The sequence below is a fragment of the Cyprinus carpio genome, chromosome A22, assembly GCF_018340385.1.
Source record: "Cyprinus carpio isolate SPL01 chromosome A22, ASM1834038v1, whole genome shotgun sequence".
Lineage (NCBI taxonomy): Eukaryota > Metazoa > Chordata > Actinopteri > Cypriniformes > Cyprinidae > Cyprinus > Cyprinus carpio.
In genome coordinates, this window is record NC_056593.1 from 4,086,416 (window position 1) to 4,158,504 (window position 72,089).

Here is a 72,089-nt window from a genome sequence, read left to right on the forward strand (position 1 = left end):
CATCTTTTATAAAATGCGATTTTGGCCAAATGCATTTTATAAATAGCCTGTCTGAGCGCTCCGTCTATTATAGCTACAAAAACTAGTTTGTAACCTGTAGATGAAAATGTAGGCGCCGTCGCCGTTTTAATGACGGACAAAAAAACAAAATTCACATTTGCACACATTCGCTGGTCAAAAACTATATATTGATAAGTAATACACACAACATATAATTTGTTTTTACCATCGGAAAATCATAACAGGTGCGCCCCCGCACTGTTTCGTACTGGAACTTACACAAAGCGACGAGTGATCCTCGTCACCTAGATAACATATACAGTATAAGAAATTTCTTCTTTGATTTATGATTGCTGATACACTTAATTTATTAACATTTAGGCTAATCAAGTTATGGTATACTCTCCGCTCGTCCTCACATGTATAAAATGTAGTAAAACATGGTTTTACTACAGTAATGTAGTAGTAACTAAAAAATTTTTTACAGAAGATCACTGTGAAATCTTTATATTTTATCATGCAGAATGTAATTCATGATTCATTCCAAGGCTTCATTTATTTGATCCAAAATACAGCAAAAACAGTAATATTGTGTAATATTTTTACAATTTTAAATAACTGTTTTCTATTTGAATATATTTTAAAATGTAATTTATTTTTGTGATCAAAGCTGAATTTTCAGCATCATTACTCCAGTTCAGTACTCTTCACGTAATCCTTCAGAAATGCTTTTCACTGCAACTGTACTTTTCACACTATTTTTATTTATTTTTTCATTGCTGGCTTATTTTAGGGAAAGTGTAGTGAATAAGAAACCTTCAAGAGACCAACATCCCTGGTCCACCACAGTATCAAATTTTTGCCAGGTAGGCATGTTGGATATGTTATAGTAACGGTATGGCTATAGTTTCTTATAATCTGGAACTGAGTTGGACATAATTACTTAAATTATATTTCAAAAAATTTTGTCAAAAATACTTGACTCATTGCTCACCTTCCCCTCTTCTCAATGTCATTCATAATCATGTTAACCAAATAATACAAATTAGCTTATAAAAAAACCAAACAGAATAGCTAAAAAAGAGAATATATATAATTTTTTTCTTTGCAAAGTTCATAAAAAAAGTGCATAAAGTTCAATAAAAAAAGATTTTGGTTTCTGTTTGGTTTTATAAGCTAATTTGTATTATTTGGTTAACATGTATCAACTACCTGTATCAACTGCAACTGTGGAGAGATCCTTTTCAAAAATGAGGTTAATTAAGAACAAACTCCGAAGCCTCTGCTCAGAGGAGAGACTCTCAGATCCTCTCCTCATAGTCATAGAGAGGGACATCCCAGTGGATCACAGTGAAGTCATAAACATCTTCAAGCACATGGCTCACAGAAGGTTGCTGTTGTAATTAGGTTTAAAGAAGCCCTTAAAACCCTGTTTATCTATATTATCTAATATTATTATTATGGTTGTTATTAATCGTGAATAAATCTAAAGCTTTTGAGACTATTATTTTGTGTTGTTGAATTTGTCATGAAGATGTGACCATTTCTTCCTTTTATGCAGGCTTACTGAATAATCTTGATATTAAAAAAAAGGGAGGGGGGTGCCCTTTTTCAGTTTCAGCACATGCCCCTCAAACGGTCTGTGCACGGCCCTGAATTTGAGTATACTTCAGCTGGGCTTTGGTTTAAAACTAGGTCTGGAAAGTATTTTTCACCTCCCATCACTTCTATCTTGTGTGTCATGAAGCCCTGGTAGAATCCCGTGCTCATGTTATCTTTAAGAATTTGAGAGCATTTGTTGGAAAGTGAGGCATTAGCTGGAAAGAATCCCAAAGTCATCTTTAATTCAATGTTCAGGCAGTTCTTGATATCAGTCTCTGAGAAGCCCTTCAGGGTTGCAAGACAAGTTCGAAAAGCCGTGACTCGCCTCACTCGCCCTCCCAGATGGACTTGACGTATGTAGTGAGTGCCGTAAGTATCTATAGTTCTTCAGTAAAGGGGTTTTGTTTCCTCATCATATTGTGTCGGAAGTCGCTGGAGGTGTTTTGAGAATTCAGTGCTGAGCTCTGGGTGGTCTGTAACTCTGTAAGTGCAAATGAACAACAACGTCATCTGTCAGCAGATTCTGGCTGTGGTTTCTAAATAAAACTGTACTTTGCATGAAGTTTTCTTTTTCAGTGTTTTTGACAGTAATTTGGTCAATGAGGTGATAATAAAGTACATATTAAACATGCTCTGGGTTTGTTTTTCAGTCAAAACCATGATTTGGCTGACTTTTCAAGTGATTTAGGACTAAATTGTTTGGTCAGATGAGGAATAGATGCTAATCTAAGCATCTTTGAGATAATGTATCTTCCTTACAATTCGCAAACCCAAATCTCAAAAGGAAAAAATGCACTGATATTAAATTAACCAGCTACTTGCACTGCTGCTTCCTTTAAACTACATTAGGATCTTATGAGCCTTCAAATATGTTACTGTCTCTGAACAGCCAACAAGAATTTACTTGAAATGTATTACTTTTTTATAATATCAAGCTGGTATTCTCAAGTCCATTTATCTTAAAAAAAAGAGTTGCCTAAGCTCAACTGCAATTGAGCATCTGTTTTGTGTATCTCTTTGGATTCAACATGTATAAATTTCACTGCATTTTAGAAGAAAGTTCCAAAGGAATTGATTCTTTTAAAAATTGTTAACAACAATGCTTGTAGTTGACACCTGCTCTGATAGGCTATTTTTGTCTACACTTAATGTAGCCTTGCGCTCCCTAGCAGGTAAAAAAAGAAACTGCATGCATCTTGCGGAATAACTTTGTTTTTGTTGTGCTTTGGCTCTGTCTGCTTGTCTGTGTAGATGAATGATTAGAGGTGTACACACCATCTTATTAGAGTAGGCGGACAAATGAATAATATTTTTTTATGATTCCCCAGAGCCCTGCCTTTTTAATGATCCATGGTCCAAATTTAGTTACTGTTTGTGACACAAACGTTTAACTTATGTCCTGTCTGTAAATATGACGTGATACTCGCCGATGAATGATGTATGCATGCAATTTCCAGCAAAATCCACCCTGCCAGTTCTAAAACACTAAATATATAGTTTCACCACCAGTTCTAAAATATTAAATATTACAGTTTGTCACCAGTGCTTTTTTTTTTTTTTTTTTTAATATTTTAAATATTTTTAAAACTGTTTTATTATTATATTTATTATTATATGATATATCATTTGAAATAAGTCACTTTGACATCTTAAACCTTAACAGAAGGTATCCTTAACGGATTAATTTATATTTTATTTAGGAATTCTCAGATTTCAATTAGCCCACCATAGATGAGATATGAGACCGCTAAATAAATGCAAAGTATGTAACAGGATAAAAATCATTAATTGTAGGCCTATGTGCTCTCTCAGTTATCAGATCAACAATATTGTACATATGTTCAGAGATACTGAGAAAGGGTCAGACTGTCATCATTCTGTGGAGAAGTTAAAAAGTCATTACAAATACAATGCAAAATGTGTTATAAACTCATATTACCTGTAATATGTGCAGCTGAGCTCATGGAGGGCAAATGGTGCCTTATCCATTGCATTCTGAGATTGGGCAAATTTTGCAATATCTGAACGGCTCCCTCCAAAAATTACCTTCCCTATGTCATCCAGGCTAAGGTCCATTTCCCAGTTGTTATTGATGAGTGATGTTGAACTCTTCATTAGGGAGTCGACAGAATGATGAAGAGCACTAGATAGCTGTTTGCTGCAGCGGCTGAAGGGACGCCAGTCCCTCACTACCGAGGGAAGTTTCTGCATCTGCCCTCCCTGAAAGCGGTTCTTGCAGACAGTACAAGTGCCATTATCCATGTGTGACTTGACATTGATCAAAAAGGCACCTTTACGGCGCATCGTGACAACATCAAAGCCTTCACCCACCAGGTTGTAAACCAGGCACAAATGGGAGCTTTCTCACATTCTGCCTGAGAGCCTGTATGGCAAGCTGAACCCTTGTGCCAGTGTGTCAAGATCAGAGAAATGCAGAAAAACATGTGGAAAACACAATGATTTGTCTCCATGATGTCTAAAGAGAAAATGCAGAGGGTTCAAATGCTAATATTTCATTATTTCTAAGATGGAAAAACATTTATGAGGCAATATACATGCAAAGTTTAAATAATAATAATAATAATAATAATAATAATAATAATAATCATAATAATCATAATAATGTAAGAATAGTATTGTAGAAATTGCATAATCAAAGTCCAGAATGCAGTTTGTATTATTTATGTCATTGAAATCTGCTTTAAATAATAATAATAATAATAATAATAATAATAATAATAATCGTAATCATAATAATCATAATAATGTAAGAATAGTATTGTAGAAATTGCATAATCAAGTCCAGAATGCAGTTTGTATTATTTATGGCATTGAAATCTGCTTTAAATATCTTATCTGTTATAAAAAACATCAGCTTACAAAGTTTTACCTACCAAAAGTAGCTTTCATGCAGCAGTCTGTTCCAGCTGTGTTATACCACCATGTGGTTTCTGCAATGAGAGGTGGAGGGGTAAATAGATAACTTTTCAATGTGCTGCTGTTGCGGATGGTCATATGGGAGGCCGTTTGAGATGAAACCCATTGAAACACTTGCGATACACATTGAAACACTTGCGGATACATGTGTGAATCACTTGCGCATACATGTGAAACACTATAATCTGACTATAAACACTAGATATAAATGAAAGGACATGCAGTTACATAGAAAACTCTTTGCATAAACTGCACCGTGCTTCTGTTTCCAAATAAACTTACGGTTGCAATGAAACGACTTCTGGACACACTGAAAATGTTTATGCTCTCTCACACGCGAGAATGTTTGACAGTGCAGTCTTTGTGCAGGTACAATAGTACATGGGCAATTACAGGGTATATGTAAAGAGTTTCTATGTAACCGCATGTCTTTCATATATATGCACAAATATATAGTGTTTCACATGTATGCGCAAGTGATTCACATGTATCCGCAAGTGTTTCACATGTATGTGCAAGAGTTTCAATGTGTATTGCAAGTGTTTCAATGGGTTTTGTCTCCAACGGCCTCCCATATGGTCAATTGGAATTGTAATGTTATGTGTACGCTAATTCATTCTGTTTGATTTTTTTCTGATTAAAAAGCTAGAAACGATATTAAACTATATTATTGTGCTCGCCATACAAATAGATGGATGATCAGACTGGGTTCAGGAAGCTGCTGCGGATGACAGCAGAGGAGTTCAATATTCTGCTGGGGATGGTCGGGCCTCTAATAACCAAGCAGCACACACAAATGAGACGGGCAATATCCCCAAGAGAGCGCCTAGCTGTGACCATGCGGTTTTTGGCAACAGGTGGGTCTGCCAGAGCAATAATTGATTCAGCAATTTTTTTTTATTGTATTTAAGTCTGTTTTATTTCAAGTAGATTTTTTATATTTTTACATTGTATATTGCTTTATTTCTCGTGCAGGTGAAACGTTCAGTTCCCTCAGTTTCCAGTACAGGGTTGGGGTCAGCACTATTTCAGAGATGGTTATGGAAACCTGTGCTGCTCTGTACAAGGTCATGAAAAAAGACTTCCTCCATGTACTCTCTGATTACCAACATTTACTAAAATTCTGTGCTTAAAGGACACATTTAGTACATTAGTAATTAATAACTTTTAGTAAAATTAGCTTAAAAGTAAAGATCTATGTCATTAAAATGCAACATACAAATAAATGCATCAGTTATCATAATGTAAATATGAGGTTAGGAACATCAAAGTTTGATTTCAATCATTAATTTCACTATGATTTTAATCTTTGACTCAATAAGACTATGAATTCACAGAATGTTCTTTACATTATGTAAGATTATTTTATGTAGAAAACAGTGAATCACCAATAAAACGACTTTGCCTGTTTTCACAGGCAGGGTCACATATTACTCATAACTAAAACGTAATTTTACTTTGTAAATTATCTTAATGCATCTTCCACCACTGATTACCAGTAATGTACACAAAACGAGAGTATGCTAAGCAGTATTGTTATAATTTCCACAGTATTTGCATTTTTAAAGCTCACTGCTTTTTGTATTTTAATATATTTATTTGGTAGTAGTCAGTGACGCCTTAAATAATGAGTTCATATTTACAGTGCTTCAGAACTGTTTTATTTGTATACTGTGTGACAAATATAAGTGTAATAAATGTTCAAATTTAACTGTTCTTCTTTTCTTTTGCTAGACACCATCCACAGAGGCAGAATGGCGGGGAATAGCCAATGACTTTCAATCTAAATGGCAATTCCCACATTGCCTAGGTGCGCTTGATGGTAAACACATCCGTATACAGCCTCCAGCAAAAAGCAGCAGTCTCTACCATAATTACAAGTCCAGCTTCTCTGTGATAATGATGGCTGCTCTGGATGCCAATTACAAGTTCATCTATGCCAGTGTGGGTACCCAAGGTAGAGTTTCTGATGCTGGACTATTCGCTCAGTCAGACTTGCGCCAAGCGATGGATCAGGGCCGGCTGAACTTTCCTCCACCCGAACCATTGCCCAGCAGTGACATAATGATGCCATACATGTTTGTGGGTGATGAGGCATATGCTTTTAGGCCTGATCTCATGAAGCCATATCCTTACAGGCAAATGGACCACAGTCAACGGGTACTGAACTACCGTCTGTCCAGAGCACGGCGAGTGGTAGAAAATGCATTCGGCATTCTTGCCAACAGGTTACGAGTTTTTAGGAGCACCATATGCTTGGAGCCAGACAAGGTAGTTAAAATAACTATGGCCTCCCTATGCATCAATAACTTCCTCCGTGAGTGCAGGTCTGAGGCGTATGTGATGGACTGAAAATATTACAGTGAAAGATAAAAGTATTAAGTAATAATAGGTACTTTTCTCTCTTTCTTCAGTTCAAGTATTTAAAAGAGTCTAAAAGTCAATGTTACATAGAATTAAGTGTATTCTGAAAGAGCATTGCACTAGAGTGATGAGGAATGACGTTAGGGTCAAAGGACAAAGTCATTAAAAGAAAGCTCCAGAACGCTGCAGACACTAATGTGTGTTTTCTCATCATTTTATACAGGTACGTAAAATGTTTGTATGGATCAATATCGATCATTAGTGATACTTGAGACATTCATAAATGTTTTTAGACTCTGTTTGTTGATTGTGAGTGTTCAAATGATTATTTTATTTGTAATTCCGTCAATGCAATCTCCAGCTGAGTAAACAGTCTAAATTCACGAAGCTCGTAGATGATGGGATGTGTAAGTAAGAGGTTTGAAACAATTATACAACAACAACTATATTTCCGGTGTAATCTTGATAGATTTTCCAGGTTGAGCTGTATAATGGGTTATATTGTGTTTACTCACACCATTTTGTTTATGTGGAAAAGGGAAATTCAAAATGATGTTTTTCTCTAAAAATATACACTATTAAGTGTTTAAAAACATATATACATTAATGGAGACTGTTAATCATTATTGATTGGTTATTCCATCGGAGTTATTCTGTCTGTTTCATAGAAGTTACTCTGATTTCTCTTTGTTTAGAGCTTTAATTTATTTTTTTTATATATAATGGATAAAGTGAAACGTTAAAGTGTTGAGTGAAAACAGTGTGGTTTTACAACACAAGACACATGTAAAGTTATATCCAGATGTTTATTGAAGTTGCTCAAAAGTGTAATATAGAAGAGAAATGGTCAAATGTAATTACATTAGCTGACTTAATTGACATAAATTTAAATGCTGTGAGTTGAATTATGTATGCATGACCTGTTATGAATGAGTTATGAGTTATGAAAGAAAGCGCCAGAACGCTGCAGACACTAATGTGTGTTTTCTCATCATTTTATACAGTTACTATATCTCATTGTAACGAAAAAAACTTCACAATCACGGGAAGAAGGAGGTGGGAACTGGCGAACATTCAAATAAAACTTTAATAACCAAATAAACATAAAACAGCATGTCAGCCCCTCACGGACGACTGGCGCGCACAAACAAAACCCAAACACACAAAAATAAAGCCCAGGCCTGGTCCTCTGTCGTCCTTCACTGTCGTCGCTCCTCTTTTGTATCCTTCCGATCTCCTCCGTGGGACCCGAGACCGGTGAGTGGAGCAGGTGTCGCTCATTTCCCAATCACTCCACCGGCCTCGCTCCGCTCCCACGGCTCTCGGCCCCGCCCCACTCATCACACTCATCCTTCTTTGTTGAGACCGGTAACATTTTTGGGGGCTCGTCCAACCATTACGATCTTGGTAGCAGCTTCGAGACTGATGACGTGGGAGACCAGTGTGACCATCTGGATTGAGCTACAAGGAATGCTGTGAGTTTGTTCACCTTGTGATTGCAAGTCTTCTGGGTTCCAGTCAAGATGGCGTCTTCAGCTCCTCTTCGTGCGTTGCTATGGGATATCCAAAAACAGCTTCATCTGAGTGAAGAACAGCTGTATAGTCTTGCTTCGTCACTGGAAGATGAAAGAGGCTTGGAGGTTCCTAATGACAGAACAGGTATCTGGGCTGGTTAGATTGACTGATGTTACGTGCTTTGTTGCCCCGCAGAGATTTCAAAATGCATGGTGGTGTAATTTCAGATGCTAGTTCAGATATGAGTTACAACAGTGTATGCAAACAAATTGATGAGGGTTTGAAAGAAAAATTCTCTGAATCTGAAATCATACGCACAGTGTTAAGAATGATCAAACCAGGTAACTTTAAAGATATGCTGACCAACAAAGGTGATCTCACTGTTGCAGAACTGAATAGAGTGGACTTTACACATATGGGATTCATCTCACATATGGAACCCAGCCTTCTACCGTGCCCTGACATTTGTGCTTTTTTCAGTTTCTTATAAATATCTAAATGGCTAAAGTCTAATCTCACTGTAATCAGCACAAACTGGGCTATAATAATATGTGAGCTGCATGTATGTACATGATTGTGTTTTTGAGAAAAAAAATGTTATGCGTGGTTAGTGAAAAACGAAAAATGTTAAATCACTTGAATAAGGCAATAAAACACATATAGAGAATTGGTTCCCAGGACTTTGAGAACTGGAGCTTGTAGCCTAGAATTTTTTTTTTTTCTAAATGATTTGAAAATGTTCTTGTTTATTTTGTTAAATGGAGCTTTTTGTTTAGAATTTTTTTTTTTTCTAAATTTTTTTTGGTTGAAGTGATGTGCGAGTAGGCGTCAACTATCATGAATTCACACCTGAGAAGACAAAGGCCTGCATAATGAGCTGCATAATGAGCCATTCAGTCAGCTGTGTCACTGAGAGGGATGAGTTACAAGAAAGAATGTGAGGACAAAATAAATGTATATAATTTTATGTTTGTAGTTTATTTAGAATATATTTAATTATCCCACAACATAATTTAATATTCACTTGTGAGTGCAGTTAAACAGTTTATTAGGAACAATCAAAGCTGACTTTCAAACTGAATTTTTTGCATCATTACTCTAGTCACACAATCCTTCAGAAATCCTTTTAAAAATCTTATTTTCTACAAAAAAACATTTATTGTTATTATCATCATCATCATTATTATTATTATTAATGTTGAAAAGAGCTGAGAATATTTTTTTCAGGTTTTTTTGGGGGATAAATTGAAAGAACAGCATTGTTTGTTACATTTGTTACAGTTACATTTATTGGTACATTTATATTATTTACATCAAGCTTTTGAATGGTATAGTAGTGTATAGTGTTATTGAAACTTCATAATATTTCACTTGATTATACATTTAGTCAGGAATTATAGTTTGGAAAAAGTCTTACTAGTAAAATGTTTACACGTTATGTGAAAACTAGTACAAGTATATAAATAAATAAAAAGAGACTTACTCATGTTTATTGATCTCTGCTGAATAAAGTGCTTCATTCTTTTTTTCTGAGGAAATCCAAATCTCAAATCCTCAACCACATCACATCTTTTTGGGGTGAATTATGTCTTATTCCTCTCATCGCGAAGCAAACAATAAAAAAAAAAAAACTTGAAGAACAGTCTCGCTGCATTGTCTTCTGTTGTGTGGGCGTATTCAAGCCGCGCGCTTCAGTGACAACTGTTCAGCGCGGGGGCGTGGTCGCATTAGAAGATAATGAAGGGAGACGTGAAAAACGGACATCGCGTTGTTTTCATATGGATTACTTTATCACAGAATATTTGTTTTCGGCAGCACTTATTTAGTTTTAAAAGTAGACATGTCAAGCTTTCTATAGATTTCTCTTTCATGTCTCTGTGTTGAGTATTCACTGAGTTACAGTTCATTTTAATGATGCGTTTGTAAATGAAGATAAGCGGAGACAAAGGCTGCAGACAGCACTCCTTGTTTGTTATCTTTATTTTATAAGTGCACAAAGTTTTGTTGTTATTATGTCTGTATACAAAAAAAGTAGACCCTTTACAGATTCGATTGATGTATTGCTCTTATCTGTACGATCAAAACTGGAAGTGTAATTTAAGTTCTTTTCAGGGTTATCAGGAGAAAATGCCTCAAAACGCGCATACGCGTTAATCGACTTCAGAGGGTTAAAGTCGCATATGAGAGAACGAAGTAGCACTGAATTGTTTCAGGAGCTTAGCAATGCTAAGCAGCATGATAAAGAAACTCCACAGCAGTTTGTCTATAGACTAATGGGGTTGAAACAAAAAATTTATCTCTGCATCACAACATGGTGGATCAGAGTTTAACTATGACAAACGACGGGTGCAGGGAGTGTTCCTTCATACACTGTATCAGGGGCTAAATGAGAAAAATGGTAATATCAGATCGGACATTAAGCCTCACATCTCTGACTTGACAGTGACTGATGACTTCATCTTAGAACAGGTTACTTAATCAGCTAATGAGGAAGCGGAGAGACAGAAGCATCTTAGCACTGTACATAAACACAAACTCCTGACTGTAAGTTCCTCCCAGTCCCAAGAGGATAGTGAGAAAAGCTATGACACATTGCAAAAGAGAATGGAAGGAGAAGCTCGAGGAAATCGTACTGCCTTAATGGAACTGACAGCTCAGGTTTCTGCTCTCACTAAAAACCTTGAAATGATGATGAGACCCTCTGCTGCAATTGAAAGCCAAACTGCCGTACCATTAATGAATGTTAAAGTTTCAGACAAACCTGAAACCAAGCGTAGATGTGACGACTGCATCCAGTGAGGAAATCAGGACTGCTGCCATTGCTTCCACTGCGGCCAGGCAGGACACAGAGTGGTTGGTTGCCTAAAGAAGGGAACGAAGGTGGGAAACGGGAGACGGTCACTGGTAAAGGACAACCAGTGACCACATCAAGCTGTCCATCCCGTGTAAAGGTAAACTGTGTGCCTACACCCCATTCTGAAATTTTAAGTTGGAAAAATCATCAGTCACCAAAAAAAAAACAAGCAGCACAACTGATTGGCAGAAAATGTATGCTGTCATGTTGGTTAAATGGGGTTCTTACTGAAATGCTGTTGGACACAGGGGCTCAAGTAAGCATGGTAGGAAAGACATGGGTATAAAAGTTCCTTCCAAATGTGCCTATCAAGCCAATGGCTGTGTGATTCCATTTGTTGGATGGATTGAAGTACTCTTTGAACTCAATATTAATGGATCTGGAACCTTTTCCATTCAGGTACCAATGCTAGTAAGCGACTGCTGTAATGACAATCCACTTCTAGGTTTTAATCTCATTGAAGAATTGATCAGAGAAAGCAGTGACCGGCCAAATAGCACTGAAAATCTAACCATTCTGCTGAGTAAAGCTATGAATGTAAGACAGGGGCATAGCTAACAATATTGTCAATGATGTCGTGCAATTAGCAGATTCAGAGGAAATGTGGGACAGTTGTGTGGTAAAAGTAGGGAAGAAAGGACTCACGGTTAAAAAAGAGGCGAACTCTGTGAAGTCAAATGCAGAATTAGAGGTGGGCCTGAAGGAGGAGTCATGCCATTCGAACCACTTCCACAATGGCCAGTCCAAGATGGCCTTGAACTATTTCCGACTGTGGTTGATGTGCCAAATGGTGTGTCTAAAGTAGTGACGATTACTGTCCTGAATTCCACTCAACATGACATTTTACCTCCCTGCAAGGACAGTGTTGGGTACTATCACTGCGGTATCTGAAGTCCTACCCCTCATTCCAAGTGGTGGTGCTAGAAACAAAACAACCAGGAGGAAAGGGAGGTTCATGTAAATGAGTTGAGCCAGGTGGATAAGGGAAGTCAGTTACCCATCAACAAAGCAATTAAGTGGCACCCACCTGTCGATTTGGAACACCTTTCAAAACCAGAGCAGGAGATAGTTAGACAAATGCTTTACGACGAATCTGATGTCTTTGCTCACGATGATGGAGATATAGGATGCAACCCAAATCTGAATTTGAAGATAAATTTAAAAGATGACACTTTAGTTCAGAAATGCTACAATTCCATTCCAAAACCCCTATACAAGGAAGTTAAAGAGTATGTACAAACCCTCCTCGACCGTGGCTGGATTAAGAAATCTTCCTTGGCGTACTCTTCACCAGTAGTCTGTGTCCGGAAGAAGGACAGTAGCTTACGGCTATGTGTTGACTTTCGAGAGTTGAACCGGAAGACTATTCCAGATAGACACCCACTACCGAGGATTTGCTGGACAGTCTAGGAGGATTCACATGGTTCTCCATTCTTGACCAAGGTAGTGCATATCATCAAGGATTTGTAGATGAGGAGTCAAGGCAGATGACGGCATTTAGCACCCCCACTCTATGAGTGGAAGCGTATCCCTTTTGGATTAACTAATGCTCCAGCAGCCTTCCAGAGGTGTATGGAGAGGTGTTCTAGAGGGCATAAGAGACAAATGCTGTTCTCCTTACCTGGATGATTTACATTTACATTTAATCATTTAGCAGACGCTTTTATCCAAAGTGACTTACAAATGAGAAACAGTAGAAACAATCAGATCAACGAGGAAAACAACAACGGTATACAAGTGCTATGACAAGTCTCAGTTAGTCTAGTACAGAAACACGTAGCCAGGTTTTTTTTTTTTTTTTTTTTGGAATATGATAAAAAAGAAAAAAAAAAAAAAAAAAAAAAAAAAAAGGTAAGTACTAGTATTAGTTAGTTAAGTGCAGGCGAAAAAGATGAGTCTTTAGATGTTTTTTGAAAATGAGTAAAGACTCAGCTGTTCGAATTGAGATTGGGAGGTCATTCCACCAGCTGGGAGCAGGCCAGGAAAAAGTCTGTGAGAGTGATTTTGAGCCTCTTTGGGATGGCAACACAAGGCGTCGTTCACTTGCAGAGCGCAAACTTCTGGAGGGTGCATAAGATTGAACTAGTGAGTTTAGGTAAGTTGGCGCCGTGCCAGTGGTCGTTTTGTAGGCAAGCATCAGTACCTTGAATTTGATGCGAGCGGCTACTGGTAGCCAGTGTAACCTGATGAGGAGAGGAGTAACATGGGCTGTTTTCGGCTCATTGAAGACAACCCTCGCTGCTGCATTTTGGATCAGTTGTAGAGGCTTGATAGTACATGCAGGAAGGCCCGCCAGGAGAGCATTGCAATAGTCCAGTCTGGAGAGAACAAGAGCTTGGACAAGAAGTTGGGTGGATTGCTCTGACAGGAAGGGTCTAATCTTCCTAATGTTGAATAAGGCAAATCTACAGGACCGGGTCGTTGTAGCAATATGGTCTGTGAAGCTTAACTGATGATCCATCACAACTCCTAGGTTTCTGGCTGTCCTGGAAGGAGTTATGGTTGACGAACTTAGCTGTATAGAGAAGCTGTGATGAAACGATGGGTTAGCTGGAACCACCAGCAGTTCAGTCTTAGTAAGGTTGAGCTGAAGGTGATGGTCATTCATCCAGCTAGAAATGTCATTCAGACAGGCTGAAATGCGAGCAACTACCGTCGGGTCATCTGGTTGGAATGAAGAAGTAGAGTTGAATGTCATCAGCGTAGCAGTGATAGGAAAAAGCCATGCTTCTGAATGACAGATCCTAATGACGTCATGTAGATGGAGAAGAGAAGCGGTCCAAGTACTGAGCCTTGAGGAACCCCAGTAGCAAGTTGTTGTGACTTAGAAACTTCACCCCTCCAAGACACCATGAAGGATCTATCAGACAGGTAGGAGTTAAGCCACTGGAGTGCAGTTCCAGAGATGCCCATCTTTCTGAGGGTGGATAGGAGAATCTGGTGATTAACAGTGTCAAAAGCAGCAGACAGGTCCAGCAAAATGAGCACTGAGGATTTTGAAGCTGCTCTTGCCAGTCGCAGGGCTTCAGTAACCGAGAGCAGGGCAGTCTCAGTTGAGTGGCCACTTTTGAAGCCAGATTGGTTGCGGTCCAGGAGGTTGTTCTGTACAAGAAACATAGAGAGCTGGTTGAACACAGCTCGTTCGAGTGTCTTTGCAATGAATGGAAGAAGGGATACCGGTCTGTAGTTTTCTAGAAGTGCTGGATTTAGAGATGGTTTCTTCAGCAGTGGGCTTACCCGAGCCTGCTTAAATGCTGAGGGAAATGTTCCAGAGTGAAGAGAGGAGTTGATAATGTGAGTAAGTGAAGGTATGACTGAAGAAGAAATCGCTTGAAGGAGGTGAGTGGGGATCGGATCCAGTGGGCAAGTAGTAGGATGACTGGAGAGGATAAGTTTGGAAACGTCCGTCTCTGAGAGTGGAGAGAAGGAGGAGAACGAGTGAGCATTAGTCGTTGTGAAGTTATCCTCAGTCTGCGGTGTGGAGAATTGGTCACTGATGGGTTCTTGTCTTATTTGTGAAGAAAACTGCAAAGTCATCAGCTGTAAGAGTCGAGGAGGAGGTGGAGGCGGATTAAGAAGAGAAGAGAAGGTTTTGAAGAGTGTCCGAGCGTCACAACAGTTTTTAATCTTGTCGTGGCAATATGATGTTTTAGCAGTGAAGACGTTTGCAGAGAAGGAAGAGAGGAGAGACTGATACACACTGAGGTCGGTAGAGTTTCTTGATTTAAGCCATTTCCTCTCTGCAGCCCTGAGTTTAGAGCGATGTTCACGGAGTACATCGGACAGCCAGGGGGCAGATGGGGTGGTGCGTGCTGGTCTAGACAACAGTGGGCAAAAGTTGTCCAAGAGGTCAGAGTGGAACAAAAAGTGTCCGTAGCACTGTTCGTGTCCAGAGCTGAAAACTGCGAGAGTGAAGAAAGTGAGGATGCAACCACAGAGGATAGGCGAGATGGAGAGAGTGAGCGTAGGTTCCGTCGAAAGGTGACCCGTGTTGGAGCGTGTGCCGCTTCAGGAGTAAGTGCTAGATTAGCAGTAATGAGGAAGTGGTCTGAGGTGTGCAGTGGAGTAACTAAAGTGTTGTCCACTGAGCAACAGCGCATGTAGATGATGTCCAGTTGGTTGCCCGATTTGTGAGTCGCTGTAGTAGAGACTCGCTTAAGATCTAATGAGGCGAGCAGAGTGTTGAAGTCAGCAGCCTGGGGTTTATCTAGGTGGATGTTGAAGTCACCAAGCAGTACCAGAGGAGTACCATCTTCAGGATAATTTGATAGTAGCACGTCCAACTCCTCCAAGAAGTTTCCCAATTGACCTGGGGGACGATAAATGACCACAAAGTGGATTTTAACAGGGTGGGTTACAGTAACAGCATGTGATTCAAATGAACCGTGACCTGTAGGTGGTGGTTGAAGATCAAATTTCCAATCTTTCGATATAAGGAGACCAGTACCTCCACCCCTCCCAGTCGTACGAGGGGTGTGGGGAACAAGTGAAATGAGTGGAGAGGGCTGCGGGAGTGGCAGTGTCCTCAGGTTTGATCCAGGTCTCAGTCAGTGCCATGAGGCTGAGACCAGAATGAGTAGCAATGGAAGAAATGAAGTCTGCTTTGTTAACAGCGGACTTGGCAGTTCCAGAGACCAACTGGAATAGAGAGCATTGGAGTAGAGGTCAGAGGGACAGGCCTTAGATTTGTCAGGCAGGCCTTCCTTTGACGTACATAGCGTGCTCTCCGAGTGTTAGTAGTGATAGTAGAGATCTGAAAGCACATAGTGAATGCAAGTGTCCAAAATAAGTATTTGAGGACGAGCTGTACAAAAATTGAAGGGGAGAAAAGCAATACTCAAGTGCCCTGTCGGTGTCCTTGCTCGGTGGAGTCGTGCAGGTAGAGTCGATGGTCTTTACACTCGTCGGTCTTCACACGAGGAGGCTTCACACGAGGGCTGCCGCAACCGCTGCCGCGGTGACACCTACCACTTATATATTTGCCTGATTACCTGTGATTGAAGTCAGCTTGTCACGCCTCCCTATTTAGCAGACCGAAACTGTCCAGTCCCGCGATAGGCAAACGCAAAACCAAACGCCACAATTCACACGTATTTACCAGGGTAAGACACACAGTAATTAAAGCAAAGTTTCCCTAGCAACGATGATCACGCAGTAGTCTAATGAAAACGAGGCAAAAACACTTTACAAACTGCTGTCCTTCACTGTCGCTCGACTGTTTCTTCTGACAAGCGCTTACAGAACAGCTCTTTAAGTACTTTTTACCGGCTTACTGGCTATTGTCACGCCTCCCTATTTAGCAGACCGAAACTGTCCAGTCCCGGGATAGGCAAACGCAAAACCAAACGCCACAATTCACACGTATTTACCAGGGTAAGACACACAGTAATTAAAGCAAAGTTTCCCTAGCAACGATGATCACGCAGTAGTCTAATGAGAAAACGAGGGCAAAAACACTTACAAACTGCTGTCCTTCACTGTCGCTCGACTGTTTCTTTGATGATGTGCTTTGCTATTCAAAACCTTTCACGAGCATGTCGAAGACCTGAGGCAAGTGCTCTGCCGAATGCGTGAGTATGGTATCAAACGCCGACCAAAGAATTGTGAACTTTTCAAGACGCAGGTCAGATACCTTGGTCGGATGGTGTCAGGAGAAGGCACTGAGATTGACCCGAAGGATCTTGAGGCTGTATTGCAATTGAAAAAGAAAGAACCAAAAGCAGTGGGGGAAGTTAGAAATTTATTAGGGTTTCTAAGTTATTACAGATCCTTCATCCAGGATTCCTCAAGGATAGTGAAGCCACTGTATGAGCTCCTGCAGAACCCCAAGGAAAAGTCTGTTGTGAAAAATAGCAAAGACCAGCCAATGTAAACAGAAGGTGAGGAATGAGACCAAAGCACAAATGCCATCGAGAACCCCTAGTCGGTGGACATCTGAACATCGGGCCATTGTGTCAAAATTCATAGAGATGCTTAACAATCCACCAATTCTGACATACCCTGATTTTGACTTGCCTTTTGTGTTGCACACCAATGCATCAAATGAGGGCTTAGGTGCTGTACTTTACCAGAGACAAGCCGGTAAACTTTGTGTTATCGGATTTGCCGCAGTTACCATTTACATTCAGGTAAACTTGAGTTTCTAGCTCTCAAGTGGGCGATCTGTGACAAATTCAGTGATTACTTGTACTATGCCCCAACATTTACAGTGTACACAGACAATAATCCATTGATTTATTTCTTGAGTACCGCCAGATTAAATGCTGTGGGTCATCGCTGGGTCGCTGAATTGCCCGATTTCCATTTCGATATAAAGTACAGACCAGGTAAACAGAATGCTGATGCAGATACAATTTTGCGATATCCAGTAGATATCACAGACCACCTGAGTGATTACACGGAGACTGTGCCATCTGAGGTTGTGTCAGCCCTGTGGCAAGGGAGCAAAGCTGTCGTTGAAGAGGAGGTACCGTGGGTGGCTCCACTGACTCTTTACTCAGCAAGTGATGGGCAAGAGGAAATGTTGAAAGGGCAGATGGTATCCCCAATAGCCCAGGAGGATATCAGAGCTTCACAACAGGATGACATAAGTATTAAGGAAGTGATCAAGCTTAAGGAAAGCAGCTAGATGCCAAATAGCAAAGAAAAAAAGGTCATGACCAAAGGAACCAGACGTTTGGTTCAGGAGTGGCCTTTCATGCAGAAGGAAATTGATGATTATGTGATCAAAAAGTGCAACTGTATCAAACAGAAGCGTCCGAATGTTCCTGAGAGAGTGCCCATGGGTTCGATTACCACCAGTTGACCCTTCGAATTGGTCTCCATTGATTATCTGCACTTGGAGCCAAGCCAAGGAGGGCACGAATACATACTCGTCCTTGTGGATCATTTCACGTGCTTTGCACAGGCATATCCAACAAAGAATAAATCAGGGAAAACGGCAGCAGAGAAGATCTTTCAGGATTTCATACCACTCTTCAGATATCCAGAGAGACTCCACCATGATCAAGGATGGGAGTTCGAAAATAATTTGTTTCAGACACTGCAACAACTGGCAGGGATTTCTCATTCAAGGACTACCCCTTACCACCCACAGGGTAACCCAGTTGAAAGGCTAAACCGTACCTTGTTGCAAATGCTTCACACTCTGGAGGAAAAGAAAAAAGGCTGATTGGAAAGAATACCTTCCACATTTGGTTCATGTGTATAATTGTACCAGACACGAAGCCACTGGATACTCACCGTTCTTTTTACTGTATGGGAGGTCCCCCAGGTTGCCAATTGACCTGATGTTTAACCTAAAACCGGAAAAAGGAGACCCAAAGCCACCTGATGTTTGCTGAGAAGTGGGCATCCAGAATGCAAGAAGCTTACAAGATTGCATCCGAAAATAGCCAAAAGTCATCGGCGAAAGGAAAGAAGTACTATGACAGGAAGGTGAAAGTAGTACCTCTACAGCCAGGTGATCGGGTTTTAGTAAGGAACCTTTCTGAGAGAGGAGGTTCAGGCAAGCTTTGTCCCTACTGGGAGGAGGGAGTGCACAAAGTAGTGAAGAGGATCAAAGAGGGGTTTGTGTACAAGATCCAACCTGAAACTGGTAAAAAGACAATTCGAGTATTACACAGAAACCTTTTACTACCAGTGAATGATTTACCTGTTGAAGATCACACTCTAAAAGTACCTGTAAAGAAGAGACAACTGAATAAGAGGAAAGTCACAGAGCCGAGTGTGGATCAGGAAGAGGAAAGCTCGGAGGACGAACAATGGTACTATCCTTACTTCCCAGTGACTGCAGGAAATTATGACCACTTTGAACTACTACAGAGGTCCCAGACTGAAAAGAGATCTCAGTTAAGACCGATTGCGAGAGAGTTTTACCCTTCGGCAACACCATTGTCGGAACCAGTTACCAGACAGGACGATCAAGCAGAAGGCGAGGAGCAGGTTCTAGAAGAAGAGGATATTGTCGGGTACGGCCCAGAAGAGCTGCCTCCGTCGAGTCAAGAATTACCTGTAAGGCAAAATGAACAATGTAAGAGTGTTGATGAAGGGAACCAAGAGCATTTACAAAGATCAAACAGACAAGCAAAGCCAAAAGGAATACTGACTTATGACATATTAGGTCAACCAACTTACAGACAAAGTCATTTAAATGCAGTCCATCATTACATGATTCTGAGAAGTCCAATGACTTACCAGGTATTTAATGCAGTTCCTTGGTGGGAACCAATACCTATAGATAAATGACTGAGGGAAAATAGACTGACTTAGTATTGATGTCAGGAGTCATATAAAAAAAAAAATAGGGGAGAGTGTGACGGACTGAAAATATTACAGTGAAAGATGAAAGTATTTAGTAATAATAGGTACCCCCATTTTTTTTTTTTCTTTTCTATATTTCTTCAGTTGAAGTATTTTAAAAGAGTCTAAAAAGTTAAAAAGTTAATGTTACATAGAATTAAGTGTATTCTGAAAGAGGCCTGTAGGTGGCGTATTGCACTAGAGTGATGAAGAATGACGTTAGGGTCAAAGGACAAAGTCATTAAAAGAAAGTGCCAGAACGCTGCTTTTTCTTTTTTTTTTTTCTCTACTTTTTTTTTTTTTATCATTTTTTTTGTTACTATATGATTTCCGGTAACATTACCAACATAGTTCAACGATTCGGTGTTTCCCGAAACCACAGTTCAAACTGATATGCTGTAATAAACAAGCATATTTTATTGTTTGTTAATAATGGTCTTGGGTTTTTTTTAGAAGTGTAGTTTTTTGTTAGCTGGAGATATGGGCATAAATAAATATGGTCTTGGGCACAACAAGCAAGCTAACATGCAGTGCATATATATTCCATTCTATCTAAATATAAATGCATTTTAATCTATGTATGTGTGTGTGTCCTCTAAAAGCGCCATTTTTGAAGAGTGCTCAGGTGCACAAATACATAAGGGAACCCCAGAGTATGACGTAAGAGGGAACCCGTGGTGACTCAAACGTCAAATAAAGCAAAATGACAGGAAACAAAACATAGTAAATTAGTCATCAGGTGCCATGTTCGATACAGCAACATCTTAGAGATGTCTAATCGGTTAAATAGCAGAAGTTATTCCTCCACCACATGAATGTGACATCATTAACAATGGCCCTATGTTGTTGAACTAATGTGGTTTTCAAACGATGGAGATGCGACCGTGTTCAGGAAACAGTGGTAACTAGCTAGTTCGTTTCAACAACAATGCATCGTACTATGATGGTTAATCAGCGAGTTATGTCATTGTACAGGAAACACACCCCAACACAGGACTGCAAACACCAGGAGAATAAATAGGGAAACAAACGAGGGTAACGAGGGAGACACAGGTGGAGCAACTTAAACAATAACAAGATGGGCAGGGTCAGACAATAGACTGGAGAAAGCGCCTCACTAAACAAACAACAAAAGCCATGTGCTCACAGAAAATACCTTTCAACCATCAACGTATCATAGTGTGCACACTTCGAAGTCCACGGACTTCGAAGACCAGACCTCCGAAGTGCGCGAAGGGTCCTCCGAAGTGCGTGAGATGCTCCGCCTTCACAGGATTTCCTAATTCCATCACCAGGTGTTTCCAATTAGCGCTCTGTCGCATAGCAATGGTGCGAGAAGAGCGCTGACGAGAAGACAGTCCTGCCAGGATAGGTGGAGCCAGAACTGCTCGTTTTTGTTTTTATAATGGAGGAGACGGTGATGTACCTCAGGCTTAGCCAAGATCGAGGCCAGGTAAACTACACTGGTTTGCTGCATCCTTTGTCAGATTAGAAGTTTAAATGCAGGTACTGGCTTGGAGCTTATTTGAATAATGTAATGATATGTACGAAAAACTACAAAATACACACATAGCAGTTCAAATGCTGACTGATATCTTACAAAGGTGCAATTTTATGTAGTTTATTGTCTTGACCATATGTAGACAGGTTTGCAACCCGTATTTTTTTAGGCAGTTAACCATAAAAATAAAACTGTATTTAAAAAAATAGAGCATAGTACAGCTTAATGTCCTTACAGCTTAATAACCTTGAACATATTTAGAAGTAAACTGCAACATACAGTAGTATTATTAATGTAAAACCATCCTGACAAATTCTTTTTTTCAAGACAATACTGCACATACCTTTACTTTTACTCTCAATACCTTAAGTATATTAGAGTATGCAAGATAATACTTTTTTTTAAAGGATAGTTCAGCCAAAAATGAAAATTGTGTAATCATTTACTCACCCTTCAGTTGCTCCAGGTTTGTAATTTATTTTTTTGGGTGAACTATCTCTTCAGCTAAAGTTTTAAATATGAGTTGTAGTTTTTATTAGTTATGGTATTGGTAGTTACTAAAAGTAGTTTACTAAAGTATGTCAATATTTCTTGTACTAATTACGTTGTCATAGCTCTAAACAATTTCTCTTTTCCTTCTTTCCCTAAATCAGACCAGACTCCTGTACTGCAGGATAAAGCTGAACGTGGCAGCCTCCTACAGGTGTTTAATGGTTTGTTCTGAGCAGGGAGACCCTGACTGTGTTGCTGGATCTACTGGGAAGTGAACGGCAACAGTGATGGTGTGCCACGATCCAGACCCTGGTGTTTCTCTTCTGTCTGCCAGCGGTACATCATACAGATGGTTTCCAGAGTGTTTGACATGTGCCTCGTTCCACCAAGAGGACTGACCTCCTGAAGACCCCAGAACACATGGAGGCAGGGCTGGGCTCAAACTGATGTTGTTTTTTCTGATGTTAAACCTAAGCTATGTTGTAAATGGTTGTAGGTGTAGGTTTAAGTTACGTATAGAACAACTTGTTTTAATTTGTAAAAAAGTATTTACAGGACAAACAAAAACATATAAAAGAACGTTTTGTGAAAAAAATTATAAGCTACATTAAAAAAAATTAACAATGTACATAAGCACTTTTATTTGCACAATGTGAATATGGAAAACAAAAATAGAAAATGTACAGAAAGTACTCCGGCTTATTTACGAATAAATTACAAAAAATGAATAATGTATACAATTTATGCATAACATTTTTAACACAAAAATAAACTACAGAAATTAGGTTGTTTCATTGACAATATGACATTTAAAAAATGTATTGGAAAAACTGTAATGTACTCATTTTTTTACCCATTGTTTTCTCTTGGCTGATGAAGAATGTATTTGTTTGAGTTTGATGTCCTCCCTGTCCACTCGCTCCCTCACCTGTCTCAGGACACTTCACAAATAAACCATGCCTGTTAACAAGCCAGTTTTTTTAACAACAAAAACACATGCTCACTTTCTCCAGAATAGTATTAAAAAAAAAAGAAAATGGAAACACTTATGATAAAAAGACAGGTTTGCGATCTTAACATTAGAAAATATGACACAGCAGGATCATACAAAATACTGAAGTGCTTAAGTTTGGTTAAAACATTTGTAGACATCTCTTGCATGACTGCACTACAGACAAAGGCAAAGACCATTGCCTTATATAGTGGTTGTCTTATTGTTTGTGGGCTTTATGTTAAAAAAAACCTGGCTTTAAACACTTTCGCTATGCATTTGAGTAAATGAAAACACAATACTTACATTTCAATGTGAAGCTCTCCACAGAACTTCTTCTTCTTCTTCTAATTAATGGCGGATTATATTTTTACGATATATACCGCCACCTACTCGACTACTACACAGGAGTGTGCAAAAAGGACGTTGGTAACTGACACATTAAATCATAAATTCATAATATAATAGCAAAACCAACCCCCCCACCCCCTTCAAAAAAATAAAAAAAATAATAATAAAATAAAAATGAATAAAAAAAAAAAAAAAAAATTTTTTTAAATAAATAAATAACCAACTAAATTCTTCTACTTAAACCAGTATCATTAAGATATATAATGAGATACTTGCTTCTTTGTCCCTGCATTCCTTGCTCCTGCAAAATATTATGAATATCATTTTTCTGCATCAGAGTCTTTCCATTTCTGTCTTAGTTGGTCAAATTTCTTACATCTAAATAAAACATGGGTAACATCCTCCAAGACTTTACATTCAGAACATATGCCATTACTTTTACCTATTAATGATAAAGTGGAATTAAGGCCTGTGTGGCCCAACCTCAATCTAGTTATAAACTTTCTTCGTGCCTATTAAGACCCAATGAGGTGATTCTTTTCCCTCCAATACGGTTCCACAGTTAATGATAGTGTCTGGCATTACTCTCTGACTCCCATTCATCTTGCCATCTTAGTATAATCTGTGATTTAATTAAAGCTTTAGAATCTCCTTTACCCAATGGAATGTGAATTTCTACTTGGTCTAATTCCAGAGATTTTTTAGCTAGCTTGTCAGCAATTTTCCACAGAACTCTCACCTGCCTCTGAATATAAACACCAATATGCACGCAAGTGATTCTGGGATATGGTAGGGTGCGAAGTGCCCATAAGATGTACACTTCATTTTTATGAGAAATGAAGGGCGCATTTGAAGTCGCTTTCGAAACTCGTCAGCCTTCGTCGCGCCGCGGTGATGCATTCGCACTTCAAATGCGGTCTTCGAAGTGCGCATTCTCACTTTGGGACAGCTTACGTCGTGATGCTGTGACGCAATCGCACTTCACATCCGCACTTCGGAGTCCACACACTTCAGTTTGGGACACCCTTCATCGCGCCACTGTGACGCATTCGCACTTCAAATGCACACTTCGGAGTCCATGCACTTAAGTTTGGGACACAGCTAGTGTCATCTGGTGGCCATCCTGGGCACACCAGCTGAAGACTGTGCCAAAATTGTCATCCATTTTTGCAATATGAAAAGCAGCAATTTTGATGTTTTGTGTTCCACAAAAGAAAAAGTCATACTAGAACTATCATAAATGATTACAGCATTTTCATTTGTTCACTGAAAAGCTGTGACTTCACAATGTTTGCAGTTACTAATTAGAAATAATTATTGAGTACAGAACAGTGTGCTGATGACACAGATCAACACAAATTTAATTGCTGTGATTTTTCATATCTTCAAAATTACACTACAACTCATATGTAATGAATTATAGCAGTGGATCTCAATTCCAGTCCTCGCGCCCCCCTGCTCTTTACATTTTGTATGTTTCTCTTATCGCTTCAGACATTTGTTCTATTTGAATGAAAGTGCCCTGTGAAGTGGACATCACAGGATATTCCGCCAAGATTCCAGTTCCAAGCGAACGTATATGTTCCATTCAAAAAGTGCACTGAAGTGTGCGATACGTAAATTTAAATTGTATTTATTTAAAGAGGTATATGATGTCACACTTGTCCCTGTATGAAGACGTTGCGCAGTGCAAATCTGTGAATGAATGTTCCGAAGTGAGGTAAACTTCAACAGATTTCCCCTGCTCAGGGAGTAGGGAGCAATGAACAATGTGTAGGGACCATGTCAATCGAAACACAGATCATGCAATGAGCTCACTTCTAATGAGCTGACTATCTGAATCAGGTGTGTTAACAAAGAGAGACATGCAAAGACCCTCTCTGCAGGACATCTACCTCAAACGCTGCAAAAGCAGAGCTGTTAAAATAATCAAGTACTCCATTCACCCCAGTAATCATCTTTTCACTTTGCTGCCATATGGTAAGCGCTTCCATAGCCTGATGGCAACAAATAAAAATCTTGAATCTTGAAAATATGCAGAGCTGAGGGACGCGAGGACTGGAATTAAGAACCGCTGATCTATAGTAGGGTGTCAAACTCCATTCCTGGAGGGTCACAGTCCTGCAGAGATTAGCTCCAACCAGCTCCAACAGATCTACTTATTCTGAAGACCTCGTTTAGCTGGTTTATGCTTAGAGTTAGTGCCAAACTCTGCAGGCAACTCACTTTGTCAGAGTGAAAGTAAAAGAGTAAAATATTAAGCCTGAATCAATGTTATTTTTGTAAGCAAACAAAGATGAAAAATAGTTGATCAAAAACTGAAATTAAAAATGTCTAATGAAAAACTAAAAAATGAAACAAACAACAGTTATTGAAAAACTAACTGTAATAAAATTATAATTATCATCTTGGCAGATATGAGCTGTATGGTGGTTAAGAAGAAGTAAATGGCACATCATGGCACGTGACGTTAACGAACGAAGGAAGAGGCGAAAAGCAGTTTATCGGCCTAATCGGGAATAAGAGACGATCGACATGTGTAACGCCACACCAGCAGAGGGAGCCCTTTACCGCTCCCTCTGCTTCTACAGTCATTTCCTGTTTGACACTATTTAACACAAGTCAGCGTGTTTACTCATTGCGAAGTATTGCCAGTTAACCTGCCCTACCAAGTGTTTCTCATTGTTATTCTGCCTGCCTGTTCTGTGTATGATTCTGCATGTCTTCACATTCTTGATTGTTGGATTGCCCCATTGGATTTATAGCCTGATTGGACTGATGTTTGTGTTTGACCCATTCGCCTGCCTACTCGTCTCTGCCTTGTGGATTCCCATTGTGTATGTTGAAAGGTCGGACTGCTATTATGGTACTGACCCTCTGCCTGGTTTAACAATTCTGTCTTTGAGATCTTTCCCTAATAAACTTCTGTGAATGGATTCGAATGCCGTCTCAGCCTCGATGTAACAGAATACTTTGCCTCAACTGAATCCAGCGGAAGTTACAAACCTGCAAGCAGTGTTCGCCTATCAAAGTGAAGTACTAAAGGGTTACCAAGATCAGTTGGCAAAAAACTCCAGTCCGTCAATGAGCACCTGACGAACTACATCCAGTCTCTTCCATCAACCATGCTGAAAGCAGTGAGTTTCGCACTACCTGATAAATTCGATGGATCTGCGGATCGATGTAGAGGCTTTGTTTAACAAGTCAAAATCTACTTTGGTAACCAAGAAGACAAATTTAATTCTGACGATAAGAAGTGTGCTGTCATGATGTCACTGTTATCTGGCAAGGCGATCGACTGGGCTGCGGCTGTTTGGGAAACTGATATGCGATTTAGAAGATTGTTCGATTACTTCATCCAACAACTGCAAGAAGTGTTTGAATATCCTGCAGGGGGCAAGGATATATCAACCCAGCTTCTGCAATTGACACAAGGCAACAGTACAGCCACTGAGTACGCCATTTTGTTCAGAACGCTCGCTTCTCAAAGTGGATGGAATGATGTCTCTCTCAAAGCTGTGTTCCAGAGGAGCCTCAGAGCTGATCTACAGGCAGAACTGGTGTGTAAAGGAGAGAGTTTATCATTTTCTGACTTCGTAACGCTCACCATCAAGATCGATAATCTGATGAGACGAAGAAAGATTATTAGAGAGATTCTGCCTATTTTTCCCCAGGTGTCAATCGAGCCATAACTTCATCTATTGCCAAGCTGAGTGAAGAACCAATGCAAGTGGGATTTTCCAAACTCTCTGTGGGAGAAAGGGCAAGGTGACATCAGCTACGTTTGTTTTTACTGCGGTGAAACAGGCCATCACTGTCAGGGATGCCCACACAAGGCCCAAACTCCCACGCTGGTAAATATGGAACATTTCTCTCTGCTAAGTAACCAGTCTTTCAAACTTCCTCATACCCTAAAAACTGAAGACATGTCCGTTTCGTTAACAGTGATGATTGATTCTGGAGCTGCATTAAACCTCATTCACAAGGATCTCATCAAGAAATATAATATACCTATTCAACCATGCAACCCCACCAATCAAGATTAACCTAGCTTACACATAACACACTAATATGCTTCTAATATCCAAATCTGTTTAAAGGATTTTTAGGCTGCATTAATTAGGTAAACCGGGAACACTTCCCATAACACCTGATGTACTTGCTACATTATTAGAAGAATGGCATCTACGCTAATATTAGTCAGTTTCTCTCTTATTCCGAGGTCACCGTGGCCACCAGATCCAGTCTGTATCCAAGTCAGAGGGTCACTGCAGTCACCCGGATCCAGTACGTATCCAGACCAGATGGTGGATCAGCACCTAGAAAGGACCTCTACAGCCCTGAAAGACAGCGGAGACCAGGAAAAAACTAGAGCCCCAGAGACAGATCCCCTGTAAAAGACCTTGTCTCAGACGACCACCGGGACAAGACCACGGGAAACAGATGATTCTTCTACACAATCTGACTTTGCTGCAGCCTGGAATTGAACGGCTGGTTTCGTCTGGTCAGAGGAGAACTGGCCCCCCAACTGAGCCTGGGTTTCTCCCAAGGTTTTTTCTCCATTCTGTCACCGATGGAGTTTTGGTTCCTTGCCACTGTCGGGAATCGAGAATCACCGGTGAGAAGAAATCATTTGCCAGTACAAGTCTTGTGATGAATGAGTTGATGAATTAATAGTTTCTTTATGTACAAACTTAAAACAATCTTAAACTATTGGCTGTATTACGCATCAAACACAAGACAACTGTAAGCAAATAGTGTATAATTAATATCTAAATTAATTCTTATTCTATTTTATACAATAAAAATCAACACAAATTGGTGAACTAATGACTTTCCTTACCTTCAGAACATCTACAGTGTCAAAATTACACTTCAACTTATATGTAAAGATTTATAGCCTCCATAAAAATATTAATAAATAGGTTACTGTCACAAATCAAAAAAAGATAAGTGTAAAGAATTTCAGATTAATAGAGGAAGCCTTGCATAAAAGTTGACTCACCTGAGTACTGACTGTTTTCCGCTCCCTCTGCTTCTACATTCATTTCCTGTTTGACAGTATTTAACACGAGTCAGCGTGTTTGCTCATTGTGAAGTATTGCCAGTTTACCTGCCTTGCCAAATGGTTCCCATAGTTATTCTGCCTGTACCTCGATGGCGCCGCAGACGGCTGCTTCAGTGATTGGCTCTCCCCAGTGTTTGTACTGTTTTTGTTCGTTTTTCCTGTTCTTTGTTTGTCAAATACGATCAGTTTCACAGGGAAGAACTGCAGTAAAGACTGTAAAGAGATGGACCAACGAAGCAGAGCAGGATTTACAATCTTGTTTTGACCTCACTGATTGGAGTGTTTTTGAAGCTGCTACCACCGATCTGGACGAACTCACAGAGACTGTTACATCCTATATTATTTTTTGTGAGGATATATGTATTCCTACCAGGACTTATTTAACATTCAACAATGATAAGCCATGGTTTATAGCAAAACTCAGACATCTTCGTCAGGCCAAAGAGGATGCCTACAGAAATGTGGACAGAGTCTTGTATAATCAGGCCAGAAACACACTGAACAAAGAGATTAGAGCGTCTAAAAGGACCTACTCTAAAAAGTTGGAAGACCAGTTTACTTCCAACGACTCAACTTCAGTATGGAAAGGACTGAGAGCCATTACCAACTACAAGATACCATCCCCCTGCACTGAGGCTAATCAACGACTTGCTAAGGACCTGAATGAGTTTTATTGTAGATTTGAAACACCCCACATCCATTCTGATCATCTCTCTACACAACCGTTAACACTTCCATCAATCCCCCTCTCCACACCTCCTGCTCTTCAAATCAGTAAAAACGATGTGCGCCAGGTCTTCAGGAAAGAACAAAAGAAGAAAAAAGCACCAGGCCCAGATGGCGTTACATCAGCCTGTCTGAAAACCTGTGCTGACCAGCTGGCCCCCATCTTTCCACAGATCTTCAACAGACATCTGGAGTTGTGTTAAGTGCCTTCCTGCTTCAAACGCTCCACCATCATCCCTGTTCCAAAGAAACCCAAGATAACAGGACTTAATGACTACAGACCTGTGGCTCTAACGTCTGTTGTCATGAAGTCATTTGAAAAACTTGTTCTGGCTTATCTGAAGGACATCACTGGACCCTTACTGGACCCCCTGCAGTTTGCTTACCGAGCAAACAGGTCCGTGTATGATGCAATCAACTTGGGATTGCACTTCATCATGCAACATCTGGACAAAACAGGGACTTATGTGAGGATCCTGTTTGTGGACTTTAGTTCGGCTTTCAACACCATCATCCCAACAGCCCTCCAGCCCAAACTGACCCAGCTCTCTGTTTCTAGCTCTATCTGTCTGTGGATCACCAGCTTTCTGACAGATAGGCAACAGCTAGTGAGACTGGGGAAATTCATGTCAAACAGCCGCTCCACCAACACTGGTGCCCCTCAGGGATGTGTTCTCTCTCCACTGCTCTTCTCCCTCTACACCAACGACTGCACCTCCAAAGACCCCTCTGTCAAGCTCCTGAAGTTTGCAGACGACACTACAGTCATCGGCCTCATCCAGGACGGGTGACGAGTCTGCTTACAGACAAGAGGTTGAGCAGCTGGCTGTCTGGTGCAGTCTTAACAACCTGGAGCTGAACACGCTCAAAAACAGTGGAGATGATTGTGGACTTCAGGACAACCCCCCCTGCATTTCCCCCACTAACCATCAGGAACAGCACTGTGGCTGCAGTGGCGTCATTCAGATTCCTGGGAACCACCATCTCTCAGGACTAAAGTTTCTTTAACCATACAAAGCATAAAGAGCTTTATTGCCAAGTATGCTTGCGCATACAAGGAATTTGTTTTAGTGACATAAGCTTCCAGTACACAAAAGACAACAACACACAGTCAAAAAAAATAAAAAATAAAAACCCTTTGCAGATAAATAAGTGTATAAACAATTGTGCTATAAATGATAATGGAATTGGATTGAGTAAGATGCAGGGATGTACTAGGATGAAGGGGGTAAAAAATAAATATAAAGATATTGCACATTTTTATTGTATAAGTGGGGAATATTTAACTGTTCATGAGGTAGATTGCCTGGGGGAAGAAACTGTTCTTGTGCCTGACTGTCTTGGTATTTGCGGCTCTGAAGCACCGGCCAGATGGCAAAAGTTCAAAGATGGGGTAACTTGGGTGTGAGGGATCCAGAGTGATTTTCTGAGCCCTTTTCCTCACTCTGGATGTATACAGTTCTTGAACGGGTGGGCAGGGGAGTACCAATAATCCTTTCAGCAGTCCGAACCGTTCTCTGTAGTCTTCTGATGTCTGATTTTGTAGCTGAACCAAGCCACACAGTTATTGAAGTGCACAGGACAGACTCAAATTATGGCTGAGTAGAACTGTTTCAGCAGCTCCTGTGGCAGGTTGTAAAACTTCCTCAGCTGGCGAAGGAAGTACAACCTTTGTTGGGCCTTTTTAACAATGGAGTCAATGTGATTGTCCCACTTCAGGTCCTGAGAGATGGTGGTTCCCAGGAATCTGAATGACTCCACTGCAGCCAATGATGTCCGTCAGATAAGCCAGAACCAGTTTTTTCAAACGACTTCATGACGACAGACGTTAGAGCCATAGGTCTGTAGTCGTTAAGTCCTGTAATCTTGGGTTTCTTTGGAATGGGGATGATGGTGGAGCGTTTGAAGCAGGAAGGCACTTCACACAACTCCAGAGATCTGTTGAAGATCTGTGAAAAGATGGGGGCCAGCTGGTCAGCACAGGTTTTCAAACAGGCTGGTGTAACGCCATCTGGGCCTGGTGCTTTTCTTCTTTTGTTCTTCCTGAAGACCTGGCGCACATCATCTTCACAGATTTGAAGAGCAGGAGGTGTGGAGAGGGGGATTGCAGGAGGTGTTAAAGGTTTTGTGGGCAGATGGTCAGAATGGGGGGTGTTGGGGTTTCAAATCTACAATAAAACTCATTCAGGTCGTTAACAAGTCGTTGATTAGCCTCAGTGCAGGAGGATGGTGTCTTGTAATTAGTAATGGCTCTCAGTCCACTCCACACTGAAGTTGAGTCGTTGGAAGTAAAACTGGTCTTCCAACTTTTTAGCGTAGGTCTTTTTTAGCCGCTCTAATCTCTTTGTTCAGTGTTTTCCTGGCCTGATTGTACACAAGACTCTGTCCCCATTTCTGTAGGCATCCTCTTTTTGGCCTGACGAAGCTGTCTGAGTTTTGCTGTAAACCATGGCTTATCATTGTTGAATGTTAAATAAGTCCTGGTAGGAATGCATATATCCTCAAAAAAACTAATATATGATGTTACGGTCTCTGTGAGTTCGTCCAGATCGGTGGTAGCAGCTTCAAAAACACTCCAATCAGTGAGGTCAAAACAGGCTTGTAAATCCTGCTCTGTTTCGTTGGTCCATCTCTTTTACAGTCTTTACTACAGGTTTAACAGATTTAAGTTTCTGCCTGTAGGTTGGTATAAGATGAACCAGACAGTGATCAGACAGTCCCAAAGCTGCTCGTGGAACAGAGTGATATGCATCCTTTATTGTGGTGTAACAGTGATCCAATATATTACTGTCTCTGGTGGGCCATGTAACATGCTGTCTGTATTTTGGCAGTTCATGGGAGAGATTGGCTTTATTAAAGTCCTCAAGAATGATTAAAATAGAGTCCGGGTGTTGTTGTTCTGTCTCTGTGATCTGATCAGCGAGTTTCTGTAAAGCCAGACTTACCTGCGCTTGCGGAGGGATATAAACACTCACCAGAATGAACAAGTGAAACTCCCGCGGTGAGTAGAATGGCTTGCAGTTAAGGAAGAGTGTTTCGAGATCTGAGCAGCACATCTTCTTTAACAAAGTTACATTCTGTACACCACCGTTCATTGATGTAAAAGCATGTCCCGCCGCCGCGCAATTTCCCCGTTGATTCTGCGTCGCGATCCGCTCTGAACAGCTGAAAGCCCGGCAGATGGAGCGCGCTGTCCGGTATGGCGTCATTGAGCCAGGTTTCCGTGAAACACAGAGCAGCAGAGTGTGAGAAATCCTTGTTTGTCCAAGAGAGCAGAAGGAGTTCGACCATTTTGTTGGGTAGAAAGCGGAGATTTGCCAGATGGATGCTAGGCAACGGCGTTCGAAATACGCGTTTCCTGAGTCTAACGAGCGCACCAGCTCGCTTCCCCCGTTTTGCGCGTCCTGAAAAGCGTTTGATCAGCGCCGCTGCTCCGACGACAACAACGTTCAGTAAAACGTCTGAATAATTGAAATCTGGTAAAGATCTTGTGGTGTGTTCTGCCGAATGTTCAGCAGTTCTTCCCTGGTGAAACTGATAAACAAAAAACAGGAAAAACGAACAAAAAACAGTACAAACACTGGAGAGCCAAGCACTGAAGCAGCCGTCTGCGGCGCACATCGAGAGCATGAGAGCTGAAGTGGGACAATCACATTGACTCCATTGTTAAAAAGGCCCAACAAAGGTTGTACTTCCTTCGCCAGCTGAGGAAGTTTAACCTGCCACAGGAGCTGCTGAATACAGTTCTACTCAGCCGTCATTGAGTCTGTCCTGTGCACTTCAATAACTGTCTGGTTTGGTTCAGCTACAAAATCAGACATCAGAAGACTACAGAGAATGGTTCGGACTGCTGAAAGAATTATTGGTGCTCCCCTGCCCACCCTTCAAGAACTGTATACATCCAGAGTGATGAAAAGGGCTCAGAAAATCACTCTGGATCCCTCTCATCCAAGTTACCCCCTTTTTGAACTTTTGCCATCTGGCCGGCGCTTCAGAGCCGCAAATACCAGTACAGTCAGGCACAAGAACAGTTTCTTCCCCCAGGCAATCTACCTCATGAACAGTTAAATGTTCCCCACTTATGCAAAAAATGTGCAATATTCTTATATTTACTTGTTACCCTTCCATCCAAGTACATCTCTGCATCTTACTCTATTCTGATCCATTGTTATCTATAGCACAACTGTTCATACAATTTATTTATTTGCAATTTGTTTTTGTTTTTTTTGTTTTTTTTTGTTGTCTCTGTGTACTGGAAGCTTATGTCACTAAAACAAATTCCTTGTATGCGTAAGCATACTTGGCAATAAAGCTCTTTCTGATTCTGATTCTTCACGTTTACAATTGTTGGATTGCCACATTGGATTTATAGCCTGATTGGACTGTTGTTTGTGTTTTGACCCATTTGCCTGCCTACTCATCTCTGCCTTGTGGATTCCCATTGTGTATGTTGAAAATCGGACTGCTATTACGGTACTGACTCTCTGCCTGGTTTTAACAATTCTGTATTTAAAATCTTTCCCTAATAAACTTCTGCAAATGGATTCTAATGCGCCTCAGCCGCCATGTTACATACACCAAACAAGGTAAATGAAGTTGCCTACCGTTGGCTAATATCTCATAAATACTTAACAATAAGTCACTGAGGAAACGTTGCTGCAAATATTTGGATCTAAGTTGATTCTTACCTGATGCCATTTTAACACTAACACCTTGAAATAAAAATCGAAAGAATAAATCTGAAAGGTGAGAACTAACCAGCGCCAAGCCTGCAGAGTTTGGAAAAAGTGGCTTTATATTTACTGAAATTTAACTTCTTGCACCCATTCATTTTCCTTCTTTTAAATCAGAAATGAGATAGGGAAAATGCGGTATCTTTTCTAACTGATTCTTTTATTCTTCTTGCTGAAGTGACATTTGGTCTTATGTATTGTGTGCTTTGTCAGTTTTCGTTTTTGTTTTATTAACTGCTTTTGACCATGTTAGGAGACAAACCACTGTTTATCACATTAAAGATGATAAACAGGTATGAAAGGCAGAACTGTATACCTAACAAAACACTCAATCATTTGTACTAAACCCTGTGCTTAAGCCTGTATGTTTTACTTTCAGAGAGTTTTACTGTACAGACATCATTTGTGTATATATGTGTATATACTGTGTGTGTGTGTGTGTATGTATGTATTTATGTGTGTGTATATATATATATATATATATATATATATATATATATATATATATATATATATATATATATATATATATATATAAAACTAATTTTTGTTATTTTAGTTTTGTTTTATTGAAAAACAAGTTTGCAGGGGTGGGATTTAATAATTTCAAAAATGCATCTGAAGAGAGGAGTATGGCAGCCTATACACGTGACCATGGGGTGTGACATTAAATGAACATCATATCAGAATCAGAAAGAGCTTTATTGCCAAGTGTGCTTTCACACACAAGAAATTTGTCTGGGTGACAGAAGCTTCCAGTACACCGACACAGGGACATGCAGAGAGTTCCTCAGGGGCAGGGGCTCAAATGTTAAAATAAGGAGCAATGTAAAAAAAAAAAAAAAAAAAAAAAAAAAAAATATAGGTCAAAATTTTGAATAGATTACTATTTTATATTTTTGCAAGAAGTTACTTATGGTCATCAAGCCTGTATTTATTTGATACAAATTGTAATATATTTTAAAATAAATTTTATGCGATGCTGATTTATTATCAATGTTGGAAGCCTGTAATTTACACTTTTTCATCTGTGATTCTTTGATAAATAAAAAAATAAAAGAGAACAGCATTTATTGAAAATATAACTTTTGTAACAATATACACAATCATTCAAAAGCTTGAGGTCAGTTTTTTTTTTTTTTAAAGAAATTGTTTTTATTCAACAAGTAATTGTTAAATTGATAGAAACAGTGATAGTAAAGATTAATATTGTTAGAAAACATCTCTATTTTGAATAAATGCTGTCCTTTTTAACTTTTCATTTATCAATGAACCCCAAAAAAGTCGGCCTATCACAGAAAAAAATAAAAAATAAAATTAAGCAGCAAATCTGTTTCCAACACTGATAACAATATTGATAATGTTTACTGAACAGTAAATCAGTATATTAGAATGATCTTAAGGATCATGTGACACTGAAGACTGGAGTTGTTGATAATTATTGTTTTTTTAAAGTATATTAAATTAGAGAAAAAAACATATTTTTTTTTTTTGAGTATATTTTAATTATTATTTTAATATATGGTTTTTTATAGTATTTTTAATCAAATAAATGAAGGCTTAATTAGCATAAGACACTTTTATTAAATAATTTCATGCTTGATAATGGTAATATAATAAAGTCCTTTCATGTCACCATTTCGCCTGCCTACACTTCACATAACAGGCTTGTAGGTGGCACTTGGGCTTCATTATTTATGATAGTTTCATGAACTAGTAAATGGTGTAAATATAAGGGAATTTAATACTGGTTAACATTATTGCGACTTTTGGCGCTGCATGGTTTTGTGCAGGGCTTTTGTAGTCATGTAGCATCCATTTTCTCAGCAATGTAATTTCCACAAGCTTCCAGATCCAGATCACTCCACAAAGGTAAGCTTGTCTGTCCATGTAATTTTCAACTGATTCATGAATAAGAACGGAAAAAAAATGACCGCTTCGCTTCTCATTATTGTCCAATGAAATTTGAACTTCTTGTGCAAGATCATGATTGGTTGGTGTCTCATTATTGTCCAATGAAATTTGAACTTCTTGTGCAAGATCAATTAGAATGTCGTGGAAAAGTTAATTTATTTCAGTAATTCAACTCAAATTGTGAAACTTGTGTATTAAATTCAATGCACACAGACTGAAGTACTTTAAGTCTTTGGTTCTTTTAATTGTGACAATTTTGGCTCACATTTAACAAAAACCCACCAATTCACTATCTCAACAAATTAAAATACTTCATAAGAACAATATAAGAAATATATTTTTAGTGAACTGTTGGCCTTCTGGAAAGTATGTTCATTTACTGTACATGTACTGTACTGTACTCAATACTTGGTAGGGGCTCCTTTTGCTTTAATTACTGCCTCAATTCGGCGCGGCATGGAGGTGATCAGTTTGTGGCACTGCTGAGGTGGTATGGAAGCCCAGGTTTCTTTGACAGTGGCCTTCAGCTCATCTGCATTTTTTTTGGTCTCTTGTTTCTCATTTTCCTCTTGACTATACCCCATAGATTCTCTCTGGGGTTCAGGTCTGGTGAGTTTGCTGGCCAGTCAAGCACACCAACACCATGGTCATTTAACTATCTTTTTGTGCTTATGGCAGTGTGGGCAGGTGCAAAATCCTGCTGGAAAATAAAATCAGCATCTTCAAAAAGCTGGTCAGCAGAAGGAAGCATGAAGTGCTCCAGAATTTCTTGGGAAAAAGGGTGCAGTGACTTTGGTTTTCAAAAAGCATAATGGACCAACACCAGCAGATGACATTGCACCCCAAATCATCACAGACTGTGGAAACTTAACACTGGACTTCAAGCAGCTTGGGCTATGAGCTTCTCCACCCTTCCTCCAGACTCTAGGACCTTGGTTTCCAAATGAAATACAAAACCTTGCTCTCATCTAAAAAGAGGACTTTGGACCACTGGGCAAAAGTCCAGTTCTTCTTATCCTTAGCGCAGGTAAGACGTCTCTGATGTTGTCTGTGGTTCAGGAGTGGCTTAATAAAAGGAATACGACAACTGTAGCCAAATTCCTTGACACGTCTACGTCTATGTGTGGTGGCTCTTGATGCACTGACCCCAGCCCTCAGTCCATTTCTTGTGAAGTTTACTCAAATTCTTGAATCGATTCTGCTTGACAATCTTCATAAGGCTGCGGTTCTCTCGGTTGGTTTTACATCTTTTTTTCCCACGCTTTTGCCTTCCACTCAACTTTTTGTTAACATGCTTGGATACAGCACTCTGTGAACAGCCCGCTTCTTTGGCAATAAATGTTTGTGACTTACACTCCTTGTGAAGGGTCTCAATGATTGTGTTCTGGACAACTGTCAGATCAGCAGTCTTTGTGTTGATTGTGTAGCCTACTGAACCAAACTGAGACACCATTTTGAAGGCTCAGGAAAACTTTGCAGGTGTTTTGAGTTGATTAGCGGATTGGTCACTATATTCTAATTTGTTGGTGGGGTTTTTGTTAAATGTGAGCCAAAATCATCACAATTAAAAGAACCAAAGACTTAAACTACTTCAGTCGGTGTGCATTGAATTTATTTAATACACGAGTTTCACAATTTGAGTTGAATTACTGAGATAAATGAACTTTTCCACGACATTCTTATTTATTGAGATGCACCTGTGCAAAATGCTACGTGAACACACCTGCCTGAATAAAGTGTGGGGGACAAATTTACATTCTATTAAAATTATATATTTATTAAATATAAAAAATGCAGCTAATGTTGTTCTATACAAAGCAATATAAACATAGATGCCTGTTGTCTTTCGTTCTTGCTGTTCAATTGAGAAATATTTTAAGGGCTTTGAGGGGTCTTGTCTTTTTATGTTATCTTACTAAAAACTAATTAATACTTTGAACTATTATTCTTACAGTATTTATTTAAAAAAAAAACGTAGAGAGTTTTAAAATAATTATCACAACACTGGTAGAACAGGCTTATACTGATTTTCTTATTCTCAAAATTATACTTATAAATCTTGTTTTTATTCTAATTTTCATTTAAAAAAAATGAATAAATTCAAGATTAGAACATAATTCTATTTTAAATAAGACAGAAATATTTTTTTCTACAACAGATTATGTTTAGTTAACAACAGCAAATTAAATAAGACAGAAATATTTTTTTTTCCTACAACAGCAAAAGTAGAGTTAACAACAGCAAAACTACCTGTTAAGAGGTGCAAAGAAATATATAAAAAAATATTTAACTTTAAATGTTATTTTGTTTTTTGTGTTTTTTTTTCAGAACTGCGTCACAACATTTGCTGCTATAAGTACAGAAGCATCTGTTTTGATACATGTATCAGCAAGGAGCACAGCTCTATTAAAAGCTGTGTTCCATGTGCCCCTTTTATACTCTGAGCACCTGCCACTTCAAAGGTCTCTGCACGGCCCTGAGTGTAACCATAAGAACTGCCATCTCCAGGTCCCATAGCAGACATAATGCTCAGTGACATCAGATTTGAAATAAAACAAGATATTTTATTAAATAAACTGTGGGATGTAAATGAACAAAGGCTTCAGAGGGGAACATTTTCTACCAAATAAATAAATAAATGAAATAGAAGTTAAATAAATGTGTGTGTGTGTATGTATTTGTATATATATATATAGAAGTTAAATAAATGTGTGTGTGTGTATGTATTTGTACACAATACATCAACAATTCTCTAACTCCCTCTCTAATTAAACATGGGAGAAAATATGGTTCTTAAAAAAAAGGCATCCACCTCCCTACAAGTGTTCCCATGTAAATGATTTAGAATAGTAAGAAAATTAACAGGAAGCTACAATAGAATCTCTGATTCTTACAAATATAGCTGAAACACTACACAGCTCAGATTGATCTGAAGTCTCAGGTTCATAGAGGTTAACTGAAACACACTATACAGCTTTATCTGAACACTACAGGCAAGGCAACACACACAACACAGAAAACAACAGAGCTGGGAACAGAAGATGGTAGTGTCTCTCAAAGAGCAAAAAGCCTCGGTCTCTCACTCGACTGATATTCTCTGGGTTCCACTGTACTCCACTTCACGAGCTGGGACAAGTTATATGTGCTTCATATGTGGAATTACACAAAAATGATCAAATGTACACTTTATACATGTGCATCTTCCCCTTTAAATTTTTGACTGAAGAGTTAATGTGTAATTTCCTGTCTTTGCTCCTCCTCTTCTTTTCTTTGCTATGATGGGTTGAAATCCCCATCATAGCTGGGGATTTTCAACCATGCTGACTTAAAGAGTGTGTTTCCAACAATACACCAACACATTAACTTTCCAACAAGAGGTAAAAACATTTTGGATTGTGTTTACACCAAACAGAGAGGAGCTTACAAAGCCCTCCCCCTCCCCCACCTTGGTGCTTCAGACCACATCAGTGTCATGCTAATGCCTGCATACAGACCGCTCATTAAAGTTGCCAAACCAGTTCAAAAACAGATTCAGGTGTGGCCGGAAGGATCGTCAGAGGCTTTTCAAGACTGCTTTGACACAACTGACCTCCAGGAGTACTCAGAGAATGTCACTGCCTACATCAACAAGTGTATTGAGGATGTAACAGTCACAGAAACCATTACTGTCCGGGCTAACCAGAAGCCGTGGATGACAGGGGAGGTCTACAGACTCCTGAAGACACGCAACGCTGCATTCAGAGCTGGAGATGAGGTGGGCCTGAGAACAGCCAGGGCCAACCTATCCCGCGGCATCAGAGAGGCTAAGAGACATTACACCAGAAGGATAGCCCATCAATTCAGTGACAGCAGAGACACTCGGAGCCTGTGGCAGGGGATAACAGACCATTACGGACTACAAGCCCCCACCACGGACCTGTGACAGCAACATCTCTCTGCTGAACGAGCTGAACACCTTCTTCGCTCGCTTTGAGAAACAAAACAGCTCCACAAAGACTCCACCTCCTCCCGGTGACCAGGTGATGATGCTGACCCCGGACAGCGTGAGGAGATCCTTCAGCAGGATCAATGCATGCAAAGCTCCGGGTCCGGACAACATTCCTGGGCATGTACTGAGAGACTGTGCAGCAGAACTCACTGATGTCTTCACAGACATTTTCAACATCTCACTTAGTCAGGCTGTTGTTCCCACATGCTTCAAAGCTTCCACCATCATTCCAGTCCCGAAGAAGCCATCTCCATCCTGCTTCAATGACTACCATCCTGTTGCACTTACTCCCATCCTCATGAAGTGCTTTGAACGGCTAGTCATGCACCACATCAAGTCTGCCCCCCCCGCCTCCCTGGACCCATTCCAGTTTGCATATCGGTCCCCACCGGTTGACGATGATGCCATCGCCACTGCCCTCCACTCAGCACTTACACATATAGACAAAAAGGACTCATACGTCAGAATGCTGTTCATAGACTTCAGTTCAGCATTCAACACAATCATCCCTCAACAGCTCATTCACAAACTGGTCGAGCTGGGGCTCAACACACTTCGCTGTGCAACTGGCTGTTGGACTTTCTGACTGGAAGACCTCAGGCAGTACGTGTCGGCAGCAACACATCCAGCACCATCACACTGAACTCCGGGGGCCCCCCAAGGATGTGTGCTGAGCCCCCTCCTCTTCACTCTGCTGACCCACGATTACACACCGTCACACAACTCCAACCTCTTTATTAAGTTTGAGGATGACACAACTGTGGTGGGTCTCATTAGCAACAAGGATGAGACAAACTACAGGAGCGAGGTGAGCCGCCTGGCTGGGTGGTGCAGTGACAACAATCTCTCTCTGAACGTGGAGAAGACGAGGAGATTGTTGTTGACTTCAGGAGAGCGCACACTCAGCATGTTCCTCTGACCATCAACGATGTGACTGTGGAGAGAGTGAGCAGCACCAAGTTTCCTGGGTGTGCACATCACAGAGGACCTCTCCTGAACCGACAACACTGCAGCACTGGCCAAGAAATCACAACAGCATCTCTACTTCCTCCGCAAACTACTTCCCTTCATGTACACCTTCTACAGAGGCACCATCGAGAGCATTCTAACTAGCTGCATCACTGTGTGGTATGGCGCCTGCAACGCGTCCTGCCGGAAGACTCTGCAATGCATAGTGAGAGCAGCTGAGAAGATCACTGTGTGTCTCTCTCCCCTCCCTACAGGAATTTGCAAAGCCCTCTGCATTGCAGGTGATCCCACACACCCGTCACACAGCTTCTTCAGTCTGCTGCCATCAGGGAGGATGCGGAGTCTCCAGGCCAGGACCAGAAGATTGAAGGACAGCTTCATCCATCAGGCTGTCAGGAAGCTGAACTCTCTGCCGAACTTGCCCCCCCACTTCCCTCTTCTGCCCCAGGCACCACTGAACTATGAACCCGCCCCCCAGATCCCACATCCCCAGGTCCTTCCACCCTCCGTCCACTAACATACGATGACATGCACCAGTCACTTTGTGCAGCATTGGTCTGCTCACTACCTCAGTCACCATGGAACTGACGTCATTCTACCACCTCATCAGTGAGTTTAAATAAAATGACTGCTCTTGAGCTCTTTTGTCACTTTAATCAGACTGAATAAGCTTTTTTGGAATAAAAAATCTTTTTATCTGCACTGTTTGTTCACAGGTTTGCATTCTATCTGCCATGTGCCGTGCGCTGCTTTATTTAACTTTTTTTACATTTTTTTTTATATGTCTTTTTTACATTCCCTTATTGTATAGTTTGTATCTTATATTTTTATATTTGACGCATGCTCTAGGACCAGACCTTGATTTTAAATGTAATTTTTTTTTAGATTTATGCCAGTTTTCTTTATTTTATTTGCCAATTTCTGTAAAAATGCTCTCTGTTGCAGTCACATACATTTGTGTGTTTGTGTGTGTGTGTGTATATGAGATAGAAAGTTCGTTCTACTTTTTATTTATGCTCTAGGACCAGACCTTGGTTTATATGTAGAAAATTTCAGATTTATAATGGATTTACTTTTATTTTTTTTGACAAACAAAATTTACTTCTTTTTTACATTCCCTTATTGTATAGTTGTAACTTATATTTTATATTTGATCTAGATTTTTAGGCTCTACTGTTAGTGCTATCTGTATGCAACGGGGGTCTGAGAGTAACGCAATTTCGATTCTCTGTATGTATGTACTGATACATGTGGAAGAATTGACAATAAAGCAGACTTGACTTGAAAGTAAACGGGCAAAATCACACAATGTTTTTTTATTCTGTCAGATTAAAAGAAGAGTGAATCAGCAGTTGATGTCCATCTATTTATTTCACAAACAGCACAAAACCGATAATAGCAGTTAAACAGCAGGAGAAGAAAGAGCAACACAGAAGAACACAAAGCACACACAGAAAAATCAGGTTCAGTTTTAAAGCTTTTAATTGTCAGGATGTTGCTGGCCATTCCCCTCAACTGGCTTCCCCTCTTCCCAGCTGTAATTGTGTGTATATATGTTGATGTGAATTATTGGCTGTGCACTGAAATAAACTCAGATTAACCCTCTGGAGTCGATTAACGCGTATACGCGTTTTGGGGTATTTTTCTCCTGATAAACCCCGAAAAGAACTTAAATTACACTTTTCAGTTTTGATCGTACAGATAAGTGCAATACATCAATCGAATCTGTAAAGGGTCTACTTTTTTTTTTGTATACAGACATAATAACATCAAAACTTTGTGTACTTCTAAAATAAAGATAACAAACAAGGAGTGCTGTCTGCAGCCTTTGTCTGCGCTGATCTTCAGATACAAATGCGTAACTGTAACTCAGTGAATACTCAACGAAGAGACATGAGAGAGATATCTATAGAAAGCCTGACATGTCTACTTTTAAGCTAAACAAGTGCTGCTGAAAACTAATATTTTGTGATAAAGTAATCCATATGAAAACAACGCGATGTCCGTTTTTCACGTCTCCCTTCATTATCTTCTAATGCGACCACGCCCCCCGCGCCGAGCGCGCTTTTGAGATTCAAATGTTTCACTGAAGCGCGCGGCTTTTGAATACGCCCACACCAACAGAAGACAACGCAGCGAGACTGTTCTTCAAGTTTTTATTATTTTACTGTTTGCTTCGCGATGAGAGGAATAAGACATAATTCACCCCAAAAAGATGTGATGTGGTTGAGGATTTGAGATTTGGATTTCCTCAGAAAAAAGAATGAAGCACTTTATTCAGCAGAGATCATAAACATGAGTAAGTCTCTTTTTATTGATTTATACTTGTACTTGTTTTCACATAACGTGTAAACATTTTACTAGTTAGACTTTTTCCAAAGACTTTTTTTCCAAACTATATTCCTGACTAAATGTATATCAAGTGACATACTTGGCTGAATGTCACGTCACTTTCGTCACTTTCACTTTCAAAAGCTTGATGTAAATAATATAAATGTAACAATAAATGTAACTATAACAATGTAACAATCATTGCTGTTCTTCAATTTATCCCCCCTAAAAAACCTAAAAAAAAAATATTCTCACAGCTCTTTCTCAACATTAATAATAATAATAATAATAATAATAATGATAATAATAACAATAAATGTTTTTTGTTGAAAATAAGATTGTTAAAAGGATTTCTGAAGGATTGTGGTGTGACTGGAGTAGTAATGATGACAAAAAATTCAGTTTGAAAGTCAGCTTTGATTGTTCCTAATAAACTGTTTAACTGCACTCACAAGTGAATATTAAATTATGTTGTGGGATAATTAAAATATATTTCTCATAGATTTTATTTTGTCCTCACATGTCTTTCTTGTAACTCATCCCTCTCAGTGACACAGCTGGACTAAGGATTTCTGAAGGATTGTGTGACTAGAGAAAGGATGCCAAAAAATTTGCCCTCAGAGTGGCACAGTTGAATGGGCATATGACTTTACCAAAAAAAGTGTCTTAGAAAATTTAAATCAATATATTGTTTTCTGTAAGTGAGTAAACAAGATGATTTTCGCATCATTTAGAAAAAAAAATTCTAGGCTACAAGCTCCAGTTCTCAAAATTCTGGGAACCAATTTTCTGTATATGTGTTTTATTGCCTTATTCAAGTGATTTAACATTTTTAGTTTTTTCACTAAGCACGCATAACATTTTTTTTCTCAAAAAACACAATGATGTAAATACATGCGTGCTCACATATTATTATAGCCCTAGTTTGTGCTGATTACAGTGAGATTAGACTTTAGCCATTTAGATATTTATAAGAAACTGAAAAAAAGCACAAATGTCAGGGCAATGACAAAACTTCTCCAGGCCCCAAAAATACCCCTTAGAACTCCAGAGGGTTAATAGCAGCACTGAGCAGAGATTTATCACTGTATTGGACATTCACCATTAGATTAAACAACAATAGCAAGCAAGGAAAATAATGAGTTATATAATAAATGATTAAATACATGAATAACGATTATATGATTCAATGATTAACATTGTTCTTAAAGATCCACACACACAGAGGTTGCTATTAAGAATCATTATATCCTGCATCAGCATCTCAGGATTCATCCACTGGAGCGAGAGATTTTACAGTTCATGTGTGTAAAAGTGTGTAAAAGTGGGCAAACACACCTCAGATTCCCTGACTCTCAGCACTGGGGTGCAGCAGGGCTTATATACCAACAACTGCATTTCCAAACATCCCTCTGTAAAGCTCCTAAATGTTTCAAATGATTTCCAGATGTGTCCCGCATGAGTCTGCATACAGACTGGAGGAGGATCGTCTGGTCTCCCGGGGCAGATCTAACAACCTGAAGCTGAACAAGAGCAGAACACAACAGTGGAGAAAGGTTTGCTACATTTTGATTGGATCCTGGTGGACTGAAGTGTCTGATGTTCTCATAACCGCACAAGGAAATATACATTTTTTTATATGGAAAACATATATTATTATTTTTTTTTTTATTTACTTCTCAACTATACATTTATTCTGTGTTTTTGTGGAATTTTTTGAAGTTTTTTACCTATTTTACTGCACAATTACATAACTAGGCCATAAATTGGCACGTGAAATATGTTTTTTTTAAAAAGAAAAAATCACTTAAATGATGATATTAATTAAATCTTAATAGTTTTTGGACATTGCTCTATGTGTTAGGGATAGAATACTGCCATCTGGAGGTTAGTCGAAAAATTTTTTTTTTCTTATAGTTAAGGAATTAATGTGCAATGAGCACATGTATCCAATAGAGGTCCATAGAGACTCATTCATTTTCACTTCATTTTTCTTGATGCTTCAACTCATCCTCACAACTTTATGATATATATTTTGTGAATATATATTTATACATTCTAAAAAACATACACAATCTGTATTTTTGGCAAAGTTAGAGTTTGTTGTTGTTGCCTGATATATTTTGAATTATCTGCTTTTGCAAATTATTATACATACATTTGCGGACACATTACAAGTCACCACTATAACATGACTGTAATCACATACTATTTATTTCAGAAAATTATTTATCAACAATTATATAACATGCTTGTTCCATGTTGCATATGTGACATTTTTCAGATTTATGCCAGTTTAGTTGATTTTATTTGCCAATTTCTATAAAAATGCTCTCTGTTGCAGTCACATACATGTGTGTGTGTGTGTGTGTGTGTGTGTGTGTGTGTGTGTGAGAGATAGAAAGCTCGTTCCTCTTTGTGTTTATGCTCTAGGACCAGACCTTGATTTAAATGTAATTTTTTTTTAGATTTATGCCAGTTTTGTTTATTTTATTTGCCAATTTCTGTAAAAATGCTCTCTGTTGCAGTCACATACATTTGTGTGTGTGTGTGTGTGTGTGTGTATGAGATAGAAAGTTCGTTCTACTTTTTATTTATGCTCTAGGACCAGGACCTTGGTTTATATGTATAAAATTTCAGATTTATAATGTATTTACTTTTATTTTTTTGACAAAGAAAATTTAAAAAAGTATTTTTTTTTTTCATTTTCCCATTCATTTTCAATGTGGGGTCATTTTGACTCCAAACACCTTAATGCACAGGTTATTTCCCTGTCAAATGTCGAGAGCGCATTATTGTAGCGCGAAAGTACATTAATATAATGCGCGAGCGCGAATCTCTCTGCTCGAGAGTGGAATATTATGTGCCCGAGTGCGAATCTCTCTCCTCGAGCACGGGATATAATGTGCGGAGCGCGAATCTCTCTGCCCGAGTGCGAATCTCTCTCCTCGAGCACGGGATTACACGTTGCTCTTGTAAGAATTTTCTCTGGGATCGCTCAGAGAGTATGCCTGCACTTAAACCGTGTTCAGTGCAATCGCGAATCTCTCGTCTTCGCTTAAAGTAAGCGTGTATGTGCTTAGACTGTGTCCCGTGCGTTCGCGCATGGCCAAGTACTCTTCTCTTCAATTTCTTTCTCTTTGCTCTTGGCATAAACGCTGTCAAAACGGCAACAACCAATCAGAAATAGGCTTCAATGACTGACCAATGAAAACGCGATATCGTACATGGAATCTTATTGGTTGATATTTGAACCGCACATGGAACACATGGAATAAGTTAACTGAAGTTCAATCTAGACGAGCTGAGATGGATCCGCCGAATCGATGATCTCAGGTAACCAGTTTTATTTGTTTTGATGTTAAATATGCCAAATGTATCTTAGAAATGTCACGAATGAAATGATGTGAAATTAATGAAAAGTGTCATCTGCAATAGATTTTCTTTATCTCGGATTGCAGCGTTGAGTGTTATAATCAATCACGCACTGTTTTTTTTATTTTAATTTTTTTTTGTTTTTTTTATAAAAAAAATCTCACTTTCAATGGGCATGGCAGGTAGTGTGAACAATGTGGTTGACAGTCTAGGTAATTTATATGTAAAATAATCCAATCGCCCTCTTCCCAGACATTTCTAAGATACATTTGACATATTTAACATAAAAACAAATAAAACTGGTTACCTGAGATCGTCGATAATGCAATATAAAAATCTCTCTCTCGTTGTACAACAGCTCTTATGTTTCTTCTCAGATATCAACACTATATGAATATCTAGTACCAAAAGTACATTTATATCAACAATTGCATCTTTCATAAAAAACACACATTTCTAATTCAAGTTTTATGAAACCTCATTGACATTAACAGTATGAAGAATAAAATTGCATGAACTGCATGTAAACATTGATCAACTTGTATCACTTTAAATTAGAGGCATTAAGGTGTTAGTGTGCATATTTAACCCCCCCTCTGCACCGGTAACAGTGGAAAGAATGCACTAAAAATTTACCACTTTAACCTCCAGTAACCACAATTAAAAAATTTGGACATCATTGTTTAACAAACTAATAATTTAGCAACAGTACGTAAAGGTAACATTTCTTTTTAAAAACCCACAAACAAAATATATATTTTTTTTGGTTTCACAGGCATTAACCAGTATTCTGCTAGCCTACTGTGGCTAATTACCCTATTAACATATGAACACAGCAGGCTCTCTACCTTTGCTTTACACAATCAGCACCTTTGCATTGATTTACCCATTAGCGATGATTAACAAATGCTAGCGAACTCGTAGCAAACTCAGCATACCAGGTTAAATACAAATGTGCATCAAAAGCCTGGCCTGTTAACATGAATGCTAGCGAACTCAGAGGCCTAGCACCAGATAAACAACTCACCATTTTAGCGAAATTCACTGCCTTTAAACTCCGTGACAAACAGTGGATTCAGGCACAGCTCTCTTTTACACTCTATATTACAACACAGTTAGTCAGTATAAGCAATAATGATTACAGAACTGGTTTAATTCACTCCATGACGTTTTTTCATCTTACCAAGTGGATAACGCAGCCTCCTATGCTCTTTTGATGGAGTGAAAAGAACGTGCAGAGACACGAAACTAGAGGCGTAACTGCAACAGAGCCTAGCTAGCAGCTGATTAGTCAGCTCACTGCCTCATAGAGTTCACCCATTTGCTCACTTACAAGTCAATCAAAGATATGAAAATAAAAGTTAACCCTTTTTTGACTTGGTTAGACAGCTAAATATGGTTTCTCATTATTAAGCCTGGCTACATTATCATTTCTAAAGTGTATCTGAATATGAAAATGACAACAATAGAGCTTACAGACTAACAACAATTGATTAAATTTGGGACCCTTACCAGCGAGTGCTAAACTCAAACGTGAAATGTAAAACTATTTGCAGCAGTCCATCTGAGTGGTTCTCAACGTCACAACACTTCACAAGGTCTTTCACTTTATTCATCTGTTCATCAGTGTGTGAGAAGACTACTCTGACTACATAGCAGTGCACAGTCCCTGATCACAAGTGATTAACTATCATCATTACTGCTCATTTAAAACTAAATACATTTACTAACATATATTTGAGAATGTGAACAGATATTTTACATTTCACATGGCAATTTGACTTGGTCTTGTCTCAGGAATACAAAGACTCAAGGCTTACTTGTGCAAACAATAACTTGATCCCACCAATCATTCATTACTGAGTCTGAGTTAGCTGAAGCCTCTTTGATTAAAGCGTTTATAAATGATGTATCAGGGTCTCAGCTGTAGAATAAGCTGATCTAGATCCTAAATGCTGCTTGGAGTAGTTGATGATCATAAACCAGTGAAATATTTTCTAAGTAATATAGCAGCCATATAAACTGTTGAAAAGCGAAGTATAGTGTGATAAAAGCTTTGTTCACAGCCAAAAACTACATTTTGTAGTATAATATCATGACTTTCACTTTTTTGGCAAATTAATTTCAAAATGAGATGGTTTTTATTCTGACTTGTTGTTTGTGTGCTGAACCTCAGGAGTTCCTGTATCAAGCTGAACAGAGTTGCGTGTTTCTTCTTCTCTCTGTCTTAACTGTTGTTTCTGTTTCTGCGATTCCTCTTGTTCTCTCTTCAGCTCTTCTAGTATCTTTCTCTCTTTGTCATGATTCTTTCTTTCTTCTTCCATCTTCATCTTCATTTTCCTTATCTGTTCTTCATAACTGAACTGAAGTTGTTGTCTTTCTCTCTCTCGATTAAATTTCTCATAATATTCATCATATGCTTCCTGTTGTTTCTTTCTCCTGATTCTCTCCTCCTCTTCATCTCTTCTTTGTCTTTCTTTTCGTTCCCGTGTTTTATATTGCTCTTCCATCTCGTCAAATTCCTCTTCTCTTCTCTTTCTCTCTTTTTTTACGCTTCCGTCGTTCTTCCTCCATGTCATTTCCTGTTCTCTCTTTCTCCATTTCTCCTCCTCTTTTTCTCTTCTTTGTCTTTCCTGTTGTGTCTGTTTCACCCATTCCTCTCGTTCTCTCTTCATCTCCTCTCGTATCTTCATCTCTTGTTCTTCTCTTTTTCTCTCTTCAGCTCTATGTCATTCTTCTCTCTCAATAAATTTCTTCTTTGCCCTTAAGTCAAACTGCCAACTTGCCCTAAGCATGAATGTCAAGCTGTGTGTGTGAGTATGAGAAAGAGAGCTGAAATGATGTTATAATTATAATCAATAAACAAGAAGATATACATGTCCTATCGAAATTAATAGATGATTTGGAAAATGTTCTTCAGCAAAGGTTAATTGGAAGAAAAGTGATGCTTTGTTATTAGGGGATTGGAATGATGGAAAACCAACTCTACCTGAAGGCTCATGTTGGAGTAGATGGGGCATAAGATATCTTGGAGTGTTTTTAGGAGATGAAAGTGTTTTGCAAAAAAACTGGGATGGGATGTTACAGAAAATAAGAGGTCGACTAGACAAATGGAAATGGATTTTACCTAACATGTCCTTTAGAGGTTGAACACTTATTGTCAATAACTTGGTGGCTTCACTTTTATGGCACAGACTGGCATGTATTGACCCCCCTGCTAAATTGATGGCTGAAATTCAAGCAATCTTTGTGGATTTCTTTTGGGACAAACTTCATTGGATCCCGCAGAGCATATTGTATTTACCTAAAGATGAAGGTGGTCAAGGTTTAATTCATTTACAGAGCAGGATTGTAACTTTTCGGTTACATTTTATACAAAGATTTCTAGATGGACCAGTGAATGTAAGCTGGAGGGCAATCAGTGGAATCATACTACAGACTGTTGGAAATTTTGCTCTGGACAGATCTCTGTTTTTGATGGACCCCAAGAGTTTGAACCTCTCACAGCTGCCTCCTTTTTATCAGAATTTTGAGGTGTGGAGTTTTTTTTCACATCCAAAATAGTGAGAATTTTCATTCCATTTACTGGTAATTAAGAGAGCCTGCAAGGCAAGACTGGACATTTCCTCTTCCAATTTTTTACCTGGATTCAGCAAGGTGCTACAAAACTCAGTTTTTGTTTTAGGTCAGTTATTGTCTTTAACTGGACCTCATTTTAAGGACACAGAGGCTGTTGCAAAAGGACTGGGTTTCCGATCTATTCGCTCAATTACTCGCTTTCTAGCTAAACTGACAGAGACATTTACAAGTGAAGAGAAGCTGATTCTGGAGGATTTTTTTTCCGGGAATAATATTCCTGATAGTGAGGACCCTTTCCCCTGTTTGACAGTTCAACTTTTATTTGAAGAATGTTCAGTTATTTTATTAAAACAAAAGAACATTTCTGTTGATTTATTTTCTTGTAAAGGAAGGGGTTTGTACAAGTTGTGTGTTCTTATCCTTAACAAGAAAATGCTTGACAAAAGAGTTGATACCCCATGGCATTCAGTTTTTAAATTATGTGTAAAATCTGAATGGAGAGTGTTATTATAAGCCACCATTATCAAAAAACAGGATATTTGCAATGGAGAATTCTCCATGGAGCCATTGCAGTTAATTCTTTTATTTCTGTTTTGGATTCTAATAATAACCCTGGTTGTCCTTTCTGTTTTCAAAAGGAAACCGTTTTTCATGGTTTCATGTACTGTTTTAGACTTAAACCTTTATTTGTGTTGGTTCAAGAAATGTGTGTCAAGTTCAATGAGAATTTCTTTCCTGAAACTTTTATCTTTGGTTCTAAGTATGGACAGAAAAAATTTATTGTTTCAATTATTGCATTTTATTTTTGGGCAAGCGAAATTGGCAATTTATATGAGTAGGAAAAGTAAACTAGATCAAAGGTGTAATGACGATGTGGTTATGGTTTTTAGGTCTTGATAAAAGTAAAAGTAAAAATGTAAATGTAATTTTTATAATGCCATGAATGATCTTTCCACTTTTAAATTGAAATGGTACAGTCATAAGGTGTTATGTACAATAACTGAAGATGATTTAGTTTTTTGTTTTTGAGTGTCTTTACTAAATATTTGTTTGTGGTAGATGTAACTTGATTTGTTTTGGGTTATTTGTAAATAAAGTTTTCTCAAATGTAACAATCTCTCGTGATTCTGTTGTTCTTCCTCCATCTTCATCCTCATTCTCTTTTTCTCTTCTTCAAGATTCATCATTAGTTCTTCTTTTTCTCTGTTCACTTGCTCCACTTTCTCCATCAGTATGTTCTTCTGTTGTTCTTGTATTTGTCTCTCCATCTCTCTGAACATCTTACATGAGTAGTAACTCCCTCCGTTCTCTTTCACCATGTTGTCTATCTTCTGCAGTAGATCAGTCACCTGTGTTCGGTCTACAGTCTCTTTATTGAACACATGGAATCTGTTTTCCACATGCTTCAATCAGTTCATTTAAAGCAGATCCAGGTTTTCCCAAACACTGTTCTATGGTTTTATCATTCAGATCATCTCCTCTGGTGAAGAGCACCATAGTGTACATTAATGAGTTTTCACCAAACATCTCTTGGATGATCTTTATTGTTGTTTCCTCTTCTTTAGTGAATTGTTGTCCTAAATTGAGCACGATGATGAACACATGTGGTCCAGGCAGGATCATGGAGATGCTGTTGCTGATTTCTCTCTGTATTTCTTCAGTACTGAGTTCAGTATCAAACAGTCCTGGAGTGTCGATCACAGTGATGTGTCTGCCGTTGATTTCAGCTTTCTCTCGATGACACACTTCAGTAACAGACTCTTGAGATGTTTCAGCTTTAAACATGACTCTTCCTAAGATGGTGTTTCCTGTTGAACTCTTCCCAGCTCCAGTTTTTTCCCAGCAGCACAATCCTCAGATCATCTTCTCTTTCTCTTGAATCTAAAGATAGATCAAATAAAAAAAAACAATACATTAAATTTCAAATGGAGACTGTGTAGACTTCAGCAATCATGAAAAGTGTTTAATTCATGCAGATTTTCTGATAATTACCTTGTGACTGAAACCACGTCTCTAATGAATGGACTCTCTTCTTCATTTCTTCTAATTTCTGCAGTTTTTCCATCTGTGCCTCCATCAATGTCTCTGTGGAGAAACAAACACCACTATTTTCCTCAACCATCTGCTCCAGTTTCTCCATCAGCACAGACACTTGTGTGTTCAGGTCGATGAAATGATGTCGTCCTCCAGATCTCTCAATGACAGACTGTGGTTTTCTTCATTGAGTTTCTTCTGTCTGATGCTCTGAATTCTGCATTATGAAGATCATGATGTGTTTTTTGACTCTTGAGCTGAATATCCTCTGGATCTCCTCTATTTCTGCTCTGTCTTCATTATTAAGTGGAGCATCAGGAATGATGAGGATGAACACATGAACTCCAGGATCACAGAGAGACACACAGCGGTGAGTCTGACGCATCACTTCCTCCTCTGAGAGCTGAGTGTTGAACAGAGCTGGAAGCTCCACCAGACAGATCAGACGTCCATCAAGCTCCACGTCTCTCCTCACACACTCTGAGCTCAGCTCTGATCTTCTCTCGCTCTGCTTCAGGATCAGGTTTGATATGAAGGATTTTAATTCTCTGTTACTACCCACACACAAGCAGATTCAGCTTCACGCCCTCTGGATCTGTGTCAAAGGAATAATCTAGTTTAACAATGTGATTTGAACACATCATGTCAGAATTACTGTTATCACGACTGCACTGTAATTTACTAGTTTCCCACTATTAAACAACCTTTTATGTCCTGAACACATACTCATGTGGAAACACCAAAGATAAAACTCTCACCCAATAGGTGGATGGTGAACCAACTCCAGGGTAAAGGTTAAAAGTGTAATGCCTAATGTTAGTGTAATCTACAGTATTAACTACACACACCATAAACCTGCCTTTTTAGGCAAGTACTGTACCAGATGGTGTTGTGTTGCAGTGTTTGTTTGTCATTAGTTGCCTTTGCTAGTCTAGTGAATTGTTGCGTGTTTATTATCTCTGCCTTGTCTTTTTTTGCAATGTATTTATCTAGTTGGACTTTTGACCTTGTATGGAATCTTTAATTGTTTTGTTAATAATTGTTGCCGCATGTAGATCCTTGCCTCATCTCGTCCTTGTCCCAGGTGTGAATTTAATGCCACAATCCACACTTTTCATTTCATTTATTTACTATTATCTTTATTAAAGAGTTTAAATGATTTTATAAGCTTTCTTCAGCTTTCTGTTTAGCCCCGCCCACCGATTCTGCATCACTGCCTGTTTAGCTCTGCCCACCGATTAGTGCATGTAGTGTAAATAATGGGAGTGGCGAACGCAGACTATGCAGAAACAAAACGATAAAGATGCGCCGAAGACAACAAGATCCTGTGCAGTGCCAAACTGTCTTTACATCACCTTCCTTCTGATCCCAACATTAGGAAAGACTAAAGAGTGGATTAACTTTACTTTTACTTAAGATCCAGACCATGTCAGTAAGAACTTGGTCCTTTATTTACTTCATTTTACACCGGATTCATTTACAAACAAGGCAGGATTTTCAAAAAGACTGAAACTAAAGGACGATGCTGTGTGACTATATTAGATCTGACAGTAATGTCACAACACACAAGTGTGAGGAACTGTTTTTATTATGTGATCACTATTGCTTTGTCTGTTATTACAGATTGTTTGATATGAACTGAGTATTCATGTGTTTTTGACCTAAATCACAGCAGTGTCCCTCTCTGTGAAGGATGTAGGCTGTCAAACATACACCACTATAAGCCAATCACAGCAGCGTGCGTTTCCTTCTGAGTCTACAATCCACCACACCTATTTAATCAGAGCATTCTGATGAGGGGGTCAAAACAGGACAGAAAATAGCATATTACTTATCAATTATGATGTTTTATTTATGTAAAAATCTGGATAACATTATAAGTGGACCTCAGAGAACAGTACAAAATAAAAAAACAAAGGCAGTTCACGACCTCTTTAAAGGACAAAAAAAATCATTCACACGCATATTCTTAGAAATTGTAAGGCTGGAGTCGGACCGTCTGGACTGAGGGACGACTTCTCCCTAAGAGAACAAAGGACTTTCCTGACAATTAGCATTTGAACACTCTCTTGAAAACCCTCCTGCATAAGTAACCGTGCCATCGGAGACGCACCACGCCTAGCAGTTCACACCTCACCATCACACTCCCTCCTCACACTATGATCCCCATCCTTTCTCCCTCACCTGAAACTCACTCTAAATCTATGCAATGTTAAGTGTATACAACAAGTGACTATATATGTTTGGTATCATTTGAAATGTCTCAGTGTGCCTGGTACAATGGTCTCAACCTTACAAAAGTAGACTAAAGATAATACAGATCCTAAGAGTCAAGACATATTTTGATTACTGTAATGGGAGTGCCCTTTTCCAGGGTCTTCCATGTAAATTACCTTCTGTTCCCTTTGAGGTGTAAACTACCCTGGTCTGGGACCTGACTTAATCAAATTCCAATTTGTTCGTTTCTGTCTTCATCTCGGGGGATTTTTGTCTTGGTCTGAGGTATTAAAAGGATTGCAGCAAAAGGATCAGGGGATTCTGTAGCCAGAAAGCCCGTAGTGTGGTGTGTGTGTCTCTTCACTTCATACTATGTATTTCACTAGAAGTCAGGTATGCATCTTTCACTCTTAGATTCATCTTTGAGAATTTGATGTCTTGTATTGATTTGTTATCTTTGAATTGGGTATGTAATTGGCAGAATACATATTTACCTGACTGATAATAAATTGTTACATTTGATTTATTCTGTTTTACTCTTTAATTATTGACTCTAGTAGATTATGTTGTATCCTTGTTAGAGACATGAGCACCTGAATGAACGAGTACAATAATATTAAAGAATAAATAGAATAATCAAATGAGAATAATAATAATTAGAGACAGACAAACAACCAATTTGCCCTTTAACCTAAATTCGAGGTCATACTAAAATAGAGTCAGATTTGAGTTTAACCTAAATTGATTAACTCTACGTGCTGAAAAGACCAAACACGCAGGAAACCTTCAGCCAGCACCGGATACCTTCCTTGGACCTTAACCTAAAATGAATAACTCTACGTGCTGAAAAAAAATAGACATTGACAAACCTCCTCCATCACTTGCTGTTTTTGTGCTCTCTTTGAGTTCAAAATCCTCATCTTCTTCTCTGTCTGAAGCTTCAGATCTGCTCAGATCTTCATCCACTGATGATCCATCACCTCCATCCTCATACATGTTACAGATGAGAAATTCTTCATGTTCTTTCTTGAGTATCTCTTCTGTCCTTTTGAACATCTCAGAGCGCCATCCTGTGTTTACTCTTTCAAACTGATGTCCTCCTCCACACTCCTTTACTAAATCATGAATAGCATTATTTGTGTTCTTATAAGACAGAGACATGTGTCCGCGTGTGTCTTCATCAGTAGTCAGCACTATAGTGTGTTTCATGGCCTGCTCACTGGAGTTCAGCACAGTTTTCACTCTGTGTCTGTCGTTCTCTCTGAAGTCATTATACTGCATTATGAGTATGAACACATGAGGTCCTGGAGCAGACAGAGACACACACTCTCTCACTGTCTGTGTGATCTGATGGTGAGAGAGATTCTGCTGGAGCAGGTTAGGTGTGTTTTATAACTGTGATGTGTCTCTCCTCCACCTCTCCACTGATTCTCACACTGTGCTGCTGTGAATAAGATGAAGCTTCACTGTGAAACGCTTTCTGTTCCCAGTAAAGTGTTTCCCCACTCGGCTGTTTTCTGATCCATTCTTTCCTATCAGCACAATCCTCAGATCACTCACTGGATCAATGAGGGCAACAAACAATCAGATACATAAACACACACACAATTCTCCCTTCACTTAGCCTGTATATACTGTATATCCCTAATTTTCAGTTGTTTCCTGGTGTGTTCTTGTTGCTGTTTACTGTTGGTTTGTTTATTTGTATGTTGTTAATGTTACTTTTATTCTCCTGAGATTCTCTGGTGTTTTCTAGTGGAGTTTTTGTTTATCTTTTTGTAAATAAACTGCTGCAACTAGACCCACCTCTCCTGTTCCTTTATATAATAAAGAGGATTTATTCATCTTAATTTGGAATAACATGAATGTAGCATGCTAATTAGCATTAAAATACTGTGTTGAAATATATATTAGTCTGTTGTAATATCGGGGTGATGTGGATCAATGAGGTCGTGTGTTATTTTGTTATTATAATGTGTGATTTTGTTTTTAGACAGTTTTTTATCAGTAATCACTCTTTGAGTTACATGAAGTGATTTCCCCAGCATTTTTTTTAAACTCTGACCAGTTGCAAATGTGATATTTATTTCACAAAAAATTTAATGAGAAGTTAATATTGTGGTATATACTTAGACATGATATTGTCTGATTTTGCAAAATTGTGTAAAGACAAATATTAGCTATAAAGCCACACAAGAACTGTTGTGTGTCTCTGATAAAACACACACACAGGTGTTTGACTTGAAGCAGCTCTCCAGACCGTTCTGTGTGTCACATCAAAGAACCGCGAGAGCGATTAGACAGCATTTTGACATTTTTGATTTGATGTCAAATAAATCTTGCTGTTTTGCTTTTTTGTTAAAGCAGTGTTGCTGTTGTAAAGTTATACAGCTACAGGTGTGTTGCTGGGTTGTGAGTTATACATCAGTTGTGTTGTGTTGCTGTGTGAGATCACTACCCTGCTGCTTTTGTGGAGATGGGTAGGGGGGTAAATTTTTTTTTTTTTTTTTTTTTTTCTTCGTCAACTCACTTTCATTTCAGTAGGTTTCATTTCTGTATAATGGTTCATTATGCACGTGAGGTTAGCTGAGGGAGAGGCTCAAAGCAGTTTAATGGTTATGAGGAATAAGAGATGATCGATACAGCATTTAACTAAAGAGGCCAGGTTTGTGCCAGGCATCTGTGTTTACACACCACATATTGTAAGAGGTTTAACTAAAATAAATGCGGTGAAAAGATGCAGAGGCTCCGTGGTAATTAAGTTTCATTAGTCACAGTTATGATTTAGACACCACAGTCAAACTAACATAATTGTGATTAAATATGATACAACTCAGTATGAAGAAATTCAATACAACTGACTTTATAGTTAATGTGAATTTAACATTGAAGGTTAATGTGAATAAAAACATTGTAAGTTATCATAAACACTTTCATTGTACAGTAAGAAAGCAAAGAATATTTACATTATCAAAGAATATTTACCCTGACAGTCAAGAGTTCAAGCACTCTCAAAAACTCCCATTAAAATCACTGAAGCTGTTTAATATCGTACTTACAGATTCGTACACACATCTGTTGTTTCACACTTTGTTGTTTCTAACTAAAGAATTAGCCAGAAAGAGGTATTCAGTCAGCGAGCTTGAAGAAAACAACGGCATTTCAGCGAAAAAAACAAAACTGTCCTCATAATCGCTGTGAAATGATAAAAACAAAACTGTCCTCATAATCGCGGTTATAATGCGCAGCGCTGTACAAACTCGCCTGTCTCTGGCTCAGCTCCAGCTGATGATATGACGCACTGAACAATTTAATCACGCTGGTGTGATTGTATCAAATATAGAACACGCTATTTTTTTTTTCTTTGGAAGCTGCATTCACAATCCACCTGACTCAAGATTCTGAGGGGCACGTGCCTCCTCACTTTGAATGGGCAGGACGCCGCTGTCATCAATAGGCTACTTCATGAATATTAGAGGAAATGTTGCTGCATATATTTGCATCTAATTTGATTCTTACCTGAACTTGATGCCATTTTCAACGGCAAATATGGAAGATGCGTTTCCTCTTTAATGGTTCTGATGAGTGAATAAGCAGATACTCGTAAATGCAGCAGCAGCTCCTCTGAACATGAGTTTAGGTGCGAAAGACTCTGAGTCCAGGGCTTTTATAGTTCTGTGGGGTGGGGGGGGGTGGGGGGGCTTTTAACATTCGTTTTCGTTTCCGGTCTCTTTCAGCAGAGAGGGGAGGGTGGAATTCACTTCAATATCCACAATTCTGGGATATTTATGAAAGTTGTCCATTTTGTTCAGATCAGCCTGCAAAAAAAAAAAATATTAGTTTTTTTTTTTTTTTCGAATGCTGTTATTAAAAAAATAAATAAATCTGGAAATCTGGACACAATTTAGATTTAACATGATTGTTTTCATATATTATGCATCAAAAATTATTTATGGTGAATTTTATGATGAATCTTTTTTATATGTTTAATTTCACATACTGTACATTAAAGTAAAAGGTGTAAAACCATGTTTTAAGGATTTAAGATTTAGATTTTTTTTGTAACAAAAAAATCTAATTATACAATTATATTTGCTAAAAAGTTCAAGCTAATTCAGAAGTAACACATTTGTAATTGCTGTCTTTCTCTTTTTTCCTTATTTGTTTTTTTTTTTTTTTTTTTTTTACTTGTGCTGTTTTTCTAATATATAATTTATAACCCGTTTTCATGTTTTTATGCTATCTATTTGGATGTCCTGATTTATCTGAAAATTTGTTTGTGAAGCATGAAAAAAAAAGCCATGTCGACTGTATTTTTTTTAAAATCTATATCTGAACTCTTGACTAAGGACACCAACGAGTTATACCAATATCAATATCAATTTCAAACGAATAAAACCGGTGTTTGTCACTTTCCTCTATTCTCTGTCTTACCAGTTTTTTTTTTTTTTTTTGTGTGTGTGGTGTGTGGGGGGTGATATTATGCCAACATTTCAGATATTTAACCATGCTTGCCCTTAAGATCGGAGTAAGGCTATGTCGCCTTTTTATACAAAACCACATGTCCTTTTCATTAGGAAATTAAATACCACGAAACAAAACTGAAACACTTTGTCTAGACAGCTGCTGGTTTCCAGAACAATCGTGTAGTGATTATTGTCACCAGCAGAGGGCGCTGCAGCTACACTGATTAATTGGGCGCGCTGTTACTTCAGACACGAAGAAGAACTGAATCTGGAGGAGAGGGTGAAGTATAATTGTCATCATCACTCATCAGTTATCAAAAGAGACATACTAACTATTCATGTTAGATTAAAGTAAGTGTGTGTACTATATACAGCACTTGAACAACAGGATGCTGCATATACACTCCGAGATTTTAATGATGTTTGACACTGGAGTAGGAAATGTGGTGAGCTTATGTTAATGTGTGATTGTACCTTTTCTTAATTATAGATTGTTATAGCTTTTCTTTGTTAATTTTAGTATTGTTCTGATATATTACACACACATGTCAGAGACAGACTTTGAGCTCTAAAGATCATGCATCTCAAAGAACATTTGCATGTTACAAGACGAGAGCCTTGCATCTTCTGGATATTTCTTCCGGTGAGAAAATCCTGCATATCAGCTCTGTATTTTCCTGCATAATCATAATATTTTACATTATGTACTGACAAGCACATCGACAAACACTTAAAGAGATAGTTCACCCAAAAATGAAACCTTTGTTGTTATTTACTCTCCCTCATGTTGTTCCAAACCTGTATGAGTTTCTTCTGCTGAACACAAAAGATGTTTTACTTTCATAGTATGAAAAAAAGAAGAAATAAAATATAAAAAAAAATATTAAGGAAGTCAATGGCTACCAGCAACATTTTGGTAACCAACATTCTTCAAAATATCTTTGTGTTCAACAGAAGAAAGAAACTCATAAATAATAAATGATGATAAAGCTTTCATTTTTGGGTGAACTATCCTGTGAAGCTTTATCACACAAACAAGTGCACAGTGTGTCTTTACACAGACGAGTTAAGGCTGCTTTGTAGTTCTGTGTATAGACGCAACGCAGCATAAAAGACAGAAAAATGCATTTATGCCCCTGATGTAATTCTATTTTAGACACAATTTCTATTTCTGCGTTGTCGTGCGAAGAGTATTGCACGACAAAGATTGTTTCAGTCACTTAGTATGTATTTACTAATTTAAAATGGTTTAACATTTATGAATTATGCACTTATCCATTCTGTCGCGCGCTTACAGAGAGGGCTCTGCCCACATGCTGTTCTGATTGGCTGTAGTTTTTGACTGATTTTCTTGCATCGTGTAGCAATGTCACATCTGGTGTGGACAGACAATTATGTCCATGACTTGCTGAAGTGCACGAAAACCAGCTATGTATTGGACCCAGAAATAACGTCTCTATCTTTCTCTCTCTCTCTATACTGTATATAAAGTACATTATATATTATTATGTAAAGTATAATATTATACACTACAAAATAATATTATATTGTATTGTATTATAGTTTATTATATCCAAATTGTCTGTCTGGAACGCAGCATTAGGTTAGCGTCAATAAACGATCGTGTACTACAATTACGAGCCATTCTATAAGGTGACATTTCAGCACTTGACAAATGGATAGCGACTCCTAAGTAGCACTTAAAGCACAGCTACGTGCGATTGCTTTATGTGCATTGTTGGGAAACGCACGTGAAACAATAACGAATGATCGTAAAATTACTCATAGAAAACGCTTTTAAGCTCTAAGATCAATCGTGAGAAACCCGGCCATGGTCGGTTAACCGATTTAATGTTGACTCATGCGCACTCAACACGTGCGAGCGGCTGTGAGTGACGATGACAGCATATAAATGCATCATCATTCATTCACAATGTACAAATTAAGCTTTTAATGTGATTTTAAAAGTACATTAAAATAGAAAACAACACAAAAGTTCTTCAACATGGAAAGCAATAAAAATGTAGTAATTAAGTCACTTCCCCAGATAATTGTTTCATATCTCGCGATCTAACATTTTCCAGTTAACTTATTAGTCCTCTAATATAATATTTGGATAATAATATAATATATAATAATAATAATAATAATAATAATAATAATAATGGATGCTTTAAGGAAAATGTATAGCCTACATAAGTAATATGGTTAAACATAAAAATAACAATTTGTTTTCATAATTAAAAAAAAATATATATATGCGAAATATATCTGACTTAAGATTAAGAAGTGTGGCGGCACTCCATAAGGTCACGGAAAGAAAAGGATGACAACGCGCATTCTGTTTGTTTGCTTTATTTTACAAGAGCACAAGTCTTCTGTTTTTATTGTGTGTGCACAAATGAAAGTAAATACTTTTGCGGAAAAGGTTTTTTAATTGTTATTTTTTTTATGTCTCAGCTGTTTCGATCGCGCCGGAGCCTGGTGCACACTTATATTCTAGAGATTCAAACTTACATCGCAGTCTGTTCATTATCAAAATAAAATAGTCAACTAAACATATAAAAGGTTACACTGGTCAGTTTATATAGACCGTTGTATACCGGTTCACTCTGTTATGCCAAGGACGATTTTGCTCATGTGAAGAGTATCTTTTCCGTCTATATGCGAATGCCTGTTAAGTACAAGCCTAGTTTACATTATAAATAATAGTTTAACATTCAAATACATTGCGAATATGGAAACATTTGGATTTGTGCCGAATGAGACATGAGCAATAACCTCCAAATAAATCTAGCCAAACACGCGCTCGCTCGTCCTCGTCTGCACGCACACACTGTCACGATCTAATGAACTGTATGCCGGATTTTTAAAAACAACTAGGCCTACCGGAATGCAAAAATTCACTCTGAGATTTTCCGGAACAGGATCCGGCAGGATCAAATTAAGTACTGGTCATAATAATCACATAAAAAGATTTAATGTGAGCAACAGTGTGTTTTGCTGCAGCAGAGCCGATGGAAGCGATTCACCAACGCTATCTCACGGCAATTCGTAAGTATTTTACGAGGTTGGCTAATTCGTACGAATTCGAATTCTCACAACGACAATCTGTGAGTGACTCCAAACAGTTTCAAAGTGCTGTGGCTCTGGATGAATGGTGACAAAAGAATCTTTGTCCATGCTCCCAAATTCAATACGCTCCGTACTATTCTGATTAATATCAAGGCTAAAGTGAGGAGGGCTCCAGGCTTTATGTTCTGTCATGGGCCTAACCTGGAGTTTACAGCACATATGAGAAAGCCCTAAACCATCAAATATCTCCCCAACCTCACAATATCCTACAGCATAGAAGGGAACGCCCCTACCCCAGAACCAACAATGACCTGAAGTCAAAATTGAGGTCAAATTACTAGCAGTAACAAGCGGACGAATATTCACAAAGTAAATTGACTGGTTCAGAATCAACAATTTAATTTCAGGAAATCACGACTTAAAAGAAAGTTATCTGAACCTGAAATCTGGAAAATTAGGTCAGAGAAAAGAAACGCTAAATAAATCAATAGAAACTGGGAAAATACTGACAAGTGTATCCAAGATACAACCTTTGGCCCCTTTTAAGTAAACAGTGTATGCACAATTAGGGCTAATTTAACTTTTCACAGTTTGAAAAAAACTCCCTTAAAAAGAGCATTTCAACATTTCAGAAAACATTCAAACAACACAAAAAAACAAAACAAAAAAATCTCTTTAACACAATTATATGGTGAATTTCACCCTATTCAAATCAACATTCCTGCCTTTCCAAAAGTAAAACAACATCCAAGTCCAACGCAGTTCAATTGTAGAACAGTTCAAATGCGTAACAAGTGTCTCAATGCAATCGCTCTCGAACGTCCAAACTTCTCTGCTTTTACCCGATAATCCTTGGGTTTCAGAAGGAAGAAGGAAACATCTTACTTGAGTTGTAATCAGCAATGTCATTCGATGGCAGGGTAAACGTACGAGTTTCCCCGAAATGCACTGATGAAGCGGGTTTTTCCCGGCAAACAATCCAGCCTGATGACGCAGCACACTCATGAACTCCAAACAGCCTCTTTTCGTTTCCCCGCGACTCGTTCCGAATCCCGGGAAAAGTCATGCAAGTTGTTGTCACTCCAGTCTTCACATTTGCTCGACAGCACCATCCAGTTGCTCGTTAATCTCCCTGTTACGGTGAACAGCTGTTCAGTCCTGACCAACTCTCCTCCGTCCCCGCTTCTTCTGTCTTTTTTTCCTCTGCACCCACCAAAATGCTGGGACCCACCCCTTTTCTATGGTTACATTCTTCTGTCTTTTTTTGAGATCGGGCTGGATTCACTTACTCAGCAGCAGCGCCGATGGAAGCGATTCACACAGCCACACGCGCGCCACGGTTACGTTTGGTGTAATTTTATTTTGTTTGCAATTGAGTTTTAAAATACAACAACGAGCACCACAAAACGATTTAAAGATGCGCGTTCAGCGGTCTCTGTGCGGGATAGAAAACAGTCAACAAAGTAAAATGATCTCAGACGTATGGCGCGCTCTCTTCATTTTATCAAATGATCATAATTGTGCATTTTCATTTTATAAACCTGCTACTAGCATTTTAGTCAGACTTAAACCCCTTTAATTCAAGTGAGAAAGCGTTTGTTGTGAGTGTGTGTGTGTGTGTGTGTGGCTTTTGCACATCCTGTCATGCCTGTGACTGCGTGCCTACAATAGACGCATTTTGCAGCATTAAGGTTAACGGTTTAATTGATTAAGTGATCGTTAATTTAAACGACGATCGATCATGGAAATGATTGAAATTTGACATCCCTAGTTTTGACTTAAAGGTTACTTCTGTCTGGAGCATCACCATTTTTTTTTTTTTTTTTTTATGGAATTTTATTAGAAAAAGTCCTATAAAAAGGAACAAAATGTGCAATAATCTTCCAGCTGGTACAGCGTCTGTCTGTGTAAATGTCACAATGAAAAAAAAAAGTCAAACTCTCAATTCACTTGTAAAGTAGCCTATCGGTAGCCTAGCTTGTAAAAGTTTATTTATAAAAATTTGCAGTTTCATTTATGTTAAAAATAACTTTCTAAACTGTCAGTATAATTTCTTAATATGTAGAAAGTATATAGTGTTAAATGTAGTATTTGTGATGGGTTCTCAAGCAGGAGCAGCTTGTTTAGTGAGGAACACATTTAATGGTGAGCAATAATTCTTTACAAACAGAACAATAACTGAAAAATCTGTTTTTTATTGTTAAATGGTTTGTTAAATGTATTATTTGGTTACTGTTTAGAACCTCATAAAGGACTGACATCATCACACAATCTGTTAATGAGGAATTTTATTTATTTTTGTGTTAATAGACATCATAAAATAACTGAATATGTGAAAATACAGCATGATTCCAGAATAATGTTCAGATGAACGTTACAAATAATTCAGTGAAAACAAAACTCAAAGTAAATAAGAACTCCCCGTATAACTCTCTCTAAACTGTTAGTTATGATAGATAAGTATCATTGTGATCAGTCTTAGATCAAATCCCAAATCAGAAATATAAGATCCAACCCCAGATGCTGGATAATGTGAAAAAAATATTTGTTTTGTCTGATACTCAAAAGCCGTTAACCCCTTACCTAAAACTCTCATTAACAGTCTTCTGTTACATACCAGAAAGAAAGCAGGAGAGCTTAGTTGCATGTTTCAGTGCTCAGTCTGACTTCATTGGCTTTGTCCAAACTTCCAACAAACATTTTTATACCAAAACAACAGAACATGGAAACTGACTGCTTCACATCATCGTCCTGTGATATTTAAAACCTTGAAATGGAGACATTCTCTTATTCATGAAGACAAATATCCTCAATCATAACAGTGTGTGTCCACTGGCATGGAGCTAATGGTTTTTAATTCATTTCAATGTGAATTGAGTGGTGGACTGTGGGATTGACAACGGATGGGAGAAAACATTTAAAGAAAGTTGAGCAGTGCTTGACTTAGAAGCCAGCTGCTGTGACCTTCAGGTAGCAATGTCTGTCTTAAATGTTCAAAAATAAAGATTGTAAATTGTTGTTTACACATTGGATGTGTTGCAGTTGTTATAAATGTTAAATATTGCAGTTTGGATGCTTTCATTATGAACTTTCAGGCATTCAAAAACAAAGCTTGCCTCTTTCCAGTTGTAATCATGGATATTTGTGATGATTATATTGGCTGTGCACTGAAACAAACACTCATTAAAGACACGTTTTAGGATTGTAAGCAGCACTGACTGAAGTCTGTTGCTGTAGTGAACAATCGCCGTTAGATTAAACAACAATAGCAAGCACTGCAAAAGCAAAGAAAATATAAAAGAATAAGTAATATAAAGTGATTAAATGGTTAAAATATAATAAATGATTATATGATTACATTTAATAATTAAACTAACAATAATTATATGATTCATTGATTATAAATAAATAAAATTCTGGTTGCTCCTGAAGCTACACACACAGGTTTCTAAATCCTGCATCAGCATCTCGGGCTTCTTATACTGAATGAGTGGTTTTACCGATCATATACAGTTGACATCAGGTTTCTTACTGCTGGACCAAGCGACCAACCTGTCCTGAACAAAGGATGCTGTTGGGTCTTCACTACACTATATCTAACAGCCCTGTCTTTTTTTTTTTTTTTTTTAAGATCTGCTATAATTCATGTTGCTTTATCATGTTTTAAAATCTACCTGGAGAAAGTGAATTTTGAATGACTTTGTCAAGGTCATGATCTCTTAATGACCGACAGCTGTGTAACTGCAGGGTTACGACTAAATTCTGGCCCTTCAGGAGCAGGTGGGAAAATCCTTAAGTGAATACAGATACAGTAACTTATTCATGTTTGAAAGAAAAAGAAATAGGGCCCTATGAAATCCGTTTAGTTTTTTCCTAAATTCCATTTTATTTTATTTTTTTCCAAATTCCGTATTTATTTTTTATTATTATTTTTTTCAGTTTTAATATTCCGTTTCTTTTTTTCATTTTATTTTTTTTGGATTCAGTTTTTTTCCGTTTTAATTTTTCTGTACTCCTTTTTATTAGTTAAATTTAATATTTATTTATAATAATGAATGTTTTATTTTTTAACATCAGTCATGTAGGGTTTTAGCATGACTAATTATTTGAATGCATAAAACAACTTAATTTATTTATTTATAACAACTTAACTTTTTTAAAGTAGCCATATGATTTTTTCCCCTCATAAATGCTGTGTTGTTTATTTAATTTTTTTGGCTATCAAATGAAGGGTTTAAACGTTTATTTCATTTATCTTTTAATTATTGAAAATTAAGCAATCTTAATTTTTTTTGACAAACAAAGGGGGTTTACTATTAAAATTAAAACATGGAAGAAATGTTGTGTGATTATTCCTTAAAAAAATAATGTTTGTTTTTATTTTGTGTACATTCTACTGAACAAAAGACTTCAAATTAAACCGGACTTTTATTTTGACGGGTTGGCGTGAATACCTTTACTGTTCTGTGTATGTGATATGACTTTAGTTTTACTCAAATTAAACAGTCAAATGCTCATGAAGTGACTCTCAGAGCAGTTCTGGAGATGTTCTTCATGTGTTCACGTCCTTATTTAAAGAGACAGCAGACTGAAATCACCGCGAGCGTCACACGCGCTTCCATATGTGTGTAATAAATGTAACCGCGCGTCTCCGCCATTCATTAACAGAGACATGCAGAACATGCAGGATTCATATTTAAATAGACTTTCTCGGCTTAATATTTACAGATAATAGTCCATATCACGATTTGATTTTAAGTGCAATGACCTACATTTGATTTACTAATTCAAAATTTGACAAATTCCATGACATTCTGTGTTAAACTGTGAATTCCGTTTTTATGACTGGGATTCAGCGATTCTGTCTGCGTTTTCTGCATCGCGCAAATCATAGGGCTCTACAGAAAAGCAGAAAAACCCTTCAAAGACCAGTGTTAGTCATTTGGCTCATCAGTAATGTTTAAAATATCTCACATGACAAAGACATTTTTTTTCCCTCTTTGATTTTTCGACATCATAGATTACGGTTATCTTCTCCTTGAGCTCCTGAATCTGCTGATCTACTTTCTTTCTGAAATCATTCAGTTCTTTTTTTTGTTTTCTGGTTTCATCTTGATGTTTCTTCTTTATCTTCTCTATTTCATTTTCATATTTCTGCTTCATTTCATCACACTCTCTTTCTATTCTTTCTCTCTCCTCTCTTTCTTGTCTCCTGATCTCCTCCTCTTGCTCTCTTTTTCAGATCTTCCCATTTTTTTCCTCCCATCTCTTTCTCTTCTCCACTCGTCTCTCTTCATCCTCTTGTTTTCTTTCTCTTCCACTCCTCTTTTCTCTCTCGCCTCCAGCTGCTCATATCTTTTCATTTCATTTATCTTTTCTTCATATTCTCTCTCTTCTCGCTTCTGTTCGCTCTCTGTTTTCTGTTTCTCTCTCCTCCTCTATCATCTGTTCTTCTTCTTCTCTCTCTCTTTCAAATTTCTCTCTCTTGTCCTCCAGTTCTTCTTGTTTTTCTCTCAGCTGTTTTTTCTTCTCCTCTCTCTCTTTTCTCTCTCTTTCCTCTTCCTCTCGTTCTCTCATTTGTCGCTTCTTCTCATCCTCCCATTCTCTCTGCTGTTGTTTAATTTCCTCTTGAGTTTCTTTGTTGATTTTCAGCCTCTTTTATTTTTCTCTTCCATTCTTCTCTCTCTTTCTCTTCTAGTTTCTTCCTTATTTGTTCCTCTGAATCTCTCTTTTTTATTTCCTCTTATTTTCAGCCTCTTAACTCTGTCATGATGTGTTCATGATCATTTTTCATCTTTTCTTGATCTTGTTTATATTCTTCCTCTCTCTTTCTCTCTTCTTCTTCTCTTTCTTTTATCTCTTCTTCATACTGTATTATCTGTTCTTCAGTCTCTCTCTTCATCTTCTCTTTTCTTTGTTTATATTCATCTCTTTGCTGTTTCTCTTCTTCTGATCGTTTCTGATCCTCTGTCTCTTGTTTCTTCTGATCTGATTGTTCTTTCTCCTCAAACTCTCTCCTGAGTGTTTCCTCTTGTTCTCTGAACTTCTTCTTCAGTTTCTCTCTTTTCTCGTCTGCCCTTTGTTTCTTCTCCTCCCAGTCTCGTTCTCATGCTTTTTGATTTTAATGTCATATTTGGCTTTTAATTCTTCAAATTGAGCCTGATTTTTTTCTTTCATTCTCTTCTATCATTTTCATTCTCTCTTTAATGGAGATTGCTGCCTCCTCAAACATCTCATTAGTGAAATATCGGCCCTGATTAGATCTCTTCAGCTTTTCTATCATATTGAACAGATGAGTAACTTGTGTCTGATCTTGTGTTTCTGTGTTGTTGAAAGCCAGGAATCTGTTTCCACAATCTCTGATCAGATTCTTGAGTTCAGTATTTTTCTCTACATATTGTTCTATTGATTGATTTTTCAGTTCATCTCCTCCAGTGAAGAGAACAATGCAGAAATCTGCTGCTTTTTGGGCCAAATATCATCTTGATCATGTCTAAAGTGTTTTTCTTCTCCTCTGGAGTGATTCTTCCCACACTAAACACAATAATAAACACGTGTGGTCCAGGTGCTGACAGTGAAACACACTTCATTATTTCTCTCTGCACTTGTTCTTCTGTCAGTGAGGGGTCAAAGAGTCCTGGAGTATCAATAACAGCTACTGATCGACCATCAACTTCACCAGTTACCTTTGTGCAAGTAGTGGTCACTAAATGTGAACTGGCCTCACTATGAAACTCTTTTTTTTCTGAGGATAGTGTTTCCTGTGGCAGACTTTCCACTTCCTGTCCTTCCAAACAGCAAGATTCTCAAACATCCTGGATCTGATGCTGAATTTTCTTCATCTGAAAATGACAATAATAGAGTTTTCAGATTAACAATTAATTAATGTTCAGTGTGTTTTTAAACACAATGTTTATTTTAAGTTTCAGATGTTTAAATACACACTAGGAAAATAACACACACTGATGTCTATGGAAGCAGAAATAATACATCTTTCAAACTTAACGTGAAGACGTGGTTTTTTTTCTGTCAAATGCAGTGTGCAGGTAACTATAAAGCTTACTCTCGTCACCGGTTCAGCAGCCATTTACTGTATGTCTTTTGGGAGAAATGGATGAAATTGTGTGTTGTAAATCCGACAGGTTTTGACTGCATGGCAGCTCACAAACCCCCGATCACAAACAATTAACTGTTTACAAATGGAGCTGGTGGCTCCTCTGTAGAATAAGCTGATCTAGATACTGCTTGAGTGACTGATGATCATAAACCAGAGAAATATTTCCTCAACAAGATTTTCAACCAGATAAACTGTTGAAAAGCAAAGTATAGAGTTCAGTAGAAGCTTTGTTTACATCAAAATTGGATGTTTTTAATTAATAAATTAATTTATAACCCTTTTTAATGTGTAATTAATTTAAATATTAGCTGGTTATTGTTTTGACTTACTCTCTGTGAACATATGAGGATGATGAAAGTTGAGTGTTTCTTCTTCTCTTATTGTTGGTTGGTTCTCCTTCTCCCATTCCTCTCGTTCTCTCTTCAGCTCCTCTCGTATCTTTCTCTCTTTTTCCTCGATGTCTTTAATGTCTCTTTTATATTGTTCTTCTCTAAATTCTTCTTCTATTCTCTTTCTCTCTTTGTTATGCTTATGTCTTTCTTCCTCCATCTTCATCTTCATTCTCTCTCTCTCTTCTTCATGTTTGAACTGAAGTTCTTCTCTCTCTCTCAGTCTTCTTTCTTTCTATCGTTTTAGCTTCTCATAATATTCATCCCATGTTTCCTTTTCTATCTCTTTCTCCATTTCTCCTCCTCTTTTTCTCTTCTTTGTCTTTCCTGTTGTGTCTGTTTCACCCATTCCTCTCGTTCTCTCTTCATCTCCTCTCGTTCTCTCTTCAGCTCCTCTCGTATCTTCATCTCTTGTTCTTCTCTTTCATTTATCTCTGTTCTATATCGTTCTTCTCTCTCTCTAAATCCTTCTTCTCTTCTTTTTTCTCTCTTTCTCTGATTCTGTTTGTTCTTTCCTCCATCTTCATCTTCATCCTCTTTTTTCTCTTCTCCATGTTTCTTAATCAGTTCTTGTGTCTTTCTCTCTGTTCACCTGCTCCACTTTCTCCATCAGTATGTTCTTGTGTTGTTCTTGTATTTCTCTCTCCATCTCTCTGAACATCTTACATGAGTAGTAACTCTCTCCGTTCTCTTTCACCATGTTGTCTATCTTCTGCAGTAGATCAGTCACCTGTGTTCGGTCTCTAGTCTCTTTATTATTGAACACATGGAATCTGTTTCCACATGCTTCAATCAGTTCATTTAAAGCAGATCCAGGTTTTCCCAAACACTGTTCTATGGTTTTGTTCTTCAGTCTGTCTCCATTGGTAAACAGCACTATGGTGTACGTTAATGAGTTTTCACCAAACGTCTCTCGGATGATCTTCACTGATTTCTCTTCCTCTTGAGTAAATCGTCCCAGTGGAATCAGTAAAGAAAAACACATGTGGTCCAGGCAGAATCATGGAGATGCAGTTGCTGATTTCTCTCTGGGTTTCTTCATTACTGAGTTCAGTATCAAACAGTCCTGGAGTGTCGATTACAGTGATGTGTCTGTTGTTGATTTCAGCTGTCTCTCTCTGACACTCTTTAGTTACAGAGTCTCCAGAAATGTCTGATATAAATGTGTTTCTTCCTAAGATGGTGTTTCCAGTTGAACTCTTCCCAGCTTCAGTTTTTCCAAGCAGCACAATCCTCAGATCATCTCTTCTCTTTCTCTTGAATCTAAAGATAGATCAAATAAAAAGTATATATATTTAAGTGAATATTGTAAATTATCCAGATAATCAGAGAAATATTTTGTATATTTTATTCTGAAGCATCATGTGCTGAACATTATTTCTTTGGAACTCAGAATATAATGTTATTGTTTTACAAGACTGTGTAGACTTCAGCAATCATGAAAGTGATTAATCAATGCATGTTTTCTGATTATTACCTTGTGACTGAAAGCACGTCTCTAATGAATGGACTCTGCTCTTCTTCATTTCTTCTAATTTTCTGCAGTTTCTCCATCAGTGCCTCCATCAATGTCTCTGTGGATAAACAAACACCACTATTTTCCTCAACCATCTGCTCCAGTTTCTCCATCAGCACAGACACTTGTGTGGTTCAGGTCGATGAAATGATGTCGTCCTCCAGATCTCTCAATGACAGACTGTGTTTTCTTCATTGAGTTCTTCTGTCTGATGCTCTGAAATTCTGCTTTATGAGGATCATGATGTGTTTGTTGACTCTTGAGCTGAAGATCCTCTTGATCTCCTCTATTACTGCTCTGTCTTCATTATTAAGTGGAGCATCAGGAATGATGAGGATGAACACATGAACTCCAGGATGACAGAGAGACACACAGCGGTGAGTCTGACGCATCACTTCCTCTGAGAGCTGAGTGTTGAACAGAGCTGGAAGCTCCTCCAGACAGATCAGACGTCCATCAAGCTCCACGTCTCTCCTCACACACTCTGAGCTCAGCTCTGATCTTCTCTCGCTCTGCTTCAGGATCAGGTTTGATATGAGGGATTTCAATTCTCTGTTACTCCCACACACAAGCAGATTCAGCTTCACACCCTCTGGATCTGTGTCAAAGAAATAATCTAGTTTAACAATTTGTTTTGAACTTAAGTAAGATTAATGCTGCAATCACATCATGTTTTTTAACTGTGATCATGACTGCACTGTATTTTTACTAGTTTCCCACTAAAAACCGTTCACGTCTTTGCTGAATCCATACTTATGTGGATGAGAAAGATGTAATATATAACCTATGATTATAAAACAAATAAAACTACTGGATACAACTAAATACTATTATTATTTTAAGTAATCATTTCATTTAGGCCAAATTCTCTGTGGATTCAGTCTGAAGATTACTTTATTTACTTCCAGACAAATTGTGACCCCAGTGCATTATTTATCACAATCTTAATAGCAGCTGTTAATATTCTTATAATTAAGGCTGTCATGAGATTAAATTTTTTTAATCTAATTAACCACATGATGTGCCGATTAATTAATTAACTGAAGTAACTGCAAATCAGAATCAGAATGAGAATGAGCTTGATTGCCAGGTATGTTTCACACATATGAGGAATTTGTTTTCGTGACAGACAGTGCAACAGAATGACAGCGACAGAACGACAAAAAAAAACACATAATAAAGAATAAAAAATACCAAAAATACCAAAAAATACAAATAAGTAGGCAAGTGTAACAACGAGGCTGAGGCAGTATGAGAATCCATTTTGCAGGATTTTATTAAGGGAAGATCTTACAATCAGAGTCGTGAAACCAGGCAAAAGTGTCAGTACCGTAATGGCAGTCCGATCTTTCAACATGCACAGGGTAATCCAATAGGCAGAGACGACTAGGCAGGCAAACAGGTCAAACACAAAACATCAGTCCAATCATGCAGTAAATCCAATGGGGCAATCCAAGAGACGTGAACGAGGAAACAGGCAGAATCGTAAACACTTCAGGTCCTGAGAGATGGTGGTTCCCAGGAACCTGAATGATTCCACTGCAGCCACAGTGCTGTTCATGATGGTGAGTGGGGGGAGAGCAGGGGGGTTTCTCCTGAAGTCAACGATCATCTCAACTGTTTTGAGCATGTTAAGCTCCAGGTTGTTGAGAGTACACCAGACAGCCAGCTCTTTAACCTCCTG

At 38.3% G+C, this 72,089-nt stretch overlaps 4 pseudogenes; all 4 read right to left on the minus strand.

Annotated features, from left to right (window-relative positions):
- The window catches only part of LOC109070623, a 7,127-nt pseudogene extending 3,048 nt beyond the window's left edge, over positions 1-4,079 (minus strand).
- Positions 4,080-38,428: 34,349 nt separating this feature from the next.
- On the minus strand, positions 38,429-51,731 carry LOC109056616 (annotated as a pseudogene).
- Positions 51,732-67,138: 15,407 nt separating this feature from the next.
- Positions 67,139-69,055, minus strand: LOC122134954 (annotated as a pseudogene).
- A 329-nt stretch (positions 69,056-69,384) lies between these two features.
- LOC122134955 lies at positions 69,385-70,455 on the minus strand (annotated as a pseudogene).
- Between the last annotated feature and the right edge of the window lie 1,634 nt (positions 70,456-72,089).